Here is a 71,189-nt window from a genome sequence, read left to right as displayed (position 1 = left end):
CCAACAAGTCCATATTAAACATCATGAAGAAAAAGCTCGAAGACGCTAAGGGACTGTGGCCGGAAGTACTCCCAGAAGTACTATGGGCATATAGAACTACCCTAAAGACAAGCACAGGGGAGACGCCCTACTCTCTAGTCTACAAGACCGAAGCAAGCATACCAGTCGAAGTCAGAGAACCCATCTAAAGGTACTCCCACGAAAGCAGTAATAGTAATGAAGAGAGTAGAAGGCAAGAACTCGATGATATCGATGAACGAAGATATATGGCATACATAAGGATGGTCGCCCAAAAGCAGCAAGTGGAACGTTACTACAAAAAGAAAGCAAAGTTCCGGCCACTCAAATTTGGGGATTACGAACTCAAAGCCAAAACTCAAGCAAGCACAGATCCACGGGAAGGCAAACTGGGAACAAACTAGGACGACCCGTACAAAATTATAGCCAAAGCAAACAAGGGTTCGTTCCAACTAGAGATGATGGAAGGAAAACAATTACCAAATAATTGAAACATTAACCACCTCAAATACTTTGAGCAACAACGTCAAAGTAATAAAAATTTATGTTTATCAAAACCGCCTTAACAAAAGGTTAAGTTCAACCCAACTCGAACAATTCGGCAATTTTTGTTAGTATCTTGACCGTCTTAAAAATGTAAGGGGAAAGTTGCGTTGGGCATACGTTATACTAGCGGCACAAATCTACTATCAAAGGCGGCAGAAGGAACGAATAGCCAATTATGAACGAATATGCGTAAAGGGCGTAGAATCCAAGACGATGAACCCGAACTTCATCGTCACCTGTAGGAACCAACTCCGCGTGACCAGGGAGACCGAGCCTAACCTTAAATTCGGCTAAACACTCAACCATCATCGTAGATTGGAACCTCTCTGTCACCACTTTCGGTGCCTTGTGGATCAGGTTTAGCGTCAGGATACCGGGGTACGATCTCCTCCACAGTAAGGAGGGTTTCCTCCTCACCAGTAACTCCGTTGTCTTCCCCCTGATAAGGGAAAACAACGTATAAAGGGATAGGATGATCTTCCATGTGGATATCTGATGGGAGGCTCGACATTGTTGTGGAAGGAGATAAAGAAGCAGAGAAAGCAATAGAGAAATGAAAAGGATCTACGAGGGAGAAAGAGATTTCTACTTGGAAAGAAGAAGGAGTGCGGGAAAAGTTTCAAATTCAACGGGTGTCTCGATCCAAAACCCGACATGTCGTGATGACGCCCATCATGGTACTAGGCAAGCTGACGTCTCACACATACCAACTTTTTTAAATACCAAATATACGGAAATATGTTTAAATAAGTAAGAATTTCGTAAAAACTGAATATAAACATCGTAACTCAGTACAAAATTCTCCCAAAAGATCCGGGTGTCACGGAGTACATGAGCATCTACATATCAACACTGTCTAACCAATGGAACACTGTCTAGGAAAGTATAACAATATAAACAAGACTAGAAGATAAAGAAGGAGAGTCTAGGTCTACGAACGCCAAGACAGCTACCTCGATGATCTCTGAACTGATGAAACGCAGGAATCATCAACCGCTGTGCCCGGAAACACTTGGATCTGCATACAAAGTGCAGGGTGTACCGTGAGTACAACCAATCCAATAAGTAACAAGTCTAACCTGTGGTCTGAAAGTAGTGACGAGCTCAACAATACAGTAAAGATACAGAATTAACAATATAGAAAAGTAGGCATGCTTCTAGGTTAAATAGTTAAGTTTAGCACAGATAAAATATGAAAAGTGTGATTGATAAGAAGAGTATGACGCCTCTATAGCCACATGCCAGTGTGAATACCGTATGTGATGTAACACAGTGAATACCAAGTACTCACACTCTCAGAGCACTCAATCTGTCCATCTCAATTCTCGCTTGTCACACTCAGTCACTCAACACTGTATGATACCTGTTGCGGTGTGCAGCCCGATCCACATATAGCCATAACGCTTGTTGCAGTGCGTAACCCGATCCACATATATATAATCATAAGGCTTGTTGCGGCGTGCAACCCGATCCACATATATATAGCCATAAGGATTATTGCGGCGTGCAACCCGATCCACATATGTATAGCCATAAGAATTGTTGCGGCGTGCAATCCGATCTACATATATATAGATATCACTCAAAGTATGACACTCAGGCCCCAACTTAGTCACCAATCTCTCCAGTCTCTCGGGCTCACAACACTTATGTTAAGCAGCCCTAATCAATGATACGAGATGTGACAATATACGATAATAGAGACTGAGATATGACACGTAATGATGAATCTGACTGAGTACATAACTGCAATTAAACAGATAACTCAACAGCAAAGAACAACCACTGTGGGTCCTAATAGTACCAGCATATAGCCTAAACATGATTTCTAGCATGAATCACAGCTCAAGTGCTCTAACACATAGAGTATAGCAAAAATGTTCAGATAAAATAGCTACGCAGTTCGAGGGAATCAACTAAATCACAATTTCTACGGTGCACTCCCACACGCCCGTCACCTAGCATACACGTCACCTCAACATCAATCACATAGCACGTAATTTGGGGTTTCATACCCTCAAAACCAAGCTTAGAGGTGTTACTTACCTCAAACTATGCAAAACTCTACTCCAACAAGACCTTGCGTAGCGAAACGGCCTGCGAATGTCTCGAATCAAGCCACAATCAGTTCGATACAATCAATATGAGCTAAAGGAATCAATTCCATAGGATAATACTAAGTTCTTAATCAAAAGTCAAAAAGTCAACTCAAAAGTCGGCCTCGGGCCCACGTCTCGGAATCCAATAAATGTTACAAAATCCGGAATCTCATTCAACCACGAGTCCAATCATATCAATTTTACCAAAATCCGACACCAAATCAGAACTCAAATCCCCGAGTTGGGCTCTCCAAATTCCTAGCCTCTAACTTCCAAAATTACACCTCAAAAGCACACAAACTAGGTGGAAAATTCAATGGGGAAGCATAATTATTGAATTAATTTAACCACAAGTGACTTACCTCAAGAATACCTTCGAAATCCCTTTCAAAAATCGCCTAAGCCCCAACTTGAAATGTCCAAAATGATGAAAATCATGGAACCAGTGTATTTTAAACACTTCCCAGTGCTTTCGCACCTGCGGAATCGCTTTTGCGATAGGAGTTCCGCTTCTGCGAAAATTACTTAAGTCCACAGGGTCCGCACCTGCGCTCCAAGTTTCGCATCTGCGGAAGCGCTTCTGCAACCCTCGATCCGCTTCTGCGAAGACAACCTACTCTCCACTTCTCCGCATCTACGGAGCCTTGCTCGCACATGCGGGCTTGCATATGCGGAAGACCCCTCACACCTGAATCACATCCCAGGCCAGCCTAGCTCCGCACCTGCGCTACATCAGCTGCACCTGCGGCCAATACCCTCGCAGGTGCGATCACACCAGAAGGCTCCAGCTTCGCAATGCTCTAAGTCCTAGTTTTCATCCGTTAACCGCCCAGAATCCACCCGAGGCCCCCGGGACCTCAACCAAATATACCAACAAGTCCTAAAACATGATACAAACTTAGTTGAGCCTTCAAATCACATCGATCAATGCTAAAACCACGAATCACGCATCGATTCAAGCCTAATGAACTTTTAAACTTCTAACTTTCACATTCGATGTCGAAACCTATCAAATCACGTCCGATTGACCTCAAATTTTGCACACAAGTCACACATGACACTACGGACCTACTCCAACTCCAGGAACCCCAATCCGAGCCCGGTAACCACAAATTCCACCCTCGATCAAACTTCTAAATTTCCAACTTTCGCCATTTCAAGCTCAACTCAACTACGGACCTGCAAATCACTGTCCAGACACGCTCCTACGTCCAAAATCACCCAATGGAGCTAACAAAACCATCGAAACTTCAATTCGGTGTCACGACCCAAAATCCATTATAGGTCGTGATGGTGCCTAAAACCGTTGTCAGGCAAGCCAACAATAAATACTTAATTTGGTTCTCGTTTTAATATTTTTGAAGTCATATTTTCTTTAAATTAAATAGAAAAAAAGAACTTTACAGAGTAAATAAAAATATTTTCACAATTTCAATACCAAAAAAACATAATCACACCAAAACCCGGTGTCACAAGTGCATGGGCATCAACTAGGAAGTAAAATAAAATACAGTATCTGTCCGAAATACAAATTGGACTGGAAAAATATAAATACTCTAAAGGAGACTCTACTGACTGCGGATTGTAGTATAGAGTGCATCTCACCTAAAGCACCGCAATAACTGCGCCTCTACGCCCACAAGGCCACTAGACATATATGTACCTCCACAAAAATATACAGCAAGTGTAGTATGAGTACGTAAATCAATGCGTACCAAGTAAGTATCCCGTCTAACCTCAAAGAAGTAGTGACGAGGGGTGGACTTCGACACTTACTATGGGCTATAAATAAAATACCAATGATATAAGTAAGCATGAATTACGTAGAACGGTTGTAAGCTTAATATCATGAAATAAGTAAAAAAATTCTTTTGTTAATAAGAAATCTCCAAATTTATTTTTCATCGTTTATCATTTTGTATCTCAGGCCAATGAAGAAATATCAATTATCATAAATTCCAAAGCAACCAATTCAATCATGCGCAAATCATGCCGAGGTCGTACCGCCCGATACAACATAAATATTTAAACTGTGTACTACCGAGGGTCGAACGACACGAACCATAGATGCATCTATCTGCTACTGAGGCGTTCAACCCACTCCACAAAAGAGAAAAGCACATTAAACAACCAATTCAAGATTTATTAAGGGGCAAATATTCCAAGAATTACAAATTCCCATTTAATGGCCAAGTAAATGAAGTTTAACCTTTTACAATTCCTTTATCGAGTTTCTAAATGTTTTAAACAATTAAATTAATAAGTAGGGTGCAACATCGCAAGTACAACATGATTTGGGTCCTAGACTACCAGACAAAAGTATAATAGTAGCTACGTACGGACTCTCGTCACCTCGTGCGTACGTAGACCCCACAAATAGAAGCACATAATGATTTGATTCACCTATGGGGTTAATTCCCTATTACAAGGTTAGAAAGGAGACTTACCTCGCTCCGAAATTCCATAACCAGCTCCCAAGCCCTTCCAACAACTCAAACTGATGCCCAACGCTCCAAAACTAGTCAATAAATGTGCAAACCCATAAATATATACTCTAATACTCATTATAATTCAATTTACAACAATTTCCAATTCCGCTCAAAATGTAGATAAACATTACCCTCTAAACATTACCCATAACCCCACGAACTCAAATATATAATTCATTCCAAATTCCATGTCAAATTTCGTGGTCAAAATTCAAAAATACCAATTCCTAGGTTTCTCTTCAAAATCCCAAATTCCTACAATTCTTTATGCTTGAATACATATAACAATTATGTATTTAACTCACAATGTAAAGAAATCACTTACCCCACTATATTTGATGAATATGGAACTCCAAAAGTGCTCCAGGATCGGCTCCCATGGACGAAATGAAGTAAAATTAAGCCAAACCCTCATTTTAAAGAAACACACTGCCAGCCCAGCCTTCGCACCTGCGGTCCAATAGCCGCTCCTGCGGCTCTGCAGGTGCGGTCCAAATTCCGCTCCTACAGTCCTCACTGCCCAGCCAAGAACTCGCACCTGCGGAAGTCTTTTCGCTTCTGCGGGCATCACAAGTGCGACCTGCTCTTGTGCATCTGCGCAATTATATGCACCGGCAGCAGCTGCCTCGCTCCTACGCACTCGCAGGTGTGCTTCTCTAGTTCGCTTCTGTGGCTCCCCCAGCTCCAGTCCATTCTCACTTCTGCGAGCAATTCGCCACACCCGCGTTCTCGCACCTACGGCCAAAGTCACGCAGATACGATTACACCAGAAGCATTAAGCTTAAGAAATTCTTAAGTCCAAAAATCGATCCGTTAAACTTCCGAAATCCACCCGAGACCCCCGGGACCTTAACCAATTATACCAACGCGCCCCATGACACATTAAGAACTTAGTCGACCATTCGAATCACATCAAACAAAGCTAAAACCATGAATCACACCCCAATTCAAGCTTAATGAACTTTAAAACTTCAAACTTCTACCATCAATGTCGAAACCTATCAAATCACGTTCGATTGACATCAAATTTTACACACAAGTCATAATTGACATTATGGACCTACTCCAACTTATGGAATCGAAATTCGATCCCGATATCAAAAAGTCCACTCCCGGTCAAACTTTTCAAAAACCTTCAAATTTCCATTTTTTGCCAAATGACCCCGAAATTACCTACGGGCCTCCAAATCCACTTTTGGACGGACTCCCAATACCAAAATCACCATTCAGAGCTATTCCCAAACTCGAAATCCCAAACGGACATTGATAACATTGAAATACATCTCAACCCAATTCTATGAATTTCTTCCAAAGTGCCAACTTCCACAATAGGCGTCGAAACGCTCTCGGGTCATCCAAAACTCGATCCGGACATACGCCCAAGTCTAAAATCATCATACGAACCTGTTGGAACCTTCAAATCCTGATTCTGAGGTCGTTTACTTAAAAGTCACACTTTAGTCAATTCTTCCAATTTAAAGCTTCCGAAATGAGAATTATCTTTCTAAACCAACTTCGGATTTCTTGAAATTCAATTTCGACCACATGTACAAGTCATAATACCTGAATTGAAGCTGCTCAGGGCCTCAAACCACTGAACGATGCGCTAAAGCTCAAAACGATCGGTCGGTTTGTTACATTCTCTCTCACTTAAACATACGTTCGTCCTCGAACGTGCTAAGAATTGTTCTGGAGTTGTCTGAAATCACCGTTTAACACCTCGTGCACCTACTCGTGCTACCGCAACTCAGTTGAGCACATTAGCTCGAGCCAATATGAAGTTCTTCCCCTTTATTTAGTCAAGTAAGCCTTAGAGTCAAATTCCAACATCCGGAATCCTTCACCAGGCCTGTTTCCAACATACGGACACTGTATCAATCACTACACACTACACAACACCCCTTACTAAATTCATACCATGCACCGTGTAACTCATATGACCATAATAACATCCTCTGACAACGATAGCCAAAATCTCATGAATCTGATGCCCACAACACACCTCACGAAGCATATAAGTCTCGTTTCAACTCTCGCAATACTGCCACAACATAAAGGATGTGTAGAAACTCATAACCACCTGCCGAATCACAATTCATGGAGTCTCTCCTCCTGACAAGGACTATTACCTCATTATTAACTGAATAACAATATTTACTCTTTAATATGCTTCATATAAATTTGACCGCACTGATCCCAGGTCCAATAATCTCGTATCACCCTAGTACAAGATGCTCAGACAATAAGCCACCTCAGACACTACAAAAGCCTCATATGATGCTACAATATGCTAACAAGCTACAAACTCGAATGCAATATATAAGGAAAACGAACCATGGAACAAACTACTCAACCCACGTAACTAATTAAATGACCGCAAAGGTTGTTATGTACCTTCCCCAAAAAATGAGAAACAAACACACAAGAATAGATATGGGGAACTATACTCAACATCATATTGTTGCGGCGTGCAACCCGATCCATACATGATACCGTTGCAGCGTGCAACCTGATCCAACCATGATACCCATGACGGCGTGCCACCCGATCCAAATAACATATCCGTGGCAGCGTGCCACCCGATCCAACCATATACCTGTGGCGGCGTGCCACCCGATCCACACATGGAAATAAATAGAGAAGTACCAATCAAGTCAAAACACTTATACCTACGAAATACCCGAATGTCAACCACAAGAATGCCAAGTGCATACTACCATCCCTGGGGAGACAGATAGAGCCATACGCTACAAAACTCAAGCACGACTAAGGTGCAATAAATGACCTGCATCTCGAGAGCCATCCTCCTCATATAACACCACAAACTATACGGGATCTCAATACGAGTGCGAATAATCAAATCGCCACCCAACCCACATGGCACAATAGAGACTACACGGAAGGGCCGACAACAGAATAACATCCAGGGCCTGAAAACCCCTCTGAAAACAATGTTATGCTGAAATGAACGCATCCGGCCCGATATAGAGCCCACATTCACATTTAGATCCATTCACGGGCCTCAAGCCGATTCTGATTGTACCGCACTGGGCTAATAACCATTCAAGGATCCACAATAACCCCCCTTTTCTCTTTTTTTTTCCCATGACACACAAGAACAACCGTCAAATCAGGAACAAACTTCCATAGTCCACAACCAAATGAACCGAATGCCTTTCAGGCATAAATTCTCACATTAGCGATAGTACCACAATCTCCATACTTGGTTTTAAATCTTTAATCAATCAAGTGAATTCATGTCGTACTTATATAATCTTCCCGTGGGATACACTGCCACGACCTTCCGCACCAGGTAACAAGTCTGCACGTCCATACCACTGGCCACACTAATGTTGTAAAGCAAATCAGGAATCCTCAATCAGTACGCAAAGCCTCTTACATAAGACACCGATCTCAGATGACACTAAAGACAGTACCAGCTTACTCTAACCATCTGAATCCCTTTTCCTAGTCATCCGAGCTTGTGATATTCTTGTCAACACTGAACCGCAACCTTGATCCTCAACTTCCAATTCCCATGCTACTTACTACACCTAATTGTGCCAATACACAAGAGTACAAGAGTTTCATCATAACTCCTGAACCACTAATAGAATACACACTTCATCATATAGGAACCTCTCACTTAACTCATTTCAGGAGAACCATTACAACATGCGACTAAATTTCCATAATCACAGAAAATACAATCCTCAAGTAGTGGTCTAAACCACCATAACTTTTTCGGGATCCATCTACACATAACAGGCCATAATACTCAAGTTCCTCCAAATAAAATCAATTGTGGTGGTCGTCAAGCCTCGCACGTACTGCCACAAATCACATGTATAACTTAACACGCTGAAGGAACTGATCATTGCCACCATCATGCCAATTCAACCGTTGCTAACCGATCCGACTTCTTCTAATTTACTCTGGACTTGCCTTAGGAATAATAATAGCTCCATTCAAAACGTCATGAACCCAAATCTGCACTCATTCTGAGTGACCTTATTTCACGAGACCACATTGTCTCCAAAACCCACGAGCAATCTCATGCCCTCCTTATGCGCATATTCGCATCTTCAACTGGTACACCCATTCTGAAAGTTCCTCTATGAATCCGAAGTTATCTTATCCCATTCCTCCAATGCCACACCGCAAACCCAAGATAACATAGAACACTCCAAGCCACTTTTATAATCCGCTTCTAAAGCTCGATACTTAACCATACTACGAACTCGAAATCCTTAGGCACCGCTCTTTAACTTTTGAATCCACTAGGACCGTTGTTGAGAGTCACTCACTCTGGCTTGTTCCTAATAATGATCAAACTAAAAGGCCCTGCTAGCACATGAACACTTTCTCAAAGAAGCACTCGGCTGACTCACTTTCCTTGTACATCACATCTATACGAAGCATAAACTCTGAGTCTTCTCAAATCCTAAACATGAATCGATAAGGCCAATTACAACACATATTCCTCAAATCCTTTGCTAAAATTACCACTGATGTTCTCTTTCCTTGGTCTTAATAACCCACCAATGTGCCGATAATAAAAAACCGCACAAGTAGACAACCATGCAATCCAATCGTAGGCGGTGGGGATCTCCCACTTATCTTGAAGCTATCATTACATGACCCTGAAACCTACCAAGATTCTTTTTTCCTCACTGACATGACCTCGCGCATTCGACCCGCCAAATTCCTCGAAATATTCCTGTTAACCATTTCATGAACGCTCTGAATCCCTAGCCACATTCACCTGTTCGACCTCATACCGGGTAGCCAGTAGAATTCTTCGCAGAAGCTTCGTCAACATCACGCAACCATTAACCTGCTCACCGAAAATAACCCACCTGTGGAAATTCCATGCCGACATCTTCCAACAACGCTGCACCGAGTACAATTACCATGAAACCAATAAACCATCCTGAGCCCGTGCTCATTCACTAGTTGTACAAGTCCATTTACTCCTTATGGACATCAGCTAAAGGTACGATAATACATTCCAATCCATAGTCATGTTGTATCCTTTTTCATATCGAGCAACTCCTTTCCGTCGTATCCAACCTTTCTCCGTATAGCAGCCAATATTTCAAATTAATCCTGTAGACCTAGTCACTGCCCACCATGAATCCCAAATAACTCTAGCCTTCCCTCAAGGCGTGTGGCTATCCTACCACAGGACCCATATGCTACTGTGCCATTCTCCCACTTTGGTCAAACCCTCTCCTTTAAGCAACTCCTCGACTTCTACTTTTCACACTTGGCCTTCTAGAAATTTAACCACCACAAGACACCTTCCACATGTCCTTCCTCATCCTCCGCTGCCAAGTTGTTGCCTTAAATCAAAATCCGTCTCTGTAGCACTTGAACCAATAGATCGCTACCAACTTTAAAGCCTCTCTGAAGATCATCCTTCTCTAACCATCAACACTAGGAACACCAATACGATCCCTAACCACTGCCCACCGCGATCTATGACAGCCGTTTCCCCGGCACTATTCCACAATACCCTGCCCCAAAGGCGAATTAAAGAAGACCATAACACCGGTGAACCTTAATGCATTCAACAAGGACGATGACACCACATCATAATTGAGAACTCTACCGTGCTTGAAAATACCAAGTCTCGTTATTCCATCAACCCAAATCTAAATATTCTTAGTCTGATTGCCTTTCCTCCGTTGGAAATAAAATGCTAAACTTTTGAACCATGCACTGAGAAAAAAAACCTCCTTTCAAGTTATTCGATGTCTCGACACATAAACAAGCACCCTATCATTACACCAACATGGTGCGATAACAACGCACGAATCGTCATAATAATCAATACCAAATCTCAAAACCATAGAAAATACTAATGTTGAGCTGAAACGACAGGAGGGCCTTCCGCAAGGCGACGGTAATAGCCCAATCAAATACGCAGACAGAAACATCCTGCACCGCCTCTGTAGTACCATGACAATTATAGGAAAGAAATAAAGGTGCAAGCCTCAAAAGAATCAAGTGCTCCTAACAGCCTTGTAGCCTCTCGAAGATAAGTACAGACGTCTCCTTACCGATCTGCAAGACTCGCTCATGACTCGTGAGACCTATGTGAACCTAGTGCTCTAATACCATGTTTTCACGACCCAAAATCTATTATAGGTTGTGATGACGCCTAACACTGTTGTCAGGCAAGCCAACAATAAATACTTAATTTGGTTCTCATTTTAATATTTTTAAAATCATATTTTCCTTCAATTAAATACAAAAAAAAATGGACTTTACAGAGTAAATAAAAATATTTTCACAATTTCAATACCAAACAACCCATAATCACCCCAAAACCCGGTATCACAAGTGCATGAGTATCAACTAGGAAGTAAAATAAAATACAACATCTGTCCGGAATACAAATTGGACAGAAAAAATATAAATACTCTGAAGGAGACTCTGCTGGCTGCGGATCGTAGTATAGAGTGCAGCTCACCTAAGTCCCTGTAATAACCGTGCCTCTACGCCCACAAGTCCACTAGACATATATGTACCTGCACAAAAATGTGCAGCAGGTGTAGTATGATTACGTAAATCAACGCGTACCCAGTAAGTATCCCACCTAACCTCGAAGATGTAATGACGAGGGGTCGACTCCGACACTTACTATAGGTTATAAATAAAATACCAATGATATAAGTAAGCATGAATTACGTAGAACGGCTGTAAGCTTAATATCATTAAATAAGTAAACAATTCTTTTGTTAATAAGAAATCTCCAAATTTATTTTTCATCATTTATCATTTTGTATCTCAGGCCAATGAAGCAATAACAATTATCATAAATTCCAAAGCAACTAATTCAATCATGCGCAAATCATGTCGAGGTCGTACGACCCGATCCAACATAAATATTTAAATTGTACACTGCCGAGAGTCGAACGGACCAAACCATAGATGCATCTATCTGCTACCGAGTCGTTCGGCCCGCTCCACAAAAGAGAAAAACACATTAAACAACCAATTCAAGATTTATTAAGGGGCAAATATTTCAAGAATTACAAATTCCCACTTAACGGTCAAGTAAATAAATTTTAACTTTTTACAATTCCTTTATCGAGTTTCTAAATATTTTAAATAATTAAATTAACAAGTAGGGCACAACATCGCAAGTATAACATGATATGAGTCCTAGACTACCCATACATAAGCATAATAGTAGCTACGCACAGACTCTCGTCACCTCGTACGTACGTAGCCCCCACAAATAGAAGCACATAATGATTTGATTCACCTATGGGGTTAATTCCCTCTTACATGGTTAGAAAGGAGACTTACCTTACTCCGAAATTCTATAACCGGCTCCCAAGCCCTTCCAATAACTCAAACTGATGCCCAACGCTCCAAAACTAGTCAATAAATGTGTAAACCCATAAATATATACTCTAATACTTATTATATTTCACTATACAACAATCCAACTCCGCTCGAAAAGTCGATAAAAATTACCCTCGGGCCCACGTGCCCGGATTCCAAAAATTTTTGAAGATAAACATTACCCATAACCCTACTAACTCAAATATATAATTCATTCCAAATTCCATGTCAAATTTCATGGTCAAAATTCAAAAATACCAATTCCTAGGTTTCTCTTCAAAATCTCAAATTCCTACAATTTTTCATACTTGAATACATATAACAATTATGTATTTAACTCACAATGTGAAGAAATCACTTACACCCATTATAGTTGATGAAGATGGCACTCCAAAAGTACTCCAAGTTCGGCTCCCATGGACGAAATGAAGTGAAATTGAGCCAAACCCTCGTTTTAAAGAAACACACTGTCATGCCCGACCTTCACACCTGCAGTCCAATAGCCGCTCCTGCGGCTCCGCATGTGCGGTCCAAATTCTGCTCTTGCATTCCTCACTGCCCAGCCAAGAACTCGCACATGCGGAAGTTTTTTTGCTTCTGCGGGCATCGCATGTGCGACCAGCTCTTGCGCATCTGCGCAATTATACGCATCGGCGGCAGTTGCCTCGCTCCTACGCACTCGCATGTGCGCTTCTCCAGTTCGCTTCTGCGGCTCCCCCAGCTCCAATCCATTCTCGCTTCTGCGAGCAATTCGTCGCACGCACGATCTCGCACATGCGGCCAAAGTCACACAGGTGTGACTACACCAGAAGCATTAAGCTTAAAAAATTCTTAAGTCCAAAAATCGATCCGTTAAACTTACGGAATCCACCCGAGACCCCCTAGACCTTAACCAATTATACCAACGCATCCCAAAACACATTACGAACTTATTCGAGCCTTCAAATTACATTAAACAGTGCTAAAATCATGAATCGCACCCCAATTCAAGCTTAATGAACTTCAGAACTTCAAACTTCTACCTTCGATGCCGAAATCTATCAAATCACATCCGATTGACCTCATATTTTGCACACAAGTCATAATTGACATTACAGACCTACTCCAACTTCCGGAATCGGAATCTGACCCCGATAACAAAAAGTATACTCCCAATCAAACTTTCCAAAAACCTTCAAATTTTCATTTTTCGCCAAATGACCCCAAAATGACCTACGGACCTCCAAATCCACTTATGGACGCGCTCCCAATACCAGAATCACCATACGGGGCTATTCCCATACTCGCAATCCCAAACAGACATTGATAACATTGAAATACACCTCAACCTAATTTTGATGAAGTTCTTCCAAAGTGTCAACTTCCACAATAGGCGCTGAAATGCTCCCGGGTCATCCAAAATCCGATCCGGACATACGCCCAAGTCCAAAATCATCATACGAACCTGTTGGAACCTTCAAATCCCGATTCCGAGGTCGTTTACTTAAAAATCACACTTTAGTCAATTCTTCCAACTTAAAGCTTCCGAAATGAGAATTTTCCTTCTAAACCAACTCAGGATTTTCCGAAATTTAATTCCGACAACATGTACAAGTTATAATACCTGAAGTGAAGCTGCTCAGGGTCTCAAACCGTTGAACGACATGCTAAAGCTCAAAACGGTCGGTCGGGTCGTTACATTCGGAGCCATTAACACACAAGTCAACATCCGGTCAATCTTTTCAACTTAAACTTTCAACCTTGAGACTAAGTGTCTCAACTCATTTCGAAACCTCTCCGGACCCGAACCAGTTATCCCGGCAAGTCACATAGCAACTATTAAGCATAAAACGAGCAGTAAATGGGGAAACAGAGCTACAACTCTTGAAATAACCGGCCGGGTCGTTACAACGAGCCACCCCATATTTATAAGATTTGGGGGCACCAGAATCGAAACAGCTTGTCATGATTAGCATGAAGATCGAAATGACAGAATCAATCAAGGGTCACATGAGAATCGATGCAATGCATCGAGAAATGACATCATCATGACGCATGATGTCATGACATTACTCTTTCTCTTGGACAAGATGGCTCCAACAAATTTTCTCGAGAATTCAAATAATTCAAAATATGCGGCCCATAAAGGGTCACATTGCCTGGCTTTTACGACGATCACGACCTGTAAATGGCATTATCCACTCATCGAACTTGCCCGCGGGGATGACCTCGACAAGCGGAGTGACTAACTGTATGAGTCAAAAAATATCTTTGATATAGGCAAGCCACATCAGCATCACGATAGCCCTCATCAGCCACCACGTGTTATTAGTAAGGTTTCCACAAAGATCTGCCCCAGGTCGAAGTGGCCTTGAGGCGATGAAGGGTGCAGTTGAAGAGTCAGCGAAGATCAAGGTCGTGAAGTCATCATGGATCAAGGTCGAGGTCGAGCATCTTAGACAGAGTTATAACAGCTAGTTTTAAGATAGGACACTAAAGATAATATTCTAGTAGATATTCTCTACACCTGTACTGTTAGGGTTTCTAGGAACTTGTTCCCTATAAATAGAAAGAGACACGATGATAGGGGACATAAGATATTCACTTGTAAGAAAATACATTGACTTTATTGAGAGAATTTGATCTTATTGCAAACACACAAAAAATACCTTTTTACTAAGATTCTTGCCTAACTTTTTCACTCGATCCAAGAACAACCCGAATGTTCAAAGGCTCATCAATCATTCATCATTGTCAGAAGGAATATCAACAGATCTCACCCCTTTTTGGGTGACTCGTGTTCTTATTTACATAAATATCATCCATTGCTATTTGTTGTTAGTTAATGTTATCCCACTCCCTCAGAATCATTAAATATTGTTGATATTGTTCGTATTTATTATCATCTGACCTAACACATACGTATTACTTTATTACAAACTTAATTATCTCATCTTTTGGATATTAATATTAGTTAAAATTGACTCTTCTTTATTTAAATCTAATTGGTTGAACCAAAATCTATATTCTGGGTCAAACAACGTCAACTCAAATTATCCCTCATAAAAACCAAATGCTTTTGCTACATAAAATCCTTCTTCTTGTAAACTTACGATCAAATCTTAGTAAATAGAGACAGTTAGTGTGGGAGAGACTCTTCTTCTCATTTATTTATAACGGACTAATGTTCAATCCATCCTTCTTTTGCCTTAGAAAATAAAAGATAAAATCTAAATAGCTAAGTGAAGATGTTTGGACCAACTAACCCACATTCTTTCTATGTAGAAAATTATGTCAGCATTAAAGTCGATTTCTACGTATATAGTTGTCAATTGATTAGATATGAAACCTTGCCCATCATTGAATCATGGTTCCACATTTTCACTCCATACATCTAATCGCAACAATTAAACCAAAAATAGATTAAAAGGTGACAGAGATATTGAATATCTATACTATTAGCAATATCGTCACAATATATATCTTGATGTGTAAGGAAAAACGTGCAATATTGACCAATATCATTTTATTGCTAATTTATCTCCCAAAATACTCCAATTTTGTTAAATTATTATGAGATTATATATTTGTTACAGATATGCAGAACCTAAATTTTATATGCTGATGGTATATAACTTTTGATGGACTCTATTAGCTCCAACAAGTTACCTACCTTATTGTTTCTAGGTTGGTAACTTGTGCTTACTAGATACTTATGTGGAGTCAAATTAAAATTTAAATAATCTACTTGTAAAAATATATTTTTATCAATAAAACTTGAACTTTTTTCCATTATCAATTACTGCATTAATGTGATCAGAATTGAAAACTCAACGTTAACACACACACACAAAAGAAGATTTTTAGAAAGGAGAAAACAAGGTTTTCGAAAGGTCATTATCCCTAACTTACCCAAAAATCCTAGCGGGTGCAAAGAGCAATTTTCCAAACTTGAGGCGGTAACGGAAACAGAACCAAAAATTTACTCCTGAAATGGCGTCGGGTCCATCTATAAATAACGGCCTTCCCCTTCATTTCTCATACAATTTTGATCATGGCTGAGGCTTGCGATAAGTGCAGCGAGTGCGGCGCTCCAATTACACGATTGATTCGATTACGTTTTTCTATATTGAACTTCCCAGGATATGAGTACTAAAATTTGGGTTTCTCTATCTAATTATCTATCAGCTGTACTGGAATGAAGTGATCAGAGGAATGTATGAAGGATTTAGGAAAAGAGTGACCTCATTGTTTGCTTCAAATAAATATTAAAGTGCATAACATGATGTCTTATTACACAAAATTTTAGTCCTTCGCCATAGTCAGAGGCGGAGTCAGTATTTGATCTTTATGGGTTCGGAATTGTAATCCTTTTAATTAATGTCTTAATTGTGGCTAGTGATCCTCTTAGATTTATTTTCTCTTTGTTTGGAGCAAAGACATGCTGCAGGATTTTTTTTATTTTTTTTTAAATGATTGTGGGAATTCGGGCACTTGTGGGCACCTTGATAATTCTACCGGGTACCTGCTGTTTCCCACCACAAGTACCCGGTAACTCAGTCCACCTAGAATTAGAGTTTATTGCCCCACTGGGATTGAACCTGATACTTCATGTTGACCACAAGGCCGTGGCGCGGATAATGGTTCTCTTTCCTGTTCGTTGACCACTAGGCCGTTTGGTGCGGGTAGGTTTGTGCTGAGTATTCATATTCTTGATCCCAACTAGTTTGGGATTGAGACATAGTTGATAGATGATAGTAGTTTCTCCTGAGTGTTCGTCGAAATTTTGTGGAATGCATTGGGTTTCTCGGTTTTTGAAGCATTATGTCCTTCATTCTGTTTGAGGCAATTGGCTAGGTGGACATATGTTAGATTTTTGCTTCTGCAAAGATATTAATGTGTTTGAGTTTGATGGTGCTGATTTGAGAGTGCAGTAACACTATGTAAATGCTAGTGGTTTCATTGCCATAGTTGAGAAATCCAAAACTTTGTGGATATAGGTACCCAGTCTGATATGCTTTTTGCTTGTGCTAAGTGATAAATAAAATTGTACGGCAGAAGCTAACAATTTTTAGTCCTTCTCCAAGAACATTGGAATACTTTGTCAGTCAACAATGTGGAGGTGCATGTGTATAGTGTTTTGGAGATCAATTCATTATTAAAGGTGATATTGAATCCATTTTTTGTTCCATACGACTCATGTGATAAAAACAAAGCTTTGAATAAAGACAGATTCACGTTTTGTTTTCCTATAGACAATGGAGTATGTGATGGATGGTAGAAGATGTTACGATAGTATATTATCCTTCCCCCCATTTATCCTCATTTAGCACAAGCACATTATCCTTTCCTCTGTTTCTCCCATCGAGATCAAGAGCTTCTGCCACCCCATAATTTCTTCACCTTCTAATTTACACTTCTTTGTTATATTCATACCGGCCAGTAGCTTAAAAATGGTCACATTCGTCAGAAGGTGCAAGTAGAATGTATTGAGGATAACATGAGAGAAGGTCAATTGAGATGGTATGGTCATGGTCCTGCGTCGATCTACGGATGCACCGGTCCATAGGCGTGTAACTGTCGTGGGTGAAGGTGTTAAAAGAGGACGAGGTAGACTTAAAATCATATGGAAGGAAGTTGTCTCGAAAGATCTACAATTTCTTGGAATCAATGCATACTTAGCTAAAGATATAGCACAATGAAAGAATGAGATCCATCTAGGTGATATCTATTAGTTGGTAATAGGTTTTAGTCTTGTTAGTACGTTGGTTTTGAACCTACTGCTTTTCTAGGAGTATTTTGACCTTACCGTAGATTTATATGTCAGTAAAAGTGATAGATAACTTTTATTATTATTTATTGTTATTATTTGTGTGTATATATATTTTTTAAGTTTATTTGTATATATTTTTCACTTCTATTTTTGTTTGATAAATGAGTTTAAAAAATATTAATGCTAGAGAGAAGCCTTTATAGGGCTGTCCGGTGCACAATTTATATGATTGAATGAAATATATTAACCTTTGGGGAGTGCTCGAGAAGGAAGAAAGATACATATTCTTCTAAAAGATGTGAACTAAGTAGCGAGAACAAATGTGAGGATAGTGGAAGAGATATTGAGTTTTTCAGAACCAATGAGTTGTATTGTGTCTGTACTTTTTATTCTAATTATGGTTGAGGTAACTAATAGAATACAAAATGAGCGTTCATGAAGCATTCGTTTTGCAGATGATATTATGTTAATTGACTGAAGTAGCTACCCCTAACAAAGAGTTGGAACCATGGAAAAGTACTATGGAGCATAAGAGTTTTACGATAAGTAGAAGCCGATTGAAGATATTGCAAGTTTATTCTCTATGAGAAAAATGAGATTAGATCCGATTATGGTTCTTAAACGCTGACACTTTAGGCAAACGCTGATCTTGTGAATAAACACACTAAAAATGTAAAGCAAAACTGGATTTCCTCAGCATAACTGCATGTCAGCCAAGATTTGACACTGCTTTTACTTCTTGTGATATGGTAAATTCCTCCTTTCCTTGCGTGATTTCATTAATTAATTTGATGCAGGATAAGGCTGCTTTTGCTGATGTATTGAGGAGGATCACCAAGATACGGAAAACCGATACAACTAGCTATGTTGTGTTACGAGAGAGGTGAATGTTCATTTTGATGTTGATGTTGATGTTTTTCCCTCTGTTTTAATGGAAGAACAAACCTTTTCCGTTTTTTCTTTCTTTTTCTTTTGTGTGTGATTCTTTTGTGTTTCTGTCTCTGTTCTTTCTCTTGTTCTGTATTTGATTGGCTTAAGTACTTTACTCTGTGTTTTGTTGATTGGCTTTGCTTGTTGCATGCAGGCTGGAGTCAAATATACAAGTATGTGGTCTAGCAGCCAAGATTAATCGTTTGGGCATTAATGATTAGGAATGATAATGGGACAGTGCAGATTGATTTTCCTGGTTCTGTTATAAAATGAAACATTCAATTTCCAAAGTGAAGATATCGACCTTTTTTTGAATGAAGCGAATCTGTAATTTTGTTTTTAGATTTTCTTTTATTGGATTGTTTATTCGCTTCATTGAATTTTCAATTGAGATATATACAAAGATTAGTACAGTATATTACATGCTTAATATGTTAAGAGTCACAGTACAGCATATCAAATAAACTAGTAACTGAGAATTACCAATTACTATTATGCTTTAATTCTCTTTACATGATCTTAGGTCAACCTCGTTCATTTTTTGACACATTCAATCATTACAGAGTCGTATCTACGACTGGAGTCATGTCCTTGCTGCAGTCTTAAGTTGTATCAAGCAAATCCTTTTGTTTCTCCTCTATATTTGACAAGACGAATCAATAGGACAAACGACGATGTCATTGGCAACATATCGGTAGAGAGTTGGAGAATGTAAGGAGTTGGGAAAGAAACGGAACTTTATTTTGAGTTTTGTTGGACGTTCAAAACCTCGTACAATGATTCAAGCTTTGCTTTGTTTGTAATAATCTCAAATGATTTTAATAGATAACTGAGCCAAAAAATGCTGTGCAAAGGGTTGGGTACACTCGCAAACAAATGTATTCCTCAGAGAAAATGAAACGTGAATGTGAAAGGATTTTTATGTTGTATATACTAAAGAGTTTTTATATTGCTGTAGCTTAACCACATCTCATCTATCATATTAACTGCCAATTAGTTAATCTTGTAGGCGCAGCATTGTTTGATGCGTCTAAGGGTATGGTCTTGCGGTTAAATAAAATTGGTAAAATTATGGGAGATGAGGGTTCAATTTTCAGTAAATAATAAAATGTTAGATGATTTCTTATCATGCCTAATAATCTTCGATGGGTAGAGTTGATTATATTTCACGTAATACAGTAATCTTTAATAGTGAACCATCAATTGGGTAGCAATACCACACATGGAAACATAATAATGCCACCTAACTGCTGCTTCAGAACATACAAAATCCTTCCAGGACAGTAAGACTTTCCGAAGCAACAAAAATTAAAACTAACCAGTTAGACAAAATTTATGGTAAAAGTTAGATTTAGTTACAACTTACAACCATAAATTCCTATCAAGTCTAATAGGAGAACACTAGGGCGGAAGGACCCTCCAAGTCTTGAATTAAGAAAAGAGTGACTCTATGACCAAAATCCGTTTTTTCTATTTCTTTTGCACAATATATCCCATGTGGCAAAGGTTAAAAAACTAATCAAATGGAATGGAGGCAAGAATGTTGGGGCTTTCAATTAAACCACTACCACATCCTCTTCTACTTCTTCTGCTTCCATTTTTATAGTATATTGGATCGAAGAAGTGGTAATATAGTATACAGTGATGATTATATCCTATATGTGGCCATTAAGATGGACGTCTTGCAGAACAATGCCCTTCAATAGAGATGGATCTCTGATAGACCAGTGAGAAACTAACAACCGCAAAGACAACAAAATCGCCCAAAAATGTATAAAAATTGTGGAATTCATGGCATTTGATGAATTATAGTTGATTTCCTGATTCACTTCTCCAGTTCTCCGAATGGAAATTCTGTGTCAAGCTTTTATGTGCTGCTCAACCATTAGAGTTGAATCCCTGCTCTGGAACAAGCAATTTTAACTGACAGAACTTGAGACATTATCCTTGAACTAAGGATGGAGCATATATTCACGTCAGTGAATTGAGGGGCTATTTTCTAATAAAATCTCAAAGAGGACAAGCATTATTTTCATGTTTTGGAGGGTTCACACTTGACCTAGCAAAGAATAGAGTCATAGTAAACAGGCTGCCTCTAATATAGGTTCAGTCTACTGAGTTTGCAAATTGGAAAAAGGAATCAAAGATGAATACGTGCCAGTGAGTACTGGTAGTCACACACTTCCAAAGGTCAAGAATAACTCGACCTCAGCTCAGTGTCTCCTCTAGGTGTAGATGAGGTTCTTCTTCAAGTTTCTTGTTTCTTTCTTAAAGATGTTCTTCCAGTTACGTAATCATTTGAGTATTTTTGTTACGAGTGCTCTGTTGAATAGCGTAGTGTAAGGTGGGAGCAATAAGCAAAAACCAATTAAAAGGAGAGAACAAAGCAAAAACCAATTCTGAACGGAAATTGATCCAAAGAAGAAAAGGAACTGGCTATTTTTACCATCGAGGAGCTGAAAGATACAAAAATCTTCATGTTTGGCCTTAGTTCCATATGAAGCGTATAAAAATCATTTTCTACATGTTTCAGCAGGTTGAGAGGGCTGAGCCATTGAAAGTTGCTTGTATCGGTGTCCTAGATAGAATGCTGTCAGTATCCACATGAAGCAGACCTGAAAAAATTGCCAAACTTAAGTTGAACATTCAACCTTAATTTCTCTGAGGCTTTTCAATCACTATACAGAAGTGCGCATTAGTGTATCCATTCATCTGGAATCGTATAAACAACGACAATAATTTCAAGACATTTGGAGTAGTGTTGTCAAGAGAAGGTTTTACATACAGGTAGGGCATATAGAGAAACAGTTGATGCCTTGCCATTGAGAGTGCTGAAGAGTAGCTTGTACATTCCAGCTGCTGTAGCATCTCCAAGTCTTTGAACTATCACATCTATGCATACCTGCATAGACACGTTGGTCCCCGCGGAAAAAAAAAGGGAAACAACAGAATCATTCTACTGCTAGGGATATAAAAGAGAACACTTGGCACTGCCAACTATTGCAACCACGACAATCCTTTTGAAGTGTCGTGAAACACTTAAGCGGACCTAACAAAAAGGATGTTAACCTACCAGCTTTGTCGTATCCTCTCGAAAAGATCTAAGAAATGAAAATCAAGAAATCCTACAGACAGGATATTCATAATACATGTAGCTGCTAATACAATATAATATGGAATTATGATAATCTTTCAGGTCACTATTTTGTGACATACCTTTGCTTTATACTTCTCATCCTGTGAGACAACAGTGAAAAGAAGCTCCCTTCCAGGCCTGGTAACTACATATGTGACCACCTAACCATAAAAGACAACAACATATAGGGCTCAATTGCATAAGTGTATCCCTACTTATTTTTTTTTCATTGCAAAACCTGTTAGTTCCCTGTTAAACTAAAATGGCAGAATACCTCATTACCTCCCTGAACTTGGCACGGTTTATTTAGTGCACACTTAAACTTCACATATTTGTAGTTACCTCCCTATACTTGGCTATCTGATAGTCTCGACCCTCCTTGATGCTGATGTAGCAAGAAGTGTGGATACACTAAAGCAATTAATTTTCACACAGTCATATACAATGGTCTATTTGTTCCAATTGTGTATTTCTCCTTACTTCTTTATATACAATGCATATTTTACACTAGTTTTGTATTCCAACGAAACATGGTACAAATCCCTGAAGGGGCGCTTCCTCCTTTACAACTTCTCTTGTCATCATTTTTTTTATTACTTCTCTTTAGAGGTTCGGAAAAAGGTATGAAGAAAAAATACCTTCCTCAGGGTTTCTGAGACGGCCACTGCAATCCATGTAGGCCATACTGCTAAAGCAATTAAATTTGTGAATGCAACAAAAGGTGTGGAGCAAATGGCTAGAGTGACACCAGCAAAAGTAAGGATGCGCCCCTGCAACCACGCGGTGAATAAAGACTTATAGAACTTGTGGCACTGGAGATACGATTAAATGAATCATGTAACATGTGAACATAGAGAAAAACAAAAGAAGGGAACTGCAGTTCAAGACACTAGGAAACTGATCAACTTATAAGACTGTAAATATGTTATCACTTTAAAATTCTACTTAATCTGACTTTGCATACATGGGAACTCATTGGGATCCTTCAAAATACACCACTGATTCACCTGGAACTGATATTACCAACGTGATATTAAACACTCTTACACATCTCCAAGTGACAGATGTAGTTTATATTCTATGGTGGAACTCAGATGAGGAAAGTGGTGCAATATGACAAGAACATCTGGAGAGGAAGAAGCCTTCACCACAGGCTCCATTCAATCCCTCCATCACATTTGAGAGCAGATAGGAGAAATTTTGAATTAGAGTTGTTCAAGTAGCATCGAGAGATTCATCAAACTTTTACAGATTGGAGAAAGAATATGCCCTCAATACCCCCTTCCCCTCTTCCCCAGGTAACACGGACACATGCACAAGGGGGGAAAAGGGATTAGCTTAGCGATTAAAATTTTGCATGTTATACATCTACGCCATACCGTCAAAGTAAGTTGTCCAGCAAGGATAAAAATAGCAATAAAGCTATTGATCTGTGCAAATAATCTTCTTCTACCAGTTGGATCTGTTACTGCAGCAGCAATAACAGTTACTTTCTGCAAAAGAATGAAAAGGTGGGGGGTGAGGCTGCAGTAACCGTAAGCTGGTCTTTCAAAAAGGCGGTCATCTATGTGAGATCAGTAAATCACGTAAAGGCACCACATTACACATGCTTATCCATTCTGTCACTTAAATCAAAGAAAATTCTTATTGTACCTGAAAGTAAAAAAACGAGGAAACAACCGCACTCAACCAAAGGAATAATGATACGTGCAACAAGTAAGTCGAAGATAGAATTAGCTTTAACCCATCCAATATAGCCCAGAGCTGAGGCTTTGCTACAGAAGCTGGCGATTTTGGGGAAGTTGTTCTCTGTGTGAGCTTTGATTCATCCTCGTCCTCTTTGGCTTGATCCATATAAGCTTCTCTAAAACCCAAAACGACAAAGGTTAGAGACTACTGGAGTATAATATTTTTCTCTTAATTATTTTATTTTATTTTTTGGTTTGGGGGGTTTTGTGGGGGGGTTAAGGAAGGGGTGGAGAAAGGAAGACATGCAAGAACATTCACATAAAGCACCTCTATTTCATTGCTAGTCTGTAAAATCTTCTTGCTAGTCAAAAGGATTTTATCTAGTTTGTGTTTGTTGAAGTGTGTAACCATCTCATCTAAAAGTTTAAGTTGTTAGAGAGAACACACTTTTATTTATTTAATTATGTCTTTAACACGCCCCCTCACGTGCGGGCTTGATTCTTTTTTTATGAGCCATACACATTGAAATTCGTTTTGATAATTGGGTGGCGGTGAGACTCGAACTCAGGACCTTTGCCTGCTCTGATACCATGTTGAAGTGTGTGACCATCTTATCTAAAAGTTTAAGCAGAACACACTTTTATTTATTTAATTATGTCTTTAACAGTGTTCAACCAAAGTATAAACATTTTGGGTGTGTTTGGTATAACGGAAAATATTTTCCGTGAAAAATGTTTTCTTGGAAAACAAGTAGTAATCTTATTCATTTTCCGGTGTTTGGTACGCAAATTAAGGAAAATAACTTCTCAAAAGTATTCATAAATAATTTAGATACAATAAACATGAAGTCATAAACTTTCGAACCAACAACCTTTCGAACCCACAAATTTCATAAACTTCTGAACCGCTAAACTTTCGAAACCACAAAATTTCGAACCCGTAAACTTTATAATTTCTAAACCCGTAAACTTCCAAACACATAAACATCCGAACTCATAACTTTGGAACTTGTAAAATTTCGAACCTGTAAACCGAAAGATGAAAAAACTAAAACTGAAAATATATAAAAAAAATATTTTTTTTCGGGAGGGGGGGGGGGGGGAGGGGGGGGGAGGGGCAGGGGCGGCGGGGTGCAGAAAAACAAAAAAACAGAAATTTGAAATTACAAAAAAAAAAAAGTTAAATGCGGGGTGGGTGGTGCAGAAAAAAAATAAAAAATAAAAAAAAAAAAAACAGAAATTTGAAAATTACAAAAAAAAAAGCTTTTTTTTTGTGCGGGGTGGTGGGGTGGGGGTGGGTGGTGCAGAAAAACGAAAAAACAAAAATTTGAAATTACAAAAAAAAAGTAAAAAAAAAACTTTTTTTGCGGGGGTGTAGTGTGGGTGGTGACGAAAAAAAAAACTGAAATTTGAAAAAAAAAGAAGCCTTTTTGGAGAGAGGGGGTAGGGTTAGGTGGGTGGGTGTGAGGGTGTGGGTTGAGTGGGGAAGGTTGAGAAGGAATTTTGGAAAATATTTTCCCTTCTCTTGATAAGGAAAACATTCATAAGGAAAATATTTTCCAAAACATTTAAGCCAACCAAACATGGGAAAATTGGAAAACATCCCTTCTTCGTACCAAACACACCCTTTATCTAACTTGTGAGGGAGGTATTACTGTTTAGAGAGGTATTCAATTGGTAGTGTAGAGAAAGCACATATTTACAATCATTGGTACAGTGTGTTCTTTAAGGAGTTAAATGAATGGCATCCTCTTTATACTCCAGGACTATCAAACTCTATGTAGCACAGATACAGATATTAGGTTCATGGTAACTTGTGGGTACAACAGTTATCTCTTTTTCCAGTTTTTCTTGTAAAAAGCATTTCCTGCTAGATCAAACACTTCCGTATCCCAAAAGAAAATAAATAAAGGGAGCTGCTAAAGATCTATATCGAACTTACACCGTAACTCAACTAGACTAGGCAAAATTATGTCACCGCAGAGAGAACTTTCACTAATAAAGAAGTGCACCACTCAGAGATGGATGAGACACCAATGCAACAGCAAAACAGGAATAACACCAGGGGCGGATGCACATGGATACAAGTGATGTAACGTGACACCGCTTCGCCGAAAAATTCACTAAATATATTTATAAATGACAAATTAAAAAAGAAATAACAGATAAATAAGGCTAGAATGACAACATTTGACCATGGGAGGTGCTCCATTCCAGCAATAACATTGGATTACTACACAAATGTGTTGACAAGGGTTAGATTCTCCAGCTGTGCTTCATCCAGTTTTTTTTCGCCTTTTACTTTTTTCCCTTTTTATAACTAACACTAAGAAGAGTCTTAAAATGACACTGAACATGGAAAGACAGTTCAGAAATCCAAGAAAAAAAGTTAAAACAAAAAAAGACAAATCAATCATTGCTCTAAAAAAACTTCATTATTAAGGATAAAGAATTTTAAAATCAAGAACTCTTGTTTAAATTTCTCAATAAATTATTAAAAATTCCCGTATCATTTATTCAAGAAAAAGAAAAGTCGTTGAAGACATATATTTTATTAATGTATTTGAATGTTTTTTATTAAGATAGTTTTTATAGTAATTTTTTTCATTTGTTCTCACCTTATTAAATATGACACTGCTTACATAAAATCCTACGTACACCACTGCATAACACTATAACAGCGGGGTAAGAAACATGAGACAGCCATCCAAAGGCTGATAGAGGCTAGAGAAAGAGCTCTAATTGCTTGCATCAAAGGAGCTACCGAGGGAGCTGATCATACAATTAGAGACCTCTCGCCCTAATCTCATCTGATGGACTAATTCTATCGCTAATAAAATCTAATAAATAATACACCCGATCAGGGTAGAACAAGAACAACAAGAAGAAGAAAACCTGAAGGGAGATAGTTCTTCACGAAGTTGTAAGACATCTTTCTTGATCCCTTTTGATGATTGTGCAGCAAGTTCCATGAGAATTGCTGAAACAAGAAGTAAATCTACAAGAACCAAAAAAGGAACTACTAAGAAAATAGAAAGTAAAAGAGCCTCAAAAGAATAAGGAAGCAAGAAAAAACATAAAGAGATACACACGCGGTCCTAACCAAGCCATTCCCGTTGCAAATAGCGAACCAAACAGCTGGCCAAGTGTAGCACCAGCACCAATAAACCCAAACAATCTTAAACCTGACTGCATAAGGAAAAAGTTAAATCATACCTCAAAATTTACTACCATTAAGGCAAGGCACTCAATTAAATCCATTTAACTTCCCTTCTGTGGGAGGTGATATCTGTTTAAACTTATCGAATCAATCGGAGACATAATTACCTCACTATCCATCACATCAATAACTCTAGCCCAAGTTGAAGATATAGTAATAAGATTAAGCAAAGCAACCTGAGAAACAATGATGCAAGAACCTTATTCAGGAGACAAGCATCAAAGAATCGATAAAAAAAATACTATTAGAAGTTATTGCAATAGTTGAGAATTAAAGCCAAAGCATTTACCCAAAGAAACAAGCCAATTCTCACTGACACGTAAAACCACCCACGGTTGCTCCAACTTGCCGAGTTTGGAGTATTCGTGTGACCGACTTCCACTTTTAGTTCCTGTTTTATGGTTGAGGACACAGAGAACAGTCCCTGCATTATTACCATTTTTCATCAAAACAGTTGACTGAATCATCAAAAAGTGGCTGCCAAATTGTGAAGTTGTACCTTGATATTAAATGGTGAACTTCCGGGAGTAGAAGAAAGCCACAAGACGTAGAATGCAACAAGAGTGACCCCAAAAAACCTGTGTATCAAGACCAAAGCCTGGAATTTAAAAAAGCGACCATTACAGATGACATTTAAAAAGATCCAAAACAACCCTAAATCAGTTTCCAATGCTCCAAGTTGGTTTCACCACACAAGAAGGCAGTAAGTAACTGAAGCTAATTCACAGCATTAGACAACAAAACAGTGTGTATAATTTGATATCCTTATGTCGTAGAGTGTCAAGATTTTCAATTTCTTGCTTCTCATTAAAAATATAGCCAGATAATTTTGCTGTCACGGATGCATTCAATATTATACCAACTAGGCACAATTATCATTTATCAAATACACATATGAAACAATAAATTTACAGGTACAATAGAATAGTATATTGTGGTCAAATGGAAACCACCAAAAGACAACTACTTTATGCTTAATACTGATGGTGCAGCAAACACTAATCTTAGGCATGGAGGCATAAGAGGAGTTATTCGAAATGCAAATGGGGAAGGGATTGTAGGCTATGCTAAAAGCGTAATAGAGACAACACACACTCGTGCAGAATTACTAGTACTCTGTTATGAACGAGATTGGCCAGAAGACTAAGGTGAAGGGCCAGTTTGGAATATTAGAAAACTTTGTGTGGGGCCCGGGCAAAAAGACTAAGGTGAAGGGCTTATTAAAAAGAGAATCGATGCTGTAAAAAGGGTATGCGTATTGTTGAGTAAAATGTCTGCTTCTCCTCATCTCCCTTCTCTAGTGTCTGTATACTCTCATCCTCATTCCTAGTCTGAGCTTCTCATCCCTTCTTCTCTATCCTTTATATTTCAATTCCGTCATTTTCATTTCATTGTTAGTACTAGCAGTAGTTCTTATATTTTGAGCTGAGTTGTAATCTCATTTCTCTGTTGAAGTAATAGAAAAGGGTGTTTGTGAGTTTAACTGTTAGCTACTGGTTGATTTGGGATCATTATATTGGTGTTTTCATTGATTCCTACTCCATGGATTCCCGTAGTCTTGCCTTGCTACTGCAAATGCATGCCAACTACTCGAGTATGTCTAAGCAACTCCACAAAATCCAGTGGTCTTTCCCGTATGTCTAAGGGTTCGCGACCAACAATTATGCAGGATTCGGCTGTAGAATATGCATCGGACAGTGCTCCTACAGTCTTTATCAGAGAGAGGGATTCTGTTTTGGCTGATGGAAACTCAAAACCTATGGATAATTCCGAAGTACTTACTGAGCTTGTAAATCCGATTGGTAATTCTTCGAACTCTATTCAATTTCCTACCGTAGTGGCTTCATTAGGTTGCCTTGGGACTTAGAGTACCCAACTGGAAACTAAATATGAGGAGGAGGAAAATTCAAAAGTCTATGCATGTAAGGTGTTCACTGAAATACCCGTTAGGGAAATTGCCATGGAAGTTGAGGATTCAGTGGAGTATGATTTCATAAAGCCTGAAATCCAGGTGTTCGACGAAATGTTTCACACAATTTCTGTTGTTAAATGTGATTCCAGAGACCTTGTCAAGCCTGATGAAATCTTGTTAGCACTGCCTTGTATGTTTTCAGCTTGTAGTCATGTCCAACTTATTGGCATAGGTACTGTTACGCGGCGCCTTCCTGAAGTTCCTTGGAAGGGCGACGTAAGGCTAGGCAACCGATGTCAGTACGGTTGCTGTCCGCCAACTGAGGTCCCCTCCGTACGCTAGACTAGATTGTCAGTGCCGTACGGGAAAACCAATGTCATGAGCAATTGAAAGAGAGCAGAAAAGAGAATTGAGAATGAAAGAAAGCTTGATTGCATTGAATGAAAGCTATTACAGAAAACAAGACGGTGTCGGGGGGAGAGACACCAGTACAGAGAATTGTTTGCTTGCTTGAAAGTTTTGATTGCTTGGTCCCCCTTAATAATGCTTAAAAAAAATAAACCAAAGTTACATGACTAGACCTATGAAAGCTGGAAAATCACACTTAAAGAAAATGCAGCAAAACTACTCTATATTTACAATGAAAAGGACTTAGTCTTCTACAAAGCAGCAGCAAGTCCGTTGGCAGCAACTTTGTCTTTAGCATCAGGGTCTGCGCGCGCGGCATTGTCTGCGCGCGCGGCGCTGTTGGCTTTTGCCTGTGGCTGGGCGCTGGCGATGGCTATCGGTGGGGCGACAGAGGCACATGCGCGCTTGTCACTTGGAGCTGCCGAGACCACGGGGCCGACCGTGGCGACGGGCGTTGGGAGGCTGGCCAGGACGCCACGGGGCGCGTCCAAGGGATCATGGGGCATGGCTGGAAAGCCGCCCATGACATTCTCCCCCACCTGAGTTGGCGACGTCCTCGGCGCCTTCCTTGCAAGGTAATCATCAATCAGGCTCTTGTAGGCTTTGAGGTTTGTTCCCCTCTCCCAAGTATTCTCCTCTGCATCACATCCCTGCCATTTCACCAAGAACTCCTGGTGATCTTTTCTTGAGGCGTGAATCACTCGATCATCAAGAATAGCTTCAGGACGCCTTTTTCCGGTTGAATTGGGGCCTCGAATACTTGGTATTGTGAGTTGGCTTCGTGAATGATCCTCCACATCTTCCCGAAAAGGTTTCAGGAGACTGACATGGAAAACAGGATGGATTTTCCACCAAGCTGGGGTATCCACCCGGTATGCAACTTTCCCAATGCGCCTTTCAATGGACAAGGGTCCAATATATTTTTGCAATAGGCGAGGGTCATGGACCCCTGCAAACAAGTACCGCTTTGGGATTTTGACCATCACTTTGTCTCCCACCTGGTATTCCACAAAGCGGCGATTCTGATCAGCATGCCTCTTCATCCGCTTTTGGGCTTTGACAAGATAGCTCCGCACTATCTCCAAATTTTGCTTCCATTCTTTTGAGAAGCTGGCAGCCCGAGGAGATTTTGACATGTTTGGTGCGTTCACTGTGTGTGGGAGTAGCGGTTGCTGTCCGGTAACAATTTCAAAAGCGCTTTTGTTGGTACTTGAGCTCTTTTGTGAATTGAAACACAGTTGAGCAGCATCCAGAAGCTTCACCCAATTCTTCTGCGATCCGGTCACAAAGTGCCGGAGATATTCCTCTAGCATGCCATTGAATCGCTCCGTCTGGCCATCAGATTGCGGATGAAAACTTGAGCTATGACTCAATTTTGACCCGAGGCACTTAAAGAGTTGGGTCCAAAAATTGCTAGTGAAGCGTGAGTCGCGATCACTAACAATGTCTTTAGGTAAGCCCCAATACTTGACGACATGAGAGAAGAATAGTCGAGCTGTATCTTCTGCTGATATATATTGTGGGGCTGCTATAAAGGTAGCATACTTGGAAAACCGATCCACCACAACCAAGATAGTTGTGAGATCTCCGACCTTGGGCAATCCGGTGATGAAGTCCAGGGAAACGCTTTCCCAAGGTCTTTTTGGTACAGCTAGTGGTTCCAAGAGCCCTGCCTGCGTCAAGCGGTCTGACTTATCTTTCTGGCATACTAGACAAGTCTTCACATACTGAGCGACGTCATCGACCATTTGAGGCCAATAATATGCACGGCGAAGCAATGCCATGGTGCGTTCCTCGCCGGGATGACCGGCCCACAAAGTATCGTGGCATTCTGCAAGAAGAGTCCGTCGCAGATCTCCTCCTTTAGGAACATAAAGTCGGTTCCCTTTCACCTTCAGGAACCCATCTTCGGTGTAGAACTGGCGAGTCTTGCCCTGTCCTACCAAATCAACCAAATACTGCGCAGCAGGATCCTTGATGAGTAGATCCTGTATCTGGTCTTTTATGGTGGTGGTTACTTCGCTTCCCTTTAGGGCGGCGAGAACACACATCGATGCTAGATCAGCTCTCCGACTGAGTGCATCAGCAACATGATTGGTCTTTCCACTTCGGTACTCCAGGTTGAAGTGAAATTCCGCTAGGAGTTCCTGCCACCTAGCCTGTCGTCCATTCAGCTTTGGCTGGGTCATGAAATGGCTAACGGCTGTATTGTCTGTCTTGACCACGAATGGGGCTCCCAGTAGATAATGCCTCCAAAGGCGTAAGCAATGAACGACAGCCAATAATTCTTTCTCATGGGCGGCATAGCGTCGCTCTGCATCCTTCAGTTTCCGGCTCTCGTACGCTACGGGATGCCCTTCTTGTAGCAATACTCCACCAAGTGCATAGTCGGAGGCATCCGTTTGCACTTCGAATGGCTTGGCCAAGTCAGGGAGGGCCAAGACTGGGCTACTGGACATAGCCATCTTCAATGCGTCGAAGGCCTTTGCCCGCTTGGGGCCCCAATCCCACGGGGTGGCCTTCTTGAGAAGTTCTGTCAGCGGCACTGCAATGAGGGAGTAACTTTTCACAAACCGCCGATAGAAGTTGCATAGGCCAAGGAACGACCTCAAGGCATGTATATCCTTAGGAGGCGGCCATTCTGTAATGGCCTGAATCTTCTGCTGGTCCATCTTGATCCTCCCTTCCTCGATGACATGTCCGAGGAAGTCAATTTGTTTCTGAGCAAAGGAGCACTTGGATAGCTTCGCATATAGTTCGTGCTCCCGCAATCGGGCTAGGACCTTCCGCAAATGCTCCAGGTGTTCTTCTAGTGTCTGGCTATATACCACAATGTCATCCAAATAAACCACGACGAATTCGTCAATGTATTCTCGGAAGACTTGGTTCATCAAGGTGCAAAATGTGGCTGGCGCGTTAGTCAAGCCAAAGGGCATAACCAGGAAGTCGTACGACCCATATCTTGTCACACAGGTCGTCTTGTGCTCATCACCATCGGCAATCCGAACTTGCCAATAACCTGTCCTCAGGTCTATTTTGGTGAATACCGTCGCACCACCCAGTCTATCAAACAAGTCTGCCATTAGCGGAATAGGGTACTTGTTTTTCACGGTGATTTTGTTTAGAGCCCGGTAATCCACGCAGAGTCGCAAACTACCATCATGTTTCTTTTGGAATAGCACAGGGGACCCGTATGGGGACTTAGAGGGCACAATGATCCCTGTGTCTAGCATTTCCGTCAATTGTCTCCGAAGCTCGGCGAGTTCGGGTTGTGACATTCTGTATGGCGCCCGGGCAGGTGGCTTCGCACCCGGCACCAACTCAATCTCATGGTCCACAGTTCGCCTAGGCGGAAGACGCTTTGGCATGTCTTGTGGCATGATGTCTTCAAATTCCAGAAGTAACTCCTTCACGGGTGCAGGAATGGGACCCGAGGAGCGTTCTATATCTTCCATGCAGAGGGTAGCCAGGAACGTGGGTTCATGTCTTTTTACCCCCTTCTTCAACTGCAAGGCCGAGATGTTCTCGGCTGCCATCTTCATGGGAATGCACGGAATAATGCAGGGCTTGGCCCCATTTGCCCCCATCATCAGCAGCATGTCTGCATACGGTGCGGGCATGGTATTGGTCTGTCTCAGGAATTCCAACCCCACGATTAACTCAAAGTCATCTATGATCACTACGCGCAGGTTGAACTTTCCTTCATAAGGGCCAAGCTTCACTGGTACTTCTTTGGCTATTCCACCCACTGGTTGAGGTGGTGAGTTGATAGCCTTCACACGACCTTTGCCCTTTCCTACGACTAGTCCAAGACGCTCCACCTGAGTCGAGGCTAAGTAGTTGTGGGTGGCACCTGTGTCTATCATTGCCCGAATGGGCTTGCCATTTACCTTCATGTCAACGAACATTAGGGTCCTCTCTTGATGAGGAGGAGTCCTCAAATTCGCCTTCTTATTTCCTTTCCTGGCAATTGGACAGGGGTCCTTCTTCTTGCGGATACCGGCACTGGTACCCGCTAAGGGCTCAGAAATGGAGCCAACAATTGCATTGAATGCACCTACTGGCTCGGTCTGGTCCGCATCATCGGCGTCGTCATCCGTCCCATCCTCAAAAGCTTGATGGGCATTCATCTGTGCATGTGGACATTCATTATTCCAATGTGGTCCGCCGCAATGGCGACATCCTGAGGGGGGCTTCCTCCCCCGATCATTGTTGTTAGATGCAGCACTAGTACTGCCGGAAGAGGGAGTCTTGGATTTGGGTGCACTCCGGTCTCCTCCACTTCTGCTAGGGCCACTAGTGTTTGGTTGGCCCCCTTTGTATCCTCCTCGGACAGGCTGTTGAGGCCTATCCTTCCGGGCTTCCACTTGGTAATCCCCAAGGCACTCTGCTGCTTGGATTGCCTTAGGCAACGTGTCTACCCTTTGTCTCTGCAACTCCATCCGGGCATAAGGTTTCAACCCTTCCAGGAAGGTGAAGAGTTTGTCTTTGTCCCCATGTCACGGATGTTCAGCATGAGCGCGGAGAATTCCCGCACGTAATCTCGCACTGATTTGGTCTGGCGGAGCTCCCGCAACTTTCTCCTGGCATTGTACTCAACATTTTCGGGGAAGAACTGTAGGCGTATGGCTGCCTTCAGTTCCGCCCATGTGTCGAGGGCATCTTCACCTGCCTTGATGGCTTCGTACTTCACCCGCCACCAGAGTTTGGCATCACCCTGAAGATACATGGCAGCAGTTGCTACCTTCTTAGCTTCTTCCAGGCTTCCCACGGCATCGAAGTATTGCTCGATGTCGAAAATGAAATTTTCCACTTCTTTGGCATTCCGAGCTCCACTGTATGGCTTTGGCTCAGGAATTTTCAGCTTTTGTGCCATGGGGGCGAGGTTCACACCACCCCCAAATTGGTTTCCGCCTCCTCGAAGTAGGCCTTGTAAAGCAGCATTGACAACATTGAGCTGGCCTGTCAAGTTGTCAATGGTTTGTTGCATGGCAGTCACCCTGTCTGCCTCTTGTTCCCTGTTGGCTAAATCCTCGGCACGCTCCTGCTGGAGGACCTCAAATTTACCAAAAATTTCAGCTGCCTCTGTGGCTGCTGTTTGCCGGTCTCCTTCAGAGTCGCGGCTGATGTTTTCTATGTCAACTTCGGCCTGGATGAGTCTGCGGTCCAGGTCGTCCAACCTTTGCACTAGGCTGGTTTTTAGATCGGGCACCATTTCCACGATGGGCCGTAATGCGTCAACCGTTCCCTCAAGGGTCGCGATGCGATCCCCATAATTCACCATGGTCAGAAATGGTGGTAATTGCAATGTGATCCCTCGTCCGATGTCGAGCCTAGGCTTTGATACCAACTGTTACGCGGCGCCTTCCTGAAGTTCCTTGGAAGGGCGACGTAAGGCTAGGCAACCGATGTCAGTACGGTTGCTGTCCGCCAACTGAGGTCCCCTCCGTACGCTAGACTAGATTGTCAGTGCCGTACGGGAAAACCAATGTCATGAGCAATTGAAAGAGAGCAGAAAAGAGAATTGAGAATGAAAGAAAGCTTGATTGCATTGAATGAAAGCTATTACAGAAAACAAGACGGTGTCGGGGGGAGAGACACCAGTACAGAGAATTGTTTGCTTGCTTGAAAGTTTTGATTGCTTGGTCCCCCTTAATAATGCTTAAAAAAATAAACCAAAGTTACATGACTAGACCTATGAAAGCTGGAAAATCACACTTAAAGAAAATGCAGCAAAACTACTCTATATTTACAATGAAAAGGACTTAGTCTTCTACAAAGCAGCAGCAAGTCCGTTGGCAGCAACTTTGTCTTTAGCATCAGGGTCTGCGCGCGCGGCATTGTCTGCGCGCGCGGCGCTGTTGGCTTTTGCCTGTGGCTGGGCGCTGGCGATGGCTATCGGTGGGGCGACAGAGGCACATGCGCGCTTGTCACTTGGAGCTGCCGAGACCACGGGGCCGACCGTGGCGACGGGCGTTGGGAGGCTGGCCAGGACGCCACGGGGCGCGTCCAAGAGATCATGGGGCATGGCTGGAAAGCCGCCCATGACAGTACATTTGCTTACTTAAATGAACTCGATCATACTAAACTTATATTATCCTTGCATCGATTTTCACTTGATCAATTCAGATTAGATTTTCCGTTTGATCATGGTTCTAGATTATTTACCTCATTTCTTGACATTGCAAGATATTGTTCCACCATGGTTGTGAATGATTTCAAGGAGATCATTAGAATATTAGAGTGTGATGTTGGTTCCACCTCCAATGATCGATGTATTTTGACTCCTTCTCCATTTGATCCCGATCCCGAAGCGAATTTGTTCATTGTAACCCCTGGTGGATGCCTTCACGTTCCTCAATTACAACCTGAGACATCTGCACATACTCTCTTACTTGTGAAGCATTACACATTTCAGCTTTTCAGGGCATTGTCCTACATTCTGAAGTTGGGATGTGATGTATGTTTAGTTTTATCACAAATTATAGATGCAAGTCGCGATATACGAATTGTTCTAGAGGGGTTGAACAAGGTGGTTGAATTCGTAATCTCCAATCATGGCATACGTTTGGTCATTAATGCATGTGTCGTTGCGTTTGTGGCTAGTGCTAATGGTGTTCTTGATATTGCTCTAGCAAGCAAATCGTCGTCCAGATTTATACTAGTTCACAGGAGAATAGACCTTGAGGTAGCTGAAAATGGGATTACAAGAATAACTGATGTTTACAATGCAAGTCCAGCTAGTATCGACTGCAAAAGTAAACGAGTTTCTATACTTGGGGACAGGCTTGAACTTGGTCCATCAGAATTCAAGTTCCATGGGTTGATGCTAAAAAATTCTTGGGATCACCATTTTAATGTCGTCGCACATGCCGGACCAAGGTTTCTAACCGCAGCTGAGTTTGTAGACTGTTTTGAGGAGATAAAGCTGGTATGCAGTAACGATGCTCACTGTGGCTTCTCAAATTATCAATTATTTACTTAGAGGTCATATTATCCTTGTCAATGACAGCAGTGAACGACAATTGGGAGTGAATTTGGATCTTACCAAACTTATTTTCCCTACTATGTTGTTCAATGGTTAGAGAAGATGCATCAACTGAATCATCTTCATTGAGTTTGAATTTCTGGAAAATGAGATTCATACATGCACATATTCTTGGGTTTCTTGATCTCCAATCTGTCGTTGATGATGATGGAAGGTGCTATGGTCATTTGTGGACAACGAACCTTATTAACTAACCCCAAGATCATTCTGCTTATTGTGTCCATCACTGCTCTTGCTACTGGTTTGCAGAGAATTGTCCAGGAAGCTGAAGTCAAGTATGACCCTCTCCATGGCAAGATGCTAGCTTGCTGCCTTATGCTTTGTGTTGACGTTGTGCCAAAGGTTGTCAATGCTGCATTGACCACCATCTCATGTCACTTTGACACTGCGATGATAGCTCATATCTTCTCTTATCACAGGGATTACCTTTGTATAGACACATTTGGCAGAACAAGTGTTATTAACATTGTTCTTAGCCCGAACCTTGAGGACAAGGTTCGTATTGAGGACGGGGTATTGTTATGAACGAGATTAGCCAGAAGACTAAGGTGAAGGGCTAGTTTGGAATATTAGAGAACTTTGTGTGGGACCCGGGAAAGAAGACTAAGGTGAAGGGCTTATTAAAAAGAGAATCGATGCTGTAAAAAGGGTATGCGTATTGTTGAGTAAAATATCTGCTTCTCCTCATCTCCCTTCTCTAGTGTCTGTATCCTCTCATCCTCATTCTTAGTCTGAGCTTCTCATCCCTTCTTCTTTATCCTTTATATTCCAATTCCGTCATTTTCGTTTCATTATTAGTACTAGCAGTTGTTCTTATATTTTGAGCTGAGTTGTAATCTCATTTCTCTGTTGAAGTAATAGAAAAGGGTGTTTGTGAGTTTAAGTTACATTTAGCTACTGGTTGATTTGGGATCATTACATACTCCAACAGGGCCTAAAACTAGCACCTTATGGAAATTAAATCCACTGGTCTTATCTGGAAACCACAAATTTTCACATATCATCTCTAATTGCAAGTGGTGGTGGAGTTGTCAACTGCGAAAAGTTCTAAAAAGCGCTACATGTCTAATGGGGCTTTAAGCGCAAAGCACAATTAAAATGTGGATTTAGTATTTTTTTTAGACTGTTTATTATCTTTCCTTGGGGCTTTAGAAAAAAGGCACAACAACACCATACCCAATATTATCCCACACCGTGGGGTCGAAAAAAAGGCACAACGTAGGAAAAAAATAAAAATAAAATATAATTCAAGAAAAAAGTAACAAATGCATTCATAATGTTTTCTTTAACAACTAATGCACTTATTTGCCAATTACTTTTGTTGTTTAGTACCGCTAGATTCAAGACAGAACTCATGCGCAATGAGGCACACGCCTTAGTGCCTTGCCTATATCGAAGCGCAACTTAAGCGAGGCATCGCGCCCTCCCTGAGCTTTTCTGAGCTTCAAGGCTTAAGGGCGCCATAAATGAGCTTTTGAAAACTTGCTGCATATAAAAAATTAAAACTTATAGCTTAGGTAAAAGGAGTACGAGGCTCGATGCATATTAAAACCTTATGATCTATGATTCCCTTCCCCTTTTTTGAACACTTTTGTAAAAGACCTGCAGGTGGTAAGTATACTAGACTAGTCCCTTCATCTATATATGACGCATATTAGTATTAACAATATTCTCCATTTCAATAAAAAAAACATATATAAATGAAGGAATTAGTCAGTTATTCATTACCTTGGACTTGGAAAGATTAGGCAACGAAAACATTAAGGTGGAAACAGGGGCAGCGACCAGTGTGAGTAGCAAGGATCCAACAAACAAGCTCGGTAGATTCCCCAGGCCTAGAGATATAGCTCCTTCATCACGTAAAGGAAGCACCACGAAATATGCACTCAAAATCTGCATATTTCAAAAATTAAAAATTAAAAATCAAATTTGATGATTTAAATACTGATTTCATTTGCGCATATTAATCATCAAATGGAAAACAAGTAAATCCGTTTAGCCAAGAAAAACGTTGACTCAAATGAGCCCAGAAAAAGATTGGGTAAATTATGTTTTTTGAGGAATTGATGAAGAGATTGAGATTCGAGAGAGAGAGTGGTCTTGCTTACAAAGAAAAAAGTGGAGGTGGAGTAAAGCAAAGCGGAGAGCTCGTGGGGTAGAAGAGTGACGAAAAACGAAACAAATGCCTCAATTCGATCTCTGCCCACCAAATTCATCGGCCTCATGCTACTACTCCCCCTTCTCTCCTTGTTTATCACACTCTTAGCTGATTGACTTGAAGATCATGGAAGAGAGAATGAGAGATCCGGCGAGCTGAGACTCGACAATTGACAAAAGCTCTGATTTATCTCTCATTTCAGACTTTGGTAGTATAAAGGATCTGCAGTTTACGACTCTTCTTCCCAATGTCCGCCAAGAAAAAATGTTTAGATTTATTTCGCATTGACTTCTTTTTATGGAAAAGTTCCGACCTAATGAGTATTCAAAGGGGTTATACATGTATGATTGCACGTTTTAATATAAAAAAATTACACCTTCTATATTATGAAAATGAAAATCTTACACAATTATTAGTTTGAATAATTTTACGTAGGCGTTTGGACATAAGAATTGTAACATTCGAAAAAATGGCGAAAATGGTATTTGAAATTTAGAGTTGTGTTTGGATATAAATTTCAGTTTGAGTTGTTTTTGAAGTTTTGTGAGTGATTTGAGTGAAAATTTTGAAAAACAGCTTTCAAATTTTTCAAAATGCATCTTCAATTGAAAATTAAAAATTTTATGAACAAACGTTGATTTAAAAAAAAAGTAATTTTTTTTTTTTTGGAAAAAAAGAAAAACTTTCTTATGGCTCTAATAGTATACCACCATTTAAAAAGATTTTGGCTGATTTTGATCGGCGCCTCCAAGTCCCCTTTTCGTATGTACTTTTCTAGATCGAAATTCATCACTAAGAGACACATTATAAATACAAATAGAAAATTCTTATGTATTTAATTTTATGAAATTTAAGAAAAAGAATAAATTTTTTGTTGAATTTTTTTATCACATAACATTAAAAAGAAAATAAACATTTTTAGACATGCATGTTGTATCTTTTTAAACTCTTGAATAAATGGTAACCACATAAGATATGGAGTATCAATTACTAATAGTAACTTGGGGAAAGGACTAAAAATGTTCCTTAACTATGAAAAATAAAACAAAATTATCCGAATTTGGTCCCAAATATGCTCATATTTATCCTTTAACTATGTAAAATAGATTAAATTTGTTCTCCCTTTGAATTACCCTCATTATTAGTGGACCAGCTTAAAATTACTTATTACTACCTTATTTTTACTTATTTAAAATATATTTTATTTTTACGTTTTAAAATGTCAAACGCGGCATTAGGGAGATCACAAGTCACAACATGAAGTTTTAGTATCTAAGCGGGGAGTTAAACGTAATATCATTCTAAACAACAAAAGAGATTAATCTTATTTTTGGGCCAAAAATATTTTATTTTTTTTCAAAAACACTTTTGGCCAAAAATTGAGATTTTTGGTCAAGTTTTTGGAAGGAAAAAGTGCTTTTGAGCAAAAGTAGAAGCAGAAAAAAATAGCTTATTTCAAAAGTATTTTTTTGAGAAGCATTTTTGAAAAAAATATACTTAGAAGCAGTTTTCAAAAGTTTGGTCAAACACTAATTACTGTTTAAAAGTATTTTTTAAATTAGTTAGTCAAACACAAACTACTTCTTACAAATTTTTTTTAATAAAGTACTTTTGATAAAAAAAAATTCTCAAAATAAAACAGGCTATAATATTACGGAGCAAAATCTTAATCAATTATTATAAACATATATTTAATAAATTTTTCCATTTAAGGGTGTCGTACTCATACTATGTAAAGCTCTCCAATATCAATACTGAAGCATTTCCTGACTTCCATCTTTTGTCGAAGCAAACTAATGATTTAACGTTGTTCACAATTTCTATGCTGAAAACAGGAGGAGGTGCGAAGTTGACGAAAACAGAAGAGTGAGTGCGGCGGAGTCTATGACGAAGCCAGGAATTTCATCTAACTAAAAACAATCATATTCAATATATGCTATATATTATTAAAATTTAATATTTTACTTTATATATACGGTATAATTTTCTAAGTACCGCCTTAGCGTTACGTACCTTCGCCCCCGGGCGGAGGCGGCGTAGGATTTGAAGGTGGAGGAACGAATGCTATTTTTGAGAGTAAGAAAGTCTGTTTTTTTGGGTGGCTCAAAAGTTGTTTTCTTTCGTTTTGGAATTATTTGGGATCAAAGCCCATGTGTCTATATTTTATTTGGAATCTCTCGGTGGAGAGCGCATAATGCATAGACGTCCAGTAATCAACAGAAATGCACAAATGAAATTCTTTTGACAAACTTAAGGGCTAAAGTATTGCTGAATCAGATTCTGAAGTCGAGAATTACAAAGCTCCAATCACTTTCCTCACTGTCTGAAATTCTAGACTCTCCTTTTTCCTCTCTTTCCCGAGAAAATTCGCGCATAGCACAGTGAGAAAAACAATTCTTACATTTTCTAGTTCTTTGTTTTAACTTTTATTTTCTGTTAGTTCATATGTAATAATAACAAAATTCTTGGTCTTTGTGATTAATTTTGTACAATTGAGCAAAATCGTGCTTTAAGTCAGTAATTACGGTTTCTGATATGAACTTGATGTGGGTGTTAATTTATTTATTTGATCATTGATTGCGGAATCTTCAAGTTGATAGCTTTTAGTCTTTTTAGATAACGGTAGTACCTGTTGTCTACTGCCGTGTGCTGAAATTCTTGATAATCTTCAAGTTGATAACTTGTCTAGCGGAACTCTCCAAGTTTCTTGGATCGGATTACATGTTCAATAAAATTTGATTTCTTTGATGCTAAAATTGACCTAATCTTATAATATGATACTCTAATGAAGTTGTAAACTTTAGTTAATCTGCTGTGTGTGCAAACTATGTTTTGAGACCGTATCGGCAAATGGATTTACTGAATAGTAGGTATCCAATAGTTTTTGACTAAATTGCTAAGGGTGTTCAATCAGGTGTGCTATAGACAAATGGGTAGCAGAGGTGGTGGAACGACTGATACTCCTTTTCTGAGAAACTACAGGCTAGGAAAAACTCTTGGGCATGGAGCCTTCGGTAAAGTCAAAGTTGCTGAGCATTTGCTGACGGGGCACAACGTGGCTATAAAAATCCTTAACCGTCAAAAAATGAGGAATCTCGGCATGGAGGAAAAACGTATGAAGCTCATGCCTGGGGTAGCATTATGCTATCAACAAAATTGGTTTCTTTTTTATTTGAATCTCGTCTTGGTTTTTCGTTTAAGGATTTAAATGGTTATCCATTTTTTTCTAAAATTTCACTATATTTTTGTGCAGTGAGAAGAGAAATAAGAATATGTAGATTATTTGTGCATCCACATGTCATACGGCTCTATGAAGTGATAGAGACACCAACAGATATATATGTTGTAATGGAGTATGGTAAGTCTGGCGAGCTCTTTGACTATATTATGGAAAAACGCAGGTTACAGGAAGATGAAGCTCGGCATATTTTTCAGCAGGTACAGTTGATTTTTTTCTCTTTGTCATGTGATAGTACAAATGGCAGTCTTAACTGTGGCTTTATCTTTATGTAGTTTAATTTTTCGCTGATCATTATTGCTTGGTTGTTTTGGCTGGGGACAGATTGTTGCCGGTGTAGAGTACTGCCATAGGAATAGGGTGGTTCATCGGGACCTTAAGCCTGAGAATGTGCTTTTGGATGCAAGAGGCAATGTAAAGATAGCAGATTTTGGCTTGAGCAACATTATGCGAGATGGCCATTTTCTGAAGACAAGTTGTGGAAGTCCTAATTATGCGGCTCCTGAGGTGGAAACTTGCACCACTTGTAATCTTTAAGATAAACATTTGTCTTTTGAGCTGGAAGGCCGAAGTCATATCGACAACATTTATTTGCAGGTTGTCTCTGGGAAACTTTATGCTGGTCCGGAGGTAGATGTCTGGGGTTGTGGTGTTATCTTATATGCTCTTCTTTGTGGAAAACTTCCGTTTGAAGATGAGAATATACCTAACCTTTTCAAGAAAATACAGGTACATAGATTGATCTACTTTTGCTGTCTAAGGTAGTGGTTCTTTACATGGTTAACAATGTGTCATTCAGCGTGGAATCTACACCCTTCCGAGTCATCTGTCACCTGGAGCTAGGGATTTGATACCAAGGATGCTAATTGTTGACCCTATGATGCGGACCACCATAGCTGATATTCGTCAGCACCAGTGGTTCAAAATTCATCTTCCTCGGTATTTGGCTGTTCCTCCACCTGATTCTATGCAACTTCTGAAAAAGGTAACTATAACATTATTTTGCTAATAGCAAAAGATTATCTTGTATGATGCTAAAAGTATTCCAATTGATTTTACCCCTTTTTGTCGACCGCTATCTTCAAATCCAACTAGATATGCTGCTGCAAATCTGGAAACTTATACTGGACACTGGACTTTGTGATTTCTCCACTTGTTATTCCTGTATTAATTCAAGTGGTGACATAAAGGTCATCAAGTATACTTCCAAAGGACATCAAATCATTGTTTCCAATCTTCACTTCCTTCTACGAGATCAGGGAAAACTTGTGTATCTTGCAGCTATTGTAGAGGTTCTTGTTTGATTGGAAATATGTCGAGAGCTTATCTCATCTATCCCATATTATTGTCTGTTTGTTAAATACTTGTAGCGTGTAATTCTTTCTATTACCCATCCTTGCTGATACTATAAGCTGTCTTGCGTACAACTTTGCAGCTCGACGAGGAAATTCTCCAGCAAGTAATTAGAATGGGTTTTGATCGAGACCAGTTGCTCGAATCTTTGCAAAAGCGAATGCAAGATGATGTACGTTACTCTGTCTCTAGGCATAGCTGCTTTTCTCTTCTTGTGGTTTTCCTCTACTGCATATGCCTACTAAAAGGGTATTGGAAAAGGATAAATAAGCCAGCAATTGTAGCTATGCTTGTGTTTTACATCTCTACACTGGAAATGAGGGCTTTATGTGTATTTGCTGATCCTTGGGAGGAGTTATATACACTGTGGTTCAACTAAAGTTTGAGGTCACGTTCAATCAAATCGATTACAAAGTGATGAAATGTAGTGAACCTTTTAATTACTTCAGCTTGCTTTATACCTTCATATGTCTGTCTCAGGCTACTGTTGCATACTATCTGCTGTACGACAACCATTCCTTGGCTTCCGGTAGCTATCTAGGAGCTGAGTTTCAGGAATCTATGGTATGCCCTTTCTTATTTTTACAGTCATTATTTCTCGTAGCATAAAGTTTTTGGGCTGGCATTTACTACTGTTTCTGTCAATAAGAAAATGTTAACTACGTTCATGCTGTTGTGTGATTGTCATGGAGCTATTCTACCTGCCGAGTCACTTCAGATAGGAAAAGTACAATTTGTGAAAATCCCATCACAATGAAGAAACTCTGACTACGGACATGCTGCTATCTTTTTGCACAAATAAGGAACAAGAGATGCTACTATGTTCTGCACTTCTCCAACTATGTCCTAATTCTGATTCCCCTACTGATTCTGTTATACCTCTGAACTTCTTACTGATAGTATCAGAGTCTAAAAATAATCTTATAACTCAGAAGTGGCTTATTTTCCAACCTCTTAGGGTTGGGGGAAGAGGTAGCAGTTTTCCTGATATTTGCTTGATTGAATCTATTGGCTTTCTATAAAATGAAGGTGAAAACTGCAAAGCATGTGAAGAGTCAGTCTTTTGTATATGATTAATTTCACAATACACTACTATGGTTCACATTGTCACGTGTTAGGATACGGAACCCGGGTAGTGCGAAAATTAGCCAAACAATGGTATAATGACAATAACAAAGACAATTGAAGTTGATAACAACGACAATTAAAGTAGATAAAGAAGACACAAATTTAACGTGGTTCGGTCAAAGTGACCTACGTCCACAAGCGGAGAGGAGCAATTTACTATAAGAATAAGAGTACAAAAGAGAGTACAAAATTAGAGTAAACACTCTAATTAATCCCAAATACCCTAAGAGAATAACCTCACAAGATCACTCCAAAGAAAGGGTTCACACAAGTGTTTCCCAACATTTAACTCTCATATAAAACACTCTTAATAAAGGAAGAAAGGAAGAAACAAGAAATGAAGACTCAAGTCTTGTTGGTGTGTCTAAAATGAACTAATGGCCTTCCCTTTTATAGGCAAAAAAGTCTTGACCTCTTAGGTGTAAAAGAAGAGATACAACTTGTGCAAATGATGTCCAACACACAATGCAATATTTTTGGGTCCCAAAGAATATTGCCAACAAAGTCTACACTTTGCAAAGATGCTTATGCTTATGTGAGATGGACTCCATTTGATAAAATAATGGCCATATTACAAATCTCCACCTTGGCCTAATTTTGGATGATATAGTAAATTTGCTCCACTTTATCCGCAAAAGCCTCAATAGGCATATGTCAAAATTTAATGCCATCAAAATCAGACAAGTTGTCTGATACCGAAACTGTAGTAGGGCCTATAACAGTGGAGCCCAATAAAGTATACAACGAACCAGATCTGTGTGCTTTCATGATCACACGAGCACCTTGAAAAATTTTCAGAACTCCACCTTCACCAGTGAATTTGCACCCAAGGGATTCTAAAGTGCCCAATGATATGAGATTTTTCTTCAACTCGGGAACATATCTAACATCGGTGAGAGTTCTCACCACATCATCATGCATTCTGACCCGAATTGTACCTTTGCCAATAACGTTACAAGTAACATTGTTACCCAATTGGACAACTCCACCTGCAACTGAATCATATGTAGAAAACAAGTCCCTTCTAGGACACATATGATATGAACAACCGGAATCTAAAATCCACTCATTGTCTAATCTGAAACTAGTTTCAGTTGCTAAAAATATAGTTCCCTCAATCTCATCAGTTGCTACTCTAGCTTCGACGGTGTCAGTATTTTTGTGCTCATTTTTTCTTTCCTTATGCTTTTCTTTATTTTTCAGCTTATAGCATTCGGAGATAATGTGACCTTTCTTATGACAATAGCGACACTGTAAATTATTGTATCTGGATATGGAGTCGGAGTTGCCCCTATCAAACAAGCCAACTTCCGCTTGAGTTCCACTAGCTTCCCCAGTAATATCACTATCTATCTGTTCCTTTGATTTTAAGATAGATTTAATATCCTTATAAGAGATATTATCCTTTGCATAAAGCATAGTATCTCTTATATGCTTAAAAGATGGGGGTAGAGAACAAAGCAGTAACACGGCTTGATCCTCATCTTTAATTTCAGCATCTATATTACTCAAATTCATAAGAATGAAATCAAATGTGTCAAGATGAGAGAGAATAGAGGTACCTTCACCCATACGAATTGTATAAAGCTTCTGCTTCAGGTAAAGTCTATTTTCCACCGTCCTCTTCATATATAAGGTTTTCAATTTTTCCCACATGCCTTTAGTTGTGGTTTCTACAGAAACTTCACGTAAAACCTCATTTGAGAGATTTAAAATAATACCTGCTTTTGCCTTTTTGTCTATGATGGCAAACTCCTCATCCGTCATTTTATCCGGCTTCTTCTCCTTTTCTTGCAACGCCAAGTCTAAGCCATCCTGAATTAGGATAGCTTCCATCTTTAATTGCCACATTCCGAAGTTTGCTCTTCGGTCAAATTTCTCAACATAGGTCTTTGTTAGAGTCATTTTGGCTATTGAAACTAACCCGGTTAGATCCGGCTCTGATACCAATTTGTTAGGATCGGGAACCCGGGTAGTGCGGAAATTAGCCAAACAATGGTATAATGACAATAACAAAGACAATTGAAGTTGATAACAACGACAATTAAAGTAGATAAAAAAGACACAAATTTAACGTGGTTCGGTCAAAGTGACCTACGTCCACAAGCGGAGAGGAGCAATTTACTATAAGAATAAGAGTACAAAAGAGAGTACAAAATTAGAGTAAACACTCTAATTAATCCCAAATACCCTAAGAGAATAACCTTACAAGATCACTCCAAAGAAAGGGTTCACACAAGTGTTTCCCAACATTTAACTCTCATATAAAACACTCTTAATAAAGAAAGAAAGGAAGAAACAAGAAATGAAGACTCAAGTCTTGTTGGTGTGTCTAAAATGAACTAATGGCCTTCCCTTTTATAGGCAAAAAAGTCTTGACCTCTTAGGTGTAAAAGAAGAGATACAACTTGTGCAAATGATGTCCAACACACAATGCAATATTTTTGGGTCCCAAAGAATATTGCCAACAAAGTCTACACTTTGCAAAGATGCTTATGCTTATGTGAGATGGACTCCATTTGATAAAATAATGGCCATATTACAAATCTCCACCTTGGCCTAATTTTGGATGATATAGTAAATTTGCTCCACTTTATCCGCAAAAGCCTCAATAGGCATATGTCAAAATTTAATGCCATCAAAATCAGACAAGTTGTCTGATACCGAAACTGTAGTAGGGCCTATAACAGTGGAGCCCAATAAAGTATACAACGAACCAGATCTGTGTGCTTTCATGATCACACGAGCACCTTGAAAAATTTTCAGAACTCCACCTTCACCAGTGAATTTGCACCCAAGGGATTCTAAAGTGCCCAATGATATGAGATTTTTCTTCAACTCGGGAACATATCTAACATCGGTGAGAGTTCTCACCACATCATCATGCATTCTGACCCGAATTGTACCTTTGCCAATAACGTTACAAGTAACATTGTTACCCAATTGGACAACTCCACCTGCAACTGAATCATATGTAGAAAACAAGTCCCTTCTAGGACACATATGATATGAACAACCGGAATCTAAAATCCACTCATTGTCTAATCTGAAACTAGTTTCAGTTGCTAAAAATATAGTTTCCTCAATCTCATCAGTTGCTACACTAGCTTCGACGGTGTCAGTATTTTTGTGCTCATTTTTTCTTTCCTTATGCTTTTCTTTATTTTTCAGCTTATAGCATTCGGAGATAATGTGACCTTTCTTATGACAATAGCGACACTGTAAATTATTGTATCTGGATATGGAGTCGGAGTTGCCCCTATCAAACAAGCCAACTTCCGCTTGAGTTCCACTAGCTTCCCCAGTAATATCACTATCTATCTGTTCCTTTGATTTTAAGATAGATTTAATATCCTTATAAGAGATATTATCCTTTGCATAAAGCATAGTATCTCTTATATGCTTAAAAGATGGGGGTAGAGAACAAAGCAGTAACACGGCTTGATCCTCATCTTTAATTTCAGCATCTATATTACTCAAATCCATAAGAATGAAATCAAATGTGTCAAGATGAGAGAGAATAGAGGTACCTTCACCCATACGAATTGTATAAAGCTTCTGCTTCAGGTAAAGTCTATTTTCCACCGTCCTCTTCATATATAAGGTTTTCAATTTTTTCCACATGCCTTTAGTTGTGGTTTCTACAGAAACTTCACGTAAAACCTCATTTGAGAGATTTAAAATAATACCTGCTTTTGCCTTTTTGTCTATGATGGCAAACTCCTCATCCGTCATTTTATCCGGCTTCTTCTCCTTTTCTTGCAACGCCAAGTCTAAGCCATCCTGAATTAGGATAGCTTCCATCTTTAATTGCCACATTCCGAAGTTTGCTCTTCGGTCAAATTTCTCAATATAGGTCTTTGTTAGAGTCATTTTGGCTATTGAAACTAACCCGGTTAGATCCGGCTCTGATACCAATTTGTTAGGATCGGGAACCCGGGTAGTGCGGAAATTAGCCAAACAATGGTATAATGACAATAACAAAGACAATTGAAGTTGATAACAACGACAATTAAAGTAGATAAAAAAGACACAAATTTAACGTGGTTCGGTCAAAGTGACCTACGTCCACAAGCGGAGAGGAGCAATTTACTATAAGAATAAGAGTACAAAAGAGAGTACAAAATTAGAGTAAACACTCTAATTAATCCCAAATACCCTAAGAGAATAACCTCACAAGATCACTCCAAAGAAAGGGTTCACACAAGTGTTTCCCAACATTTAACTCTCATATAAAACACTCTTAATAAAGAAAGAAAGGAAGAAACAAGAAATGAAGACTCAAGTCTTGTTGGTGTGTCTAAAATGAACTAATGGCCTTCCCTTTTATAGGCAAAAAAGTCTTGACCTCTTAGGTGTAAAAGAAGAGATACAACTTGTGCAAATGATGTCCAACACACAATGCAATATTTTTGGGTCCCAAAGAATATTGCCAACAAAGTCTACACTTTGCAAAGATGCTTATGCTTATGTGAGATGGACTCCATTTGATAAAATAATGGCCATATTACAAATCTCCACCTTGGCCTAATTTTGGATGATATAGTAAATTTGCTCCACTTTATCCGCAAAAGCCTCAATAGGCATATGTCAAAATTTAATGCCATCAAAATCAGACAAGTTGTCTGATACCGAAACTGTAGTAGGGCCTATAACAGTGGAGCCCAATAAAGTATACAACGAACCAGATCTGTGTGCTTTCATGATCACACGAGCACCTTGAAAAATTTTCAGAACTCCACCTTCACCAGTGAATTTGCACCCAAGGGATTCTAAAGTGCCCAATGATATGAGATTTTTCTTCAACTCGGGAACATATCTAACATCGGTGAGAGTTCTCACCACATCATCATGCATTCTGACCCGAATTGTACCTTTGCCAATAACGTTACAAGTAACATTGTTACCCAATTGGACAACTCCACCTGCAACTGAATCATATGTAGAAAACAAGTCCCTTCTAGGACACATATGATATGAACAACCGGAATCTAAAATCCACTCATTGTCTAATCTGAAACTAGTTTCAGTTGCTAAAAATATAGTTCCCTCAATCTCATCAGTTGCTACTCTAGCTTCGACGGTGTCAGTATTTTTGTGCTCATTTTTTCTTTCCTTATGCTTTTCTTTATTTTTCAGCTTATAGCATTCGGAGATAATGTGACCTTTCTTATGACAATAGCGACACTATAAATTATTGTATCTGGATATGGAGTCGGAGTTGCCCCTATCAAACAAGCCAACTTCCGCTTGAGTTCCACTAGCTTCCCCAGTAATATCACTATCTATCTGTTCCTTTGATTTTAAGATAGATTTAATATCCTTATAAGAGATATTATCCTTTGCATAAAGCATAGTATCTCTTATATGCTTAAAAGATGGGGGTAGAGAACAAAGCAGTAACACGGCTTGATCCTCATCTTTAATTTCAGCATCTATATTACTCAAATCCATAAGAATGAAATCAAATGTGTCAAGATGAGAGAGAATAGAGGTACCTTCACCCATACGAATTGTATAAAGCTTCTGCTTCAGGTAAAGTCTATTTTCCACCGTCCTCTTCATATATAAGGTTTTCAATTTTTCCCACATGCCTTTAGTTGTGGTTTCTACAGAAACTTCACGTAAAACCTCATTTGAGAGATTTAAAATAATACCTGCTTTTGCCTTTTTGTCTATGATGGCAAACTCCTCATCCGTCATTTTATCCGGCTTCTTCTCCTTTTCTTGCAACGCCAAGTCTAAGCCATCCTGAATTAGGATAGCTTCCATCTTTAATTGCCACATTCCGAAGTTTGCTCTTCGGTCAAATTTCTCAACATAGGTCTTTGTTAGAGTCATTTTGGCTATTGAAACTAACCCGGTTAGATCCGGCTCTGATACCAATTTGTTAGGATCGGGAACCCGGGTAGTGCGGAAATTAGCCAAACAATGGTATAATGACAATAACAAAGACAATTGAAGTTGATAACAACGACAATTAAAGTAGATAAAAAAGACACAAATTTAACGTGGTTCGGTCAAAGTGACCTACGTCCACAAGCGGAGAGGAGCAATTTACTATAAGAATAAGAGTACAAAAGAGAGTACAAAATTAGAGTAAACACTCTAATTAATCCCAAATACCCTAAGAGAATAACCTCACAAGATCACTCCAAAGAAAGGGTTCACACAAGTGTTTCCCAACATTTAACTCTCATATAAAACACTCTTAATAAAGAAAGAAAGGAAGAAACAAGAAATGAAGACTCAAGTCTTGTTGGTGTGTCTAAAATGAACTAATGGCCTTCCCTTTTATAGGCAAAAAAGTCTTGACCTCTTAGGTGTAAAAGAAGAGATACAACTTGTGCAAATGATGTCCAACACACAATGCAATATTTTTGGGTCCCAAAGAATATTGCCAACAAAGTCTACACTTTGCAAAGATGCTTATGCTTATGTGAGATGGACTCCATTTGATAAAATAATGGCCATATTACAAATCTCCACCTTGGCCTAATTTTGGATGATATAGTAAATTTGCTCCACTTTATCCGCAAAAGCCTCAATAGGCATATGTCAAAATTTAATGCCATCAAAATCAGACAAGTTGTCTGATACCGAAACTGTAGTAGGGCCTATAACAGTGGAGCCCAATAAAGTATACAACGAACCAGATCTGTGTGCTTTCATGATCACACGAGCACCTTGAAAAATTTTCAGAACTCCACCTTCACCAGTGAATTTGCACCCAAGGGATTCTAAAGTGCCCAATGATATGAGATTTTTCTTCAACTCGGGAACATATCTAACATCGGTGAGAGTTCTCACCACATCATCATGCATTCTGACCCGAATTGTACCTTTGCCAATAACGTTACAAGTAACATTGTTACCCAATTGGACAACTCCACCTGCAACTGAATCATATGTAGAAAACAAGTCCCTTCTAGGACACATATGATATGAACAACCGGAATCTAAAATCCACTCATTGTCTAATCTGAAACTAGTTTCAGTTGCTAAAAATATAGTTCCCTCAATCTCATCAGTTGCTACTCTAGCTTCGACGGTGTCAGTATTTTTGTGCTCATTTTTTCTTTCCTTATGCTTTTCTTTATTTTTCAGCTTATAGCATTCGGAGATAATGTGACCTTTCTTATGACAATAGCGACACTGTAAATTATTGTATCTGGATATGGAGTCGGAGTTGCCCCTATCAAACAAGCCAACTTCCGCTTGAGTTCCACTAGCTTCCCCAGTAATATCACTATCTATCTGTTCCTTTGATTTTAAGATAGATTTAATATCCTTATAAGAGATATTATCCTTTGCATAAAGCATAGTATCTCTTATATGCTTAAAAGATGGGGGTAGAGAACAAAGCAGTAACACGGCTTGATCCTCATCTTTAATTTCAGCATCTATATTACTCAAATCCATAAGAATGAAATCAAATGTGTCAAGATGAGAGAGAATAGAGGTACCTTCACCCATACGAATTGTATAAAGCTTCTGCTTCAGGTAAAGTCTATTTTCCACCGTCCTCTTCATATATAAGGTTTTCAATTTTTCCCACATGCCTTTAGTTGTGGTTTCTACAGAAACTTCACGTAAAACCTCATTTGAGAGATTTAAAATAATACCTGCTTTTGCCTTTTTGTCTATGATGGCAAACTCCTCATCCGTCATTTTATCCGGCTTCTTCTCCTTTTCTTGCAACGCCAAGTCTAAGCCATCCTGAATTAGGATAGCTTCCATCTTTAATTGCCACATTCCGAAGTTTGCTCTTCGGTCAAATTTCTCAACATAGGTCTTTGTTAGAGTCATTTTGGCTATTGAAACTAACCCGGTTAGATCCGGCTCTGATACCAATTTGTTAGGATCGGGAACCCGGGTAGTGCGGAAATTAGCCAAACAATGGTATAATGACAATAACAAAGACAATTGAAGTTGATAACAACGACAATTAAAGTAGATAAAGAAGACACAAATTTAACGTGGTTCGGTCAAAGTGACCTACGTCCACAAGCGGAGAGGAGCAATTTACTATAAGAATAAGAGTACAAAAGAGAGTACAAAATTAGAATAAACACTCTAATTAATCCCAAATACCCTAAGAGAATAACCTCACAAGATCACTCCAAAGAAAGGGTTCACACAAGTGTTTCCCAACATTTAACTCTCATATAAAACACTCTTAATAAAGGAAGAAAGGAAGAAACAAGAAATGAAGACTCAAGTCTTGTTGGTGTGTCTAAAATGAACTAATGGCCTTCCCTTTTATAGGCAAAAAAGTCTTGACCTCTTAGGTGTAAAAGAAGAGATACAACTTGTGCAAATGATGTCCAACACACAATGCAATATTTTTGGGTCCCAAAGAATATTGCCAACAAAGTCTACACTTTACAAAGATGCTTATACTTATGTGAGATGGACTCCATTTGACAAAATAATGGCCATATTACATCACGCTTACTACAAGTTTCAGAACGCTGGTAGTTCAGTTCTCGCTTTACCCAATATTACTTGTTAACTTCCGTACCTATTCCCTAAGTTTAGAGCAATGATTCTTCAAATATCAGGTGACTATTTATTATAGTCTTAAGTATTCCACATTCATTAGGCGGACCTTGTAATTTACTTTCCTGTGTTTCTTCAGGATGGTTATTCCCCTGGGTCGCTTCCAAATCTTGATCGACAGCTGTCTGCTGAGAATGGAACCTCTCAAGCAGCGAGTTTGAGACACTCATTTTCCAAAGAGAAAAAATGGCTAGTTGGACTTCAGGTTAGTTTTCTTGTAGTATATGTAATGGAAATAAGTTTGAATAATTTCCTCTATTTCATTGTTGATTACTTTGTCAGTCTCCAGCAAATCCACGGGAGATCATGAATCAGGTTCTTGGAACTCTGCATGAACTAAATGTTCGATGGAAAAAAGTTGGGCACTACAATATGAAGTGTTTATGGTGTCAGTGTCACGGTCTTGATCATCTTAAGAGCATGGCCAGCAATCATGTGAATAATTATCAGTTTATTAGCAATGCAACTTCCATGAGTACACATTTACAGCCACAAACCGCTTTGAAGTTTGAAATGCAGGTATCATTATCTTTCTTTGTTTCATTATCTTTTACTCTCAACGTAGTGGTAATTCGATGAATTTGTGAACTGATGCATAAATTTGGATTTTGCTAACGATAGTCAAGTCTAATTTATCCTTTATGACCTAGCTTCGGGTATTGAATTACATCCATCTTTGAACTTGTGTTAACCAAATTACGATATTCCATTGATTCTACTAGTAGGAGCTTTTTTAGTTTTTTATGTAGATCTCTCTAATGTGGATTTGCATAAATACTATCACAGCTCTACAAAACTCAGAACGATAGATACCTGCTTGATCTCCAAAGAATTAGCGGTCCACAGTTCCTCTTCCTGGATTTTTGTGCTGTTTTCATTATGCAGCTGAAGGCACCACAATAATTGGAAAGGAAAAACAATGTCTAGAGCCAGTGGCGGATCCATTGGGTAAAGTGAGGTACACCTGAACCCATGCACTTAGCCAAAATTCTCAAAAAAAATAATATATACATATATTTGGTGGAACATGGTTATATATCTTAATGTGCACCCTATCCACAATGAATTGGATGGGGCACTGAAGGCTCTGGTTATTCATACAATCACTTGAATCGTGAAAAAGAAAATTAATCTAATCTCAACTGATCACCTATCGCTTTATTTGTATATGAACCAAAACTTCGTTACTTGAACCAAATTAAACCTAAAATCGACCAAAAACTGAATGCATACTCGTATTTGTGGTCAGTGATATATGATAATTAAGGATGTTGGTGCACTCATGGTTTTCAGAGAAAATGTGTATTTTGTACACAATGAAAACTTTGTTGTATATCAATTTGGTGGTTTTCTGCTATTTCTTTCATATAATTACAATTTTGTGTTCATGTTTCGATGGTTCGGTCTTTTCAAATTTCAACAAGATTATTAAAAACACAAGCTAAAATTCTACGTATCATTGTATCACTTGATAGTTGATGCCCTATATAAGTATTCATCTTCATATATTACAGATGAATGTCACTTAGTTCCATCGGTTTTTAATGAAACATATTGAATCTAGTATTCCTTTTTCTCTGCCTTGGTAACTGTCATATTTAAAGCTTTTAAGACATAAAAAGCACCCATGGTAGTTTCTTGTCAATAAAATTTTAAACTAATTAAAATGGATCGAATAACGAGTAATGTTAACATTGCAATGGAAATTGGCCAAGTACCTTTTATCAAGCAAAGGTAGGAGAAGGACAAACGAGTTCTTCAACTCCACCTCTGGCTATAACTCTAAGCTATAGTGTTAAGCTTTTGAAGTGAATTCAGTGGGAGACCAACAAAGGAAAAACCAAGGCGTTAAAAAACAAGTCGAGCTTTCATGCTAATAAACTTTTCATTCTAGTTTCCTAACAAAGCTGATTTTAGGCAATTGAAAAATTAATATGGATATATAAGAGATGATAACTTGCTTGGAAAATATATTGTCAACATTAGGTTTCTAATTAGCATAGAAACTAACCATCAGATACCATTCTAAATTTCGCACACCAAGCTGGTCAATTTTGAACTTCTCAAATTCTTCATTTTTTCAGATTAACGAAGAGACACTTGATTACTATACTGATTTGTATGTTTAATTGTGGTAGGGCATAAGGTCCCTAACATTAAAACGGATTTTTGTCTTTTAATATTTTGCTTTTGATCTTGCTTTTATAATACTTAGTTACTCGGCACGTGCGTTGCACATGTATGTCGAGTCATGTAGTATACACTTTGTATAAAATAATATCAATATTATTAAAATAAAAAATTTATTTTATAATAAATACATACGAAAGAATAAAATACAAGTTTCTCTTAATGTTCCATATAAATATAGATCACCAAAAATCAAACTATTCATATTTTTTTGTTGCCGAGCATAATGCATAAAACATTAATATGTTATGATTTTCTCAAAGTCTCAAGATATATCACATTCATGATAAAGGGTCACCAAACTTTAAATACTATCTAAATGAAAACACAAGTTTATTCTCATGATCTCACAAAAAAAAATAAAAAATCAAGTGGAGCATTAATGTAAGTTTAATTTATATCTTACAAACCTTGGAAATAATCTTTCATATAATTTCATGCATGCTATCAAACTGTACCAAATTAATCAATTTCATATGATACAAGGAATATAATTGTTTACCGAAAAAATCGGTTAACGTTAGATTTTATGTATGGTTCTAATGGTATGTGATACAATTTGACATAAATCGTGAAGAGAAGTAGAAATACTTAGATTCTTAGCTTATGAGAATGCAAACAATAGGGAATGAGAATGAATGAGATAAAAGCTAACACAAAGGGATATTTTTCAATCTGGGAAATGATTTCTTTTTGTCTGTCCCTTTAGCTTACACGCATTCCCCCTTTTATAGAAGAGGGTCATCACAAAAAAAGACAATAAAATAAGGCATATAGTGGAAGGCCCGTGATGACTTGTCTCTTCCTTGATTCCTGCCAAGATTCTCTCTCTTGGTGCGGTCGCAACGACTTTTGCCTGTGGGCTCGATACTGGCTCAAACTCGTTACTGGGTCGGGTCCTTCGGTCTTGGCTCGAGTTCGACCTTCAAGATGGGCGTCGAGCATTTCTGACCTCGAAGCAGTGCCTTGCGGATCGATTCGTTCACGAGCTCGATAGAGGTATCGAGCCAACTCCTTGAACGACCTTCGGACTCGAGGCTCGATAATACCGAACTCGGAGCTAACTCCCAGAAATCTCGTTCCGACTCATTCCGACTCTTTAACACTCGAACTTGATCGAACGTAGGAAGGTCGAAATTTATTTTGACCGTATACAGATAGTCCCCTCTTTTCTCACGAAGGATGCGGTGAGAATCGATGCGATTTTTGGTGGTTCGATCGCGACATAAGCCGACGTTCTCACAGGGATCGATTATGACGTATGTGATAGCTGTCCTATCGAATCAGCCTTTCAAGGTATTTAATGCTTGTCAGATGGTGGTCGGCCACCTGTGATATTGAACCGTCACGACGCGAGCCTATAAATAGCTTTTCTATCTATCATTTACTTCTTTCACGCGTTCACTCTCCCAAATTTTCTCGTCTTTTCTTCCTTTCTTGTTGCTACCAGAGTTTTGGTAGCATCAATTTTTTACTTTTCTTCATCTTTCTTCCTTCCATATCAATGGCCAAGACTTTTAAAACTGTGCCTCAGAAGGAGAAAGCTTCTTCTTCACGGTCGTTCGACGACAAGGCGCCGGTGGAGTCGTCCACTTTTGACTATATTCCCGGCCCGTGTACTCTAAGGATCGATTTTAAGATTGAGAATCCTTCATCCGTCCTGGGTCGATGCGAGCACGTGTCGAAGTATATGTGCTCTATAACGAAGGGTCATCTCGAGGCTGTTAGAAAAGACTGCAACTGCGGTTCCGAGGTTATGTTGCAAGTTCCATCCCCCAAAGGGAGCGTCGTCACCCATGTGGAGGGATTTTTAAGTGTTTACACTTATCCCTTCACATTGGGTCTGGTCGACCCAGTGATCATCGATTTTTGTAAGAGATATCAGGTCACCCTTGGTCAGATTCATCCCTCTCTATGGCGTATAGTAATCCTACTTCGCTTCTTCTCCACCAAAGCCGGGGGCTGAATTTTACCCTGAACCACCTCATACGTCTGTATCGACCTCAAATCTTTCGAGGATTAATCAGACTTCATCGTCGGGCATCGAAGGCTTTGATGTCGAGTATCGATGAAGACAAGGATCGGCGTTGGATAGGGTGTTACATTTGGGTGAGGACCCGTGACCTCATTCCGGAAGAGAAGATGTCATTCCCCGAGGAATAGAATTTTGATCGTAAGTTGTTCTCATAAGACTTTGGCTTTTTTTTAAAAATGTTTTCTTCCCGATATACAGCTTCCCCTTGGATACCACAAGAAGTGCCCGACCTCGAGGATCGGGTTCGGAAGTTAGCCCCGACTTTCTCTTATGCCGAACGTGCTTGGCGTGATTTGGCTAAAGGCAGATGGGAAGCCAAGAACCATGGTAAGGTTTTACTTCTCGTTTCCTTCGAAGCGCTCTTTGTGCTCTATTCGTTACCGATTTCCTTTTATGCAGGCGTAACCAAGGACGTCGCTTTGAGGCCTTCGAGCGGTGAAGAAGGAAATGAGTCCCCTGTCCCGAAATCGGGGAAAGACAAAAAGTGCAAAGCTGCCTCTCGATTAGAGGGCCCCAAGCCCAAAACTCGAAGGGTGAGGAGGAAAGTAATTGCCCTTTTGATCGACTCGGTCCAACGACTGAGAGAAGAGGAAGAAGGAGAGGGAGAAGAAGAGGAAGAAGGAGGTTCCTCGGCTTTGGTGTCCCGATCTGCCAGAGCTATCGATGTCACCGAAGCTCCTGAACCGATGGCAGTTGTATCGGTCGGGGTTGACTCCGGGATCCCGAGTCTTGATCGGAACGCCCCGAGTAATTTTCTTGGGACTATGACAGTGGTTTATTCGCCTTCTCTTCCCACTTTTTCCGAGGAGGAATTAAAGGAAGCTCGAGAATTGAAGATCCCCGATGTGGGCGGAGGCTCTAGTGCAGGGGATCCTTTTCGGGATTGCTTTACCATAGTCGGTGATGCTTCTGACATTGGGGACGCTTCTCTTCTACTGGAAGAGGCCCAACGTTTCATTACTCGGGTAACGATTTTACTATACTTGGTTTCTTTGTTCTTTTCCGAGTTTGACTTGTGTTCTTTCCCTACTGTGCAGGCCATTAGTAGATTTCGGGTCGATTTTGGGCAGTGTGAGGTCGAGCTTCAGAAGGTCTCGGGGGAGAGAGATGCCTTGCGGCTTCTTTGCAACCAGAAGGACGAGGCTATAAAGGACCTCCAAGCGGATTTGGCAAGGCTCGTGAAGAAGGGGCCGAGCTTGACAAGCAGGTGAGCCTCGTTCTGTTAAAGTATGGGTTTGACTCGACTGTGGAAGTTAACCCTTCGTTGTCTCAGCTGCAGCAAAATGTTGAAAAGATCGGGTCACTTCGGGAGGAAGTCGATCAAATCAAAGTTGAATGTAATCGGTGGAAGGAGACTATCGATCGCCTGGCTGCGGAAAAAGAGACCATTTTGACCAACTTACTATCGGCCGATGTCCAGCTTTGAAACATTAAGGAAAAGGGTTCGACTCAAGATAAGAAGATTGAGGAGCTTGAAGCCCAGCTTGCTGAGGCCAAGGCCGAGGTTGAGTCATCGAAAATCTTAGCGGATAAGTCCATTGCCGTGTACCGGACTGATGCCGAGGCTGCTCAGATGGAGGCACGAGAGGCGGCGGATACTGCCGACGCCCGAGCACATTGGATTGCTGAACTTGCTAAATGTAGGTCTCGGAGGGAGACCCTCGAGGGGATACATGTTCGGGGTTTTGACCTTACCGAAGAAATGGGTGGTGCAGAAACTTGTATGGGTGGGGGGCAGTGGGGTGGGGGGAAGAAATGGGTGGTGCAGAAAAAAAAACAGAAATTTGAAAATTACAAAAAAAAAAGCTTTTTTTTTGTGCGGGGTGGTGGGGTGGGGGTGGGTGGTGCAGAAAAACGAAAAAACAGAAATTTAAAATTACAAAAAAAAAGTAAAAAAAAAACTTTTTTTGCGGGGGTGTAGGGTGGGTGGTGACGGAAAAGAAAAACTGAAATTTGAAAAAAAAAAGCCTTTTTGGAGAGAGGGGTGGGGTTAGGTGGGTGGGTGTGAGGGTGTGGGGTGGGTGGGTGAGGGTGGGGAAGGTTGAGAAGGAGTTTTAGAAAATATTTTTCCTTCTCTTGATAAGGAAAACATTATCCTCCAATTGGAGGAAAATGAGTTCATAAGGAAAATGTTTTCCAAAACATTTAAGCCAACCAAACATGGGAAAATATTTTCCAGAAAATGTTTCTCTTCGTACCAAACACACCCTTTATCTAACTTGTGAGGGAGGTATTACTGTCTAGAGAGGTATTCAATTGGTAAAGTGTAGAGAAAGCACATATTTACAATCATTAGTACAGTGTGTTCTTTAAGGAGTTAAATGAATGGCATCCTCTTTATACTCTAGGACTATCAAACTCTATGTAGCACAGATACAGATATTAGATTCATGGTAACTTGTGGGTACAGCAGTTATCTCTTTTTCCAGTTTTTCTTGTAAAAAGCATTTCCTGCTAGATCAAACACTTTCGTATCCCAAAAGAAAATAAATAAAGGGAGCTGCTAAAGATCTATATCGAACTTACACCATGACTCAACTAGACTAGGCAAAATTATGTCACCGCAGAGAGAACTTTCACTAATAAAGAAGTGCACCCACCACCCAGGGATGGATGAGACACCAATGCAACAGCAAAACAGGAATAACACCAGCGGCGGATGCACATGGATACAAGTGGTGTAACGTGACATCGCTTCGCCGAAAAATTCACTAAATATATTTATAAATGACAAATTAAAAAAGAAATAACAGATAAATAAGACTAGAATGACATCATTTGACCATGGGAGGTGCTCCATTCCGGCAATAATATTGGATTACTACACAAATGTGTTGACACGGGTTAGATTCTCCAGCTGTGCTTCATCCAGTTTTTTTTCGCCTTTTACTTTTTTCCCTTTTTATAACTAACACCAAGAAGAGTCTTAAAATGACACTGAACATGGAAAGACAGTTCAGAAATCCAAGAAAAAAAGTTAAAACAAAAAAAGACAAATCAATCATTGCTCTAAAAAACTTCATTATTAAGGATAAAGAATTTTAAAATCAAGAACTCTTGTTTAAATTTCTCAATAAATTATTAAAAATTCCCGTATCATTTATTCAAGAAAAAGAAAAGTCGTTGAAGACATATATTTTATTAATGTATTTGAATGTTTTTTATTAAGATAGTTTTTATAGTAATTTTTTTCATTTGTTCACCTTATTAAATATGACACTACTTACATAAAATTCTATGTACACCACTGCATAACACTATAACAGCGGGGTAAGAAACATGAGACAGTCATCCAAAGGCTGATAGAGGCTAGAGAAAGAGCTTTAATTGCTTGCTTCAAAGGAGCTACCGAGGGAGCTGATCATACAATTAGAGACCTCTCGCCCTAATCTCATCTGATGGACTAATTCTATTGCTAATAAAATCTAATAAATAATACACCCGATCAGAGTAGAACAAGAACAACAAGAAGAAGAAAACCTGAAGGGAGATAGTTCTTCAGGAAATTGTAAGACATCTTTCTTGATCCCTTTTGATGATTGTGCAGCAAGTTCCATGAGAATTGCTGAAACAAGAAGTAAATCTACAAGAACCAAAAAAGGAACTACTAAGAAAATAGAAAGTAAAAGAGCCTCAAAAGAATAAGGAAGCAAGAAAAAACATAAAGATATACACACGCGGTCCTAACCAAGCCATTCTCGTGGCAAATAGCGAACCAAACAGCTGGCCAAGTGTAGCACCAGCACCAATAAACCCAAACAATCTTAAACCTGACTGCATAAGGAAAAAGTTAAATCATATCTCAAAATTTACTACCATTAAGGCAAGGCACTCAATTAAATCCATTTAACTTCCCTTCTGTGGGAGGTGATATCTGTTTAAACTTATCGAATCAATCGGAGACATAATTACCTCACTATCCATCACATCAATAACTCTAGCCCAAGTTGAAGATATAGTAATAAGATTAAGCAAAGCAACCTGAGAAACAATGATGCAAGAACCTTATTCAGGAGACAAGCATCAAAGAATCGATAAAAAAAAATACTATTAGAAGTTATTGCAATAGTTGAGAATTAAAGCCAAAGCATTTACCCAAAGAAACAAGCCAATTCTCACTGACACGTAAAACCACCCACGGTTGCTCCAACTTGCCGAGTTTGGAGTATTCGTGTGACCGACTTTCACTTTTAGTTCCTGTTTTATGGTTGAGGACACAGAGAACAGTCCCTGCATTATTACCATTTTTCATCAAAACAGTTGACTGAATCATCAAAAAGTGGCTGCCAAATTGTGAAGTTGTACCTTGATATTAAATGGTGAACTTCCGGGAGTAGAAGAAAGCCACAAGACGTAGAATGCAACAAGAGTGACCCCAAAAAACCTGTGTATCAAGACCAAAGCCTGGAATTTAAAAAAGCGACCATTACAGATGACATTTAAAAAGATCCAAAACAACCCTAAATCAGTTTCCAACGCTCCAAGTTGGTTTCACCACACAAGAAGGCAGTAAGTAACTGAAGCTAATTCACAGCATTAGACAACAAAACAGTGTGTATAATTTGATATCCTTATGTCATAGAGTGTCAAGATTTTCAATTTCTTGCTTCTCATTAAAAATATAGCCAGATAATTTTGCTGTCACGGATGCATTCAATATTATACCAACTAGGCACAATTATCATTTATCAAATACACATATGAAACAATAAATTTACAGGTACAATAGAATAGTATATTGTGGTCAAATGGAAACCACCAAAAGACAACTACTTTATGCTTAATACTGATGGTGCAGCAAACACTAATCTTAGGCATGGAGGCATAAGAGGAGTTATTCGAAATGCAAATAGGGAAGGGATTGTAGGCTATGCTAAAAGCATAATAGAGACAACACACACTCGTGCAGAATTACTAGTACTCTGTTATGAACGAGATTGGCCAGAAGACTAAGTTGAAGGGCCAGTTTGGAATATTAGAAAACTTTGTGTGGGACCCGGGCAAGAAGACTAAGGTGAAGGGCTTAATAAAAAGAGAATCGATGCTGTAAAAAGGGTATGCGTATTGTTGAGTAAAATGTCTGCTTCTCCTCATCTCCCTTCTCTAGTGTCTGTATACTCTCACCCTCATTCCAAGTCTGAGCTTCTCATCCCTTCTTCTCTATCCTTTATATTGGATGGTGCGTTACATTTGGGTGAGGACCCGTGACCTCATTCCGGAAGAGTAGATGCCATTCCCCGAGGAATGGAATTTCGATCGTAAGTTGTTCTCATAAGACTTCGGCTTTTTTTTTAAAATGTTTTCTTCCCGATATACAGCTTCCCCTTGGATACCACAAGAAGTGCCCGACCTCGAAGATTGGGTTCGGAAGTTAGCCCCGACTTTCTCTTATGCCGAACGTGCTTGGCGTGATTTGGCTAAAGGCAGATGGGAAGCCAAGAACCATGGTAAGGTTTTACTTCTCGTTTCCTTCGAAGCGCTCTTTGTGCTCCATTCATTACCGATTTCCTTTTATGCAGGCGTAACCAAGGACGCCGCTTTGAGGCCTTCGAGCGGTGAAGAAGGAAATGAGTCCCCTGTCCCGAAATCGGGGAAAGACAAAAAATGCAAAGCTGCCTCTCGATTAGAGGGCCCCAAGCCCAAAACTCGAAGGGTAAGGAGGAAAGCTATTGCCCTTTTGATCGACTCGGTCCAACGACTGAGAGAAGAGGAAGAAGGAGAGGAAGAAGAAGAGGAAGAAGGAGGTTCCTCGGCTTTGGTGTCCCGATCTGCCAGAGCTATCGATGTCACCGAAGCTCCTGAACCGATGGCAGTTGTACCGGTCGGGGTTGACTCCGGGATCCCGAGTCTTGATCGGAATGCCCCGAGTAATTTGCTTGGGACTATGACAGTGGTTTATTCGCCTTCTCTTCCCACTTTTTCCGAGGAGGAATTAAAGGAAGCTCGAGAATTGAAGACCCCCGATGTGGGCAAAGGCTCTAGTGCAGGGGATCCTTTTCGGGATTGCTTTACCATAGTCGGTGATGCTTCTGACATTGGGGACGCTTTTCTTCTACTGGAAGAGGCCCAACGTTTCATTACTCGGGTAACGATTTTACTATACTTGGTTTCTTTGTTCTTTTCTGAGTTTGACTTGTGTTCTTTCCCTACTGTGCAGGCCATTAGTAGATTTCGGGTCGATTTTGGGCAGTGTGAGGTCGAGCTTCAGAAGGTCTCGGGGGAGAGAGATGCCTTGCGGCTTCTTTGCAACCAGAAGGACGAGGCTATAAAGGACCTCCAAGCGGATTTGGCAAGGCTCGTGAAAAAGGGGCCGAGCTTGACAAGTAGGTGAGCCTCGTTCTGTTAAAGTATGGGTTTGACTCGACTGTGGAAGTTAACCCTTCATTGTCTCAACTGCAGCAAAAGGTTGAAAAGATCGGGTCACTTCGGGAGGAAGTCGATCAAATCAAAGTTGAATGTAATCGGTGGAAGGAGACTATCGATCGCTTGGCTGCGGAAAAAGAGATCATTTTGACCAACTTACTATCGGCCGATGTCCAGCTTTGAAACGTTAAGCAAAAGGGTTTGACTCAAGATAAGAAAATTGAGGAGCTTGAAGCCCAGCTTGCTGAGGCCAAGGCCGAGGTTGAGTCGTTGAAAATCTTAGCGGATAAGTCCATTGCCGTGTACCGGGCTGATGCCGAGGCTGCTCAGATGGAGGCACGAGAGGCGGCGGATACTGCCGACGCCCGAGCACATTGGATTGCTGAACTTGCTAAATGTAGGTCTCGGAGGGAGACCCTCGAGGAGATACATGTTCGGGGTTTTGACCTTACCGAAGAAATAAAAGAGGCATAAGAGCTCGAGGCTGAAGCTAAAGCTTTAGCTTCTGATGGCGACGATGTTGACGATGGCGATAGCAAGAGCGGATCCGAGTATAGGGGAGAGCCTGACAGAGAAGCAAACATCCCTAATGATGATCAGGAAGCATAGTTCATAATGTTTTTATTCAATCATGTATAAATTTTTGTATATAGACAACTTTGGCCGATTTGTGAAGACTTGATGCGTGCCTTATAAACGTTTTCACAAGGATCTTAACAATTCAATCAAATTTGGATTTTGTAGTTTCTATTATTGACTTGTTCGAAGTGACGTATCCCTTGGGATTACTATTTGAGTTAATGATTCGAACTTGAAGGAATATAATCTGAAGGCGTAATAGTCGAGTGAGTGCTTGCTCGAACTCGAAAAAAGTAGCCCGTAGGCTTAGCAGTCGAGTAAATGATTCGAACTCGATGCAATGTAGCCAGTACGCGTAATGGTCGATGTAGCCCGTAGGCTTAGTGGTCGAGTGAGTGCTTGCTCGAACTCGAAAAAAGTAGCTCGTAGGCTTAGCAGTCGAGTGAATGATTCGAACTCGATGCAATGTAACCCGTAGGCGTAATGGTCGACGTAGCCCGTAGGCTTAGTGGTCGAGTGAGTGCTTGCTCGAACTCGAAAAAAGTAGCCCGTAGGCTTAGCAGTCGAGTGAATGATTCGAACTCGATGCAATGTAGCTCGTAGGCGTAATGGTCGACGTAGCCCATAGGCTTAGTGATCGAGTGAGTGCTTGCTAGAACTCGAAAAAAGTAGCCTGTAGGCTTAGCAGTCGAGTGAATGATTCGAACTCAATGCAATGTAGCCCGAAGACGTAATGGCCGACGTAGCCCGTAGGCTTAGTGGTCGAGTGAGTGCTTACTCACTCCCGAAAAAAGTAGCCCGTAGGCTTAGCAGCCGAGTGAATGGTTTGAACTCGATGTAATGTAGCCCATAGGCATAATCGGTCGATTTTAACTTGGTTCTGTTTGTATAATAAATCTCCAAATAAAGGAATTTTCCTTGGATATAAGATGCCGATAAAGAAGAGAACTTTCTTCGTACGTTATTATACATGTGTTCATTTTCTGCACCTGGGTTCGGGCCAATCTATATGAGCATGGTTTGTTTCGACCATTTGGCTCTTACAATTTTTCCTATTGGGACTGTCACGACCCCAAATTCCCCCCGTAGGATGTCGTGATGGCCCCTAGTCTCTAAGACTAGGTAAGCCTATCAATGCGGAATAATAATAAATATCTGAAATAAATAAACTACAATTCAACAATTTCAACTCCCAAAACCCGGTAGAAATAAGTCACAAGCTTCTAAGAATTAATTCTCAATGTCTCTATATGTCAAGGTCTAAATAAAATATAAGGAAGCAACATAAAATGATAGAAGGGGACTCCGGAGTCTGCGGGCGCTGGCAGATATACCTCGAAGTCTCCGTGCGCAGGTAACTCACTGACGTCTAGGCTGGTAAAAATGTACCTGGATCTACACAAAAAGATGTGCAGAAGCGTAGTATGAGTACACCACAACGGTACCCAGCAAGTGTCAAGCCTAACCTCGATAGAGTAGTGACGAGGTCAGGTGAGGCCCTACTGGAATATAATAATGGCATGGTAAAATATTTATTAATGTAGTAAAATAAAATGACATTGGAAATGAATCAAATAGTATGTCACATTTAATGACACCAAATAATTGCAAATAATATCTCGTGGTTACAAAACAGAATTTTCTTCAACTTTATGAAAATCATAATAATTAATCGAAAGCAACTATGGCCATAAATCAATATCAACAAAGGCAATACCGAGGTACCGCATCGTAGTCCCAAGTTATAAATAATTTTATAATATCTCATTTTCTTATATCACAGCGGGAGCCTTCACAATTTATTTAAAGAAAATATTTTTTTCCGAAATAGCATCCCGCGTTTTAGCCACCCTTATCACACCGCATGACTTCTAGTAGTCACCCCTACTAGCCACGTGTATCAAGCCACCCTTATCTCACTGCATGCGTTTCAACACCCAGACCTTATACCACCGCATGCGTATCAATATCACAATATATCACAATTTGCACCTCAGGTGCTCAAATAATTTAACTTGCCAAAATAATTCAACAACAATATTTTTTCACAATAAAGAGCTCACGGCTCATGTCAAAATAATTGAACAATAATATTTTTCCACAATAAAGAGTTCACGACTCATATTTTAATAATTCAACAATAATATTTTTCCACAATAAAGAGCTCACGGCTCCATCACAATGAGTATAAAAATATTCAGGAGTAAATAATTTAGGAAAATAATATTTCAAAATCTTTAATACGTTGCTTCAATATCAAGTTTTAAAATGTCAAATACTTCATATTAATAATATTTAATTTAAAGAAAATCAACCTTCAAATAATGCACAGAATAAAAGAAACCAAGTTTCAACTAAACAGGTAAAACAATTAGTAAGAAAAGATCAAACAAATTTGAAGTATATATCTCACATCAATGATGAAGAATATAACAAGATAAAATAATTTAATAAATATGCAACAGTGATCTACACAATTTAAAAATATAATCTTTCACAATTTAGCCCGTATACACGACTTTCAACACATTTTAATAATCACATTAATATCAATTTTAGGGGAAATTTCTCCCACACAAGGTTAGACAAGTCACTTACCTCGACTTGCTCCAATTTAACCAAGTATTATGCTTTTTTCCCGATTTTTCGACTCCGATCGACTCGTATCTAGTCATAATTAATTCAATACAGTCAACAAAAATTATAGTAATCAATTTCATATGAAAATATTACATTTGCATTAAAATCCGAAATTAGCTCAAAATTTGCCCGTGGGGCCCACATCTCGGAATCCGGCGAAACTTACAAAATTCGATAACCCATTCAATTACGAGTCCACCCATACCAATTTTACCAAAATCCGATAACAACTCGACCTCTAAATCTTAAATTTTCGTTTTTGGAAGATTTTGTAAAAATCTTGATTTTTCTTCCATAAATTTACGGATTCATGATGTAAATGAATATGAAATCATGAAATATAATCAATATAGGATAAGGAACACTTATGACTTACCCCAATATTTTTCCGTGAAAATCGCCCAAAAATCGCCCAAGAACCGTGCTCCAAAAATCCAAAACGAAATAAATGAAATGACCATTTTTGGTCCTTAAGTTTTTGTCAATCCATCACTAAAAGTCCATTTTCCGTCACTAAAAGTCCATTTTTCGTCACTAAAAGTCCATTTTTCGTCACTAAAAGTCCATTTTTCGTCACTAAAAGTCCACCAGAAATTGCTCTACCAGTTTTTCTTCAATCGATCATAACTTTATGTACAAATGTCTAAATGATGAATGGTGTAACTTTCTGGAAACTAGAATCAAACGACTACAACTTTCATGTTTTGAAAATTTTCCGATTCCTTATGAATTTCGAGATATAAGCTTCTAAAATCGGCTCCACACATTAGAAATTTCGCCAGAAATTTCTGGCAAAACTGCTCTACCAGCCTTCATTCAATCCATCATAACTTTCTGTACAAATATCCAAATGATGAATGATTTAACTTTATGGAAATTAGAATCAAAGGGCTACAATTTTTATGTTTTAAAAATTTTCTGATTCCTTATAGATTGCGCGATATAAGCTTCCAAATTTGGCTCCACGCACTAGAAAGTTCTGGCGAAATTTCTACAACAGAAATTTCCAACAGCCTTCTTTGTCCGAAATCCATTCCGTTTACCTTCCGAAATCCACCCGAGACCCTCGGGACCTTAACCAATTATACCAACATGTCCCAAAATATAATACGAACTTAGTCTAGGCTTCAAACCACATCAAACAACATCAAAACGACGAATCGCACCTCAAATCAAAATCTATGAACTTTGAACTTTCAAATTCTATATCTTGTGCCGAAACACATCAAATCAATTCGGAATGACTTCAAATTTTGCACACAAGTCATAAATGACATAACAAACATATTTCAATTTCCAGAATCGAATTCTGACCTCGATATCAAAAAGTCAACCCCCCGGTCAAACTTCCTAAAAATTTAACTTTTGGCATTTCAAGCCTAATTCCACTACAGACTTCCAAATAAAATTCCGATCATGCTCCTAAGTCCAAAATCACCATACAGAGCTGTTGGAATCATCAAAATTCTATTCCGCGGTCGTTTGCACATAATTTGACATCCGGTCACTATTTGAACTTAAACTTTTAATTTTTTATCAAAATTCCATATCTCGGGTTAGGGACCTCGGAATTTGATTCCGGGCATACGCCCAAGTCCCAATTCACGATACGGACCTACCGGAACTGTCAAAACACTAATCCGAGCTCGTTTGCTCAAAATATTGACCAAAGTCAACTCAGTTGTGTTTTAAACATCTAATTCACATTTTAATCCATTTTTCATCTGAAAACTTTCCGGAAAAATTTTACGGACTGTACACGCAAGTCGAGTAATGGTAAATAGTACTTAGATCACATAATTAATTATTAAATTTAAAGATGATATTTTGGGTCATCACAGGGACCCTTTTGTGAAATAACTCCTGCATCGGAACTCGATGTATTTGAGCATGGTTTGTTTCGACCATTTGGCTCTTACAATTTTTCCTATTGGGACCCTTTTGTGAAATAACTCTTGCATCGGAACTCGATGTATTTGAGGGCCTAATGCCCCCTCAGTATTCGAGATCGATTGTAAAGAGGCCTCGGATATTGTTGTAAGTGCAGCACGATCAATGGTTGCCTCATTAAAAACCTTGCCGAAAACCTATTTGGGAAAAAACTGGTCTAAGAAAAAAAAGAGTGCAACGTGTGCTTTCGAGCGAAAGATCCATCTTACCTTCGTTCGGTCTTCTGCAGGGTTCAGTTTTGAAATGTAAATGAATATGGAAAGGTCGTACCTTAGCAATAGTACCGTTTTAGATGTGATACATTCCAGCTGCTTGATAGCTGTTTGGTTTATAATGTCGAGCATGTACGATCCTTTTTCGATGTTTTCGAGCACCTGATATGGTCCTTCCCAATTTGGTCCTAATTTTCCTTCGTTCGGATTTCGGGTATTGACGTTAACTTTTCTTAACACTAAGTCCCCTGGCTTGAAATGGCGGAGCTTAGTTCTTCGATTATAATATCTTTCGATTCGCTGCTTTTGGGCGGCCAATTGGACGAGAGCAACTTCTCGTCTTTCGTCCAATAGTTCGAGACTGGTATTCATAGCCTCGTTATTTGATTCTTCCATCGCGAATCAAAATCTGGCACTGGGTTTACCAACTTCGACTGGTATCAATGCTTCAGACCCATATACTAAGGAGAATGGGTTCGCCCCCGTACTGGATTTTGACGTCGTCCGATATGCCTAAAGGACTTCGGGCAGGATTTCTCTCCATTTTTCTTTAGCGTCGTTCAACCTCTTTTTAGGTTTTAAATGACGGTTTTGTTCGTTGATTCGGCCTGTCCATTCCCACTGGGTGGTATGGTGTCGATAGTATCCTTTTTATTTTGTGGTCTTCGAGGAATCTCGTTACTTTGCTGCCAATGAATTATTTTCCATTGTCGCATACTATTTTGGAGGGTACCCCGAATCGGCATATGATATATAGGGTAAAAATTAATAATAATTTAAAATTTTAATTATTACTATTAGTATTATTTTTATTTTTATATTTATTTTTAAATAAAATGAATTTAAAAAAATTAAAAAAAAAAAATTTCGGTTAAAAAATAGTAAAAGTAGAAATATAAAGGATGGCAATACTGATTTACAGGGTTCTCACTTGATACAAGTTAATATACAAAAAAAAAAGGGCATCCAGCCTCGGCAGGGGCATCAAGTCGACTCTGACTGGCCATGGTGGCCGATGCTTCAAAATCAAAAACTGTTGAAAGAGAAAATTCAAAGTCAAATGCCTATAAAGGCAAAATAAAGTTGAAAAGGTTAAGTCCCACGTGACTGACCGTCATGGAAAAGTCTCGGAAAGCCAGAGGTTCTCCAAGGTTAGAAATGCAATCGGTATTCAGGAAACAACCAGTTGCAGCTGAAGGGGTCGAGATTGAGTGACTGAAACAATCAAGGCCACAAAACCAACCACCGTTTCAAACTGACAAATTATTCTTTGTTTGAAAAAAAATAGAAAACATGTACAATCCAAAAGCAACATTGCAAGAAGCAAGTGCAACCAAAAAGAAATCGCGCAAAGGCTAGAAACAGTTTTGCAGCAATCACTCCAACAGGGAAGTCTCCTCCAAAATATTCTTTCCCACATTTACTCATTCTCTAAAATAAAAAAGAAAACAAAAAAAAAAGTGATGATGAAAAGGATAACAAAAAAAAAGTTCAAAATCATGGTAGTATAGGGTCTCCAATCCCTAGCTGCATTTTTCCAACATAGGGTTTCCACTCCCTAGTTATTCTATTTTAGACATATAGTCTCCACTCCTAGTCTCTTTTTCAAATTTTAGACATAGGGTCTCCACTCTCTAGTTGAAGTTATTTTGGATATAGGGTCTCCACTCCCTAGTCTATTTTCCAATATAGGGTCTCCACTCCCTAGTTGAAGTTATTTTGGATATAGGGTCTCCACTCCCTAGTCTCTTTCCCAAGATAGGGTCTCCACTCCCTAGTCGCTTTTCCAACATAGGGTCTCCACTCCCTAGCCTATTTTCCAACATAGGGTATTCACTTCCTAGTTGAAGTTATTTTGGACATAGGGTCTCCACTTCCTAGTCTGTTTCGCAACATAGGGTCTCCACTCCCTAGTTGATTTTATTTTAGACATAGGGTCTCCACTCCCTAGTCGTTTTTCCAACATAGGGTCTCCACTCCCTAGTTAAAGTTATTTTGGACATAGGGTCTCCACTCCCTAATTGAAGTTATTTTGGACATAGGGTCTCCACTCCCTAGTCACTTTTCCAATACAGGGTCTCCACTCCCTAGTTGAAGTTATTTTAGACATACGGTCTCCACTCCCTAGTCGTTTTTCCAACATATGGTCTCTACTCCCTAGTTGAAGTTATTTTGG

The 71,189-nt window shown here is 39.5% G+C and overlaps 5 protein-coding genes across 13 annotated transcripts; 3 read left to right on the top strand and 2 right to left on the bottom strand.

Moving 5' to 3' along the window:
• Window positions 1-21,140: 21,140 nt before the first annotated feature.
• LOC107780580 (uncharacterized) lies at window positions 21,141-39,019 on the bottom strand. Of its 3 annotated transcripts, none has more exons than XR_012708830.1 (14): window positions 38,714-39,019; window positions 38,334-38,498; window positions 27,737-27,835; window positions 27,527-27,661; window positions 27,345-27,413; window positions 27,110-27,206; window positions 26,913-27,015; window positions 23,983-24,193; window positions 23,709-23,822; window positions 22,968-23,099; window positions 22,410-22,490; window positions 21,979-22,095; window positions 21,640-21,808; window positions 21,141-21,515 (listed from the first exon to the last, which is right to left on the bottom strand). XR_012708830.1 is itself a non-coding variant. In XM_016601125.2 (13 exons), the coding sequence occupies exons 1-13, from the start codon at window positions 38,828-38,830 to the stop codon at window positions 21,707-21,709; spliced, it is 1,542 nt and encodes a 513-aa protein (XP_016456611.1). In that variant the 5' UTR covers window positions 38,831-39,019; the 3' UTR covers window positions 21,618-21,706. The 3 variants fall into 3 exon arrangements, 1 of the variants encoding a protein (XP_016456611.1); XR_012708831.1 differs by having other exon boundaries at window positions 27,527-27,628; XM_016601125.2 differs by lacking the exon at window positions 21,141-21,515 and having other exon boundaries at window positions 21,618-21,808.
• A 1,468-nt stretch (window positions 39,020-40,487) lies between these two features.
• Window positions 40,488-54,401, top strand: LOC107780581 (SNF1-related protein kinase catalytic subunit alpha KIN10). Of its 3 annotated transcripts, none has more exons than XM_016601130.2 (11): window positions 40,488-40,629; window positions 41,678-41,876; window positions 42,017-42,201; window positions 42,326-42,508; window positions 42,599-42,730; window positions 42,801-42,986; window positions 43,437-43,526; window positions 43,835-43,918; window positions 53,124-53,249; window positions 53,327-53,563; window positions 53,831-54,401. In XM_016601130.2, exons 2-11 carry the CDS (start codon window positions 41,693-41,695, stop codon window positions 53,945-53,947), a joined length of 1,524 nt encoding a protein of 507 aa, XP_016456616.1. In that variant the 5' UTR covers window positions 40,488-40,629; window positions 41,678-41,692; the 3' UTR covers window positions 53,948-54,401. The 3 variants fall into 3 exon arrangements, with proteins under 3 accessions (XP_016456616.1, XP_016456614.1, XP_016456615.1); XM_016601128.2 differs by lacking the exon at window positions 40,488-40,629 and adding an exon at window positions 40,685-40,839; XM_016601129.2 differs by lacking the exon at window positions 40,488-40,629 and adding an exon at window positions 40,856-41,144.
• A 130-nt stretch (window positions 54,402-54,531) lies between these two features.
• On the top strand, window positions 54,532-59,611 carry LOC142180337 (uncharacterized). 2 transcript variants are annotated; one of them, XM_075252129.1, is made up of 3 exons: window positions 54,532-58,234; window positions 58,307-58,476; window positions 58,543-59,611. In XM_075252129.1, exons 1-3 carry the CDS (start codon window positions 57,446-57,448, stop codon window positions 58,661-58,663), a joined length of 1,080 nt encoding a protein of 359 aa, XP_075108230.1. In that variant the 5' UTR covers window positions 54,532-57,445; the 3' UTR covers window positions 58,664-59,611. The 2 variants fall into 2 exon arrangements, with proteins under 2 accessions (XP_075108230.1, XP_075108229.1); XM_075252128.1 differs by having other exon boundaries at window positions 54,532-58,476.
• A 131-nt stretch (window positions 59,612-59,742) lies between these two features.
• On the bottom strand, window positions 59,743-61,883 carry LOC142180012 (uncharacterized). The gene is made up of 6 exons (XM_075250929.1): window positions 61,820-61,883; window positions 61,575-61,729; window positions 61,365-61,499; window positions 61,182-61,250; window positions 60,947-61,043; window positions 59,743-60,852 (listed from the first exon to the last, which is right to left on the bottom strand). The coding sequence occupies exons 1-6, from the start codon at window positions 61,881-61,883 to the stop codon at window positions 60,695-60,697; spliced, it is 678 nt and encodes a 225-aa protein (XP_075107030.1). The 3' UTR covers window positions 59,743-60,694.
• On the top strand, window positions 61,879-64,382 carry LOC107761873 (uncharacterized). 4 transcript variants are annotated; one of them, XM_075252133.1, is made up of 3 exons: window positions 61,879-62,716; window positions 62,789-63,596; window positions 63,669-64,382. In XM_075252133.1, the coding sequence occupies exons 1-3, from the start codon at window positions 62,566-62,568 to the stop codon at window positions 63,781-63,783; spliced, it is 1,074 nt and encodes a 357-aa protein (XP_075108234.1). In that variant the 5' UTR covers window positions 61,879-62,565; the 3' UTR covers window positions 63,784-64,382. The 4 variants fall into 4 exon arrangements, with proteins under 4 accessions (XP_075108234.1, XP_075108233.1, XP_075108235.1 ...); XM_075252132.1 differs by having other exon boundaries at window positions 61,879-63,354; window positions 63,427-63,596; XM_075252134.1 differs by having other exon boundaries at window positions 61,879-63,592.
• Window positions 64,383-71,189: the final 6,807 nt, after the last annotated feature.

Source organism: Nicotiana tabacum, chromosome 4 (genome assembly GCF_000715075.1).
Source record: "Nicotiana tabacum cultivar K326 chromosome 4, ASM71507v2, whole genome shotgun sequence".
NCBI lineage: Eukaryota > Viridiplantae > Streptophyta > Magnoliopsida > Solanales > Solanaceae > Nicotiana > Nicotiana tabacum.
This window is presented reverse-complemented; position numbering and strand designations above follow the sequence as displayed.

Excerpts from the sequence above, each read along its gene's own strand:
- LOC142180337 (XM_075252128.1), top strand. The coding sequence starts at position 57,446 with ATGTTTTCTTCCCGATATACAGCTTCCCCTTGGATACCACAAGAAGTG. Across the intron at positions 58,477-58,542 it reads GGGCCGAGCTTGACAAGCAG|CTGCAGCAAAATGTTGAAAA; the intron begins GTGAGCCTCGTT and ends TCGTTGTCTCAG.
- LOC107761873 (XM_075252130.1), top strand. The coding sequence starts at position 62,566 with ATGTTTTCTTCCCGATATACAGCTTCCCCTTGGATACCACAAGAAGTG. Across the intron at positions 63,597-63,668 it reads GGGCCGAGCTTGACAAGTAG|CAAAAGGTTGAAAAGATCGG; the intron begins GTGAGCCTCGTT and ends TCTCAACTGCAG.
- LOC142180012 (XM_075250929.1), bottom strand. The coding sequence starts at position 61,883 with ATGAGAAGCAAGAAATTGAAAATCTTGACACTCTATGACATAAGGATA. Across the intron at positions 61,500-61,574 it reads GTTCACCATTTAATATCAAG|GGACTGTTCTCTGTGTCCTC; the intron begins GTACAACTTCAC and ends GTAATAATGCAG. Across the intron at positions 61,251-61,364 it reads GAATTGGCTTGTTTCTTTGG|GTTGCTTTGCTTAATCTTAT; the intron begins GTAAATGCTTTG and ends ATTGTTTCTCAG.
- LOC107780580 (XM_016601125.2), bottom strand. The coding sequence starts at position 38,830 with ATGAGGCCGATGAATTTGGTGGGCAGAGATCGAATTGAGGCATTTGTT. Across the intron at positions 22,491-22,967 it reads TCTCAGAAACCCTGAGGAAG|GTGGTCACATATGTAGTTAC; the intron begins GTATTTTTTCTT and ends TTTTATGGTTAG. Across the intron at positions 22,096-22,409 it reads ATGAGAAGTATAAAGCAAAG|GTATGCATAGATGTGATAGT; the intron begins GTATGTCACAAA and ends GTGTCTATGCAG.
- LOC107780581 (XM_016601128.2), top strand. Across the intron at positions 42,987-43,436 it reads CTATGCAACTTCTGAAAAAG|CTCGACGAGGAAATTCTCCA; the intron begins GTAACTATAACA and ends ACAACTTTGCAG. Across the intron at positions 43,527-43,834 it reads AAAAGCGAATGCAAGATGAT|GCTACTGTTGCATACTATCT; the intron begins GTACGTTACTCT and ends TGTCTGTCTCAG.